The following is a 60,948-nucleotide window of genomic DNA, read 5'->3' on the forward strand; positions in this document are numbered from 1 at the left end:
GTGCTTTATAAGTAATTGGGTCACGCGTCTTAATCTAATGCGAAACCAAAATCGAGCGCAAAACGCCGTTTTTCGTCTTTAGTTTGGACGACCGTAAAAGCTGGATAGTTTCTCTTTTTCGTTATTTGTTTATGTCAGTGGTTTTCAACCTTTTTTCTTTCGTGGCCCATTTGCGTTACAAAAAAATTCTGTGGCCCAATAGAATTTTTATGAAAGAAAAAACTTTAAAATAGGTTTAGAACAAAACACCGATGAACATATTTCAAAACAGATTATTTAATCAACGTGCATTAGTGAGATACTTGCGGCTGAACAATAATTTTACATTCTTTTTTAATTTCTCCCAAACGATTATTCCTTTAAAATTAAATATAATGACACAAATGATTTTAAATTGGTCTGTGGCCCACCTCAAATGTTCTTATGGCCCCACTGGTTGAGAAGCGCTGGTTTAGATTGACTGATTAGCAAGTGTGTATTCGACAATTGACAACGCTAAGTCAAACCTTATTTCTTTTTTATGCGCAGTATGTTTCTCGCTGTTCGGTCTTTGTGCTAATATCAGATGTTGCAGGGTTTTAACTTGGCAAAAGCGATGACTTTAGTTTATTTTTTACGGTCACAATAAGCTGCGTCTAACGTCAACGAACACGTAACACATTTGAAAAAAAAATACCAAACTTTGTTTGTTTGTTTAAAATATTAATCTGTCGCAGTCGCCTGTAAAACTTTCGTTTCAAAATGGTCAAATCGTTTATACCAGGGATGTCCAACACGCGGCCCGCCTGATGTTTACGTGCGGCTCATCACTTATTCTTATTTCAGTAGCCTTTATTTAAAAACATCGTTTCGAATCTCATAAAAAATGTGTAATCGAGTCTAATGTCTCATTTCAACATCCATCGAACACTTGTGCACCCATCATTGTCAAGTAAGGTGCCTCTTTTTTCTTGAATGTGCGTTTTTGCGCTCCGTTTTAAGGAAATATATCAGCCTTAAGGTGTCGTACCTCGGCATGATACGGCATGTAAACTCAAATTTTCGCGTTTCGCGGGATAAGACCGATATTCACTGGCATATTTGCGCACGAGTTCACTCTTGAAGAGCAGGTGTTTATAAGTTAAGTTGTTTTATGACGTCACGATATGACGTAACTTATAACATCACCCTTTTAATTGAATGGGTTTTGCGGCGCATCGAAACTTTTAAAGTGACAATGCGGCCCATTCTGCTAAAAGGTTGGAAATTCCTGCTTTAAACCAATTTAAGAACAACAATGTTACTGTTATTTTTACTTTATTTTGCAATGCACATTAAATAACCCATTTAATTGTGTTGCTGGTCCATCTCGTTGAACATCTCAACAAGATGCTGTGCCTCCTCGGGCATTATGTCTTCACCCATTTCAGGAGACCTCTCGATTTCAGCATCCTTCTTATTCACATCACCATCGTAGTGGTAGTGGTAGTAGTAACGTCTTCTAGAGTAGTACCTTCTTCGTGAATAGTATCCCTCAACATTCACGGTAGAGACTACCAACAATAGAGCCAAAAGCAAGAAGAGCTTGTTCATCTAAAAAAGAGAAAAGAAAAAGCCTTCAGTATGACATTCTCGGAAATATTAGGTTATGTGCGACAAATATTGTGTCTAACATTTACGGTGAAGAAAACCAACAATACAACCAAAAATAAATAGAGCTTGTTCATCTAAAAATGACAAATAAAAAAACATTAAGTTATATTTTATTGTTATAACCGTTGTTTTAACCTCTTGGTAATTTGAGAACTGCAACATCAATTTCAAAATATTAAACGAATTCTATCCTCGCCAGAACTTACCTTGAAGTGCTGTAGCAGATCAATAGTGACTGCAATGCTGTTTCAACCTTTTATATAGCGAATATTGATAAAATGGAATACCCAAAACTAAACGTAAGTTTGATAATATAAATAAAGGCATAACATAATGCGTTAATTATACTAAGAAATTGAGGGACCAAGGATAAACTTGACATCCTGCTAAAAATATTTATAAAACCAGTGGTTAGTATATTTCCAAGAAAATAAACAATGTTTATTTCAAAAAAGTTTTTCGATGAGATGCATTACTGGAAAATCGTTTAGTCCAGGGTTTCTCAAATTTTTTGAACAATGGACCACTCGTTGTGAATCTTTTGACCACCTGTGCCACCTGTGCATTCGTCGTGGACCACAGTTTGGAAAACGCTAGTCTAGTCTATGTATTTCCTTTCTAATAAAACGAAAACAAAATCGCTAATTTAGTAATTATTTTGGGCTTATTTAAGATTAAAATTTGTCTGATGCACAAATACCTGCATGTATTTGTGCAATTCGGAAACAAAAATTCCCCTTGTTGCACATACTTTTCAATGCATCTGAGATATCTCTCAATGTTTTATAAGCTGCCCTTGTTTTAATGAATTACAGTTTGCTAAAAACAACCCCAGTCCACTCCAGTCAAATTTGGCGACTTGGGTTCTTAATTTTATTTACCGTTGCATTATCTAATACAGTGGTTGCCAAACTTTTTTCTTCCGTTGCCCAATTTTGTTTTTGCAAAACAGATCGTGGCCCATCGCTTTTTTCACCTCTGGTAATGACTATTGCATATTGATTAACAAAAGTTTGCCAATATTATAAGGATATTTATTCCTTGCAACAAATGGAGTATTTTCCATAATGCTAAAACTATTTTAGTATCATCAAATGCATAGTTGCAATATTTTTAAATAGCTCTTTGGCCCACTTAAAATAGACTCATTTCCCACTACTGGGCCATGGCCCACAGTTTGGGAACCACTGATCTAATATATATTGTTGTTTTTAAATGGTGTTGCCTCGATAAAAGTACATGACTTTTAATCATTAGTTTTAGTTCGATGCTAATTGTGTGCAACCAGAAGAGTTTTTTACGAATAAAACCAAAGGACGTCCTTAGATTTAAATAGACATTGGATTTTCCAAAGAATTCCAGAAATGATTTTTTCAATTTGCGTTTGTTATAACTAAATTCACCGGTAATATAGGGCGATTTTCCAGTAATGAATCTCATCAAGAAATTTTTAATGTTGATTTTCTAGGAAATATATTCACAACTGGCTACGCAAATATTTTTGAAAAGGAATTTGGGTTTTTCTGGTCTCTCAATTTCAAAGTATAATTTGGGCATTGTTTATTATCTTATTCAATTAGAAAAATACTGGCGCTGGTCTAGAATCCTCCAGTATCACTATTTTTTTACAATAACGAAACGAGTTGTCAAAATTAAAGTTGGAGTAAAAACAAATATGGGAAAATAAATATAATAATAATATTTAACCCACCCGAACTCAAACACTAACTCGCACCCTAACCCAAATAATGTTAGCAATATAAACCTCGGACCAAAATGTGGTAGGATTCTAGACCAGCGCCAAATTACGTTTAGATTAGTGTTTAGAGCAGGGGTCGGCAACCTTTTTGTAGTCGCGGGCCAAAACCAAATTCAGAAAGGTCTCTGCGGGCCGCACAAAATGTTGACAAAGAATTATGTTGTTAAAATGTTAAAACTACCCTGAATCAGGCGGACCTCGGATCTTTTTTGCGCCTAAAAACGTGTTTAATTACATTTAAGGAGGCAGTAATTAAGTATTGGCACAAAGCGCGAATAAAATGCGTTTGTTCGGTTTAAAATCCGAGTCCACACATCGCCATCCATACAACTAATGAAAAGTGTAATAAAAGTACTTTGAGGAAACGCAATAACAATAGTTAATCTAGTTGAGTGTTTGTCAACCTTTGAAAGTCCGGGAACACCTGGCGAGCGAAGCGAGCGCGATTTTATTTCGGCATAACGCCATTTCTTGCAAGTTTTCGTTAGCCTACATTGCCGACAATAAAAAATAAAAAAATGCTAAAAAATATATGTCTAATATTTGTGAATACGTTTTCCGTTTGTCCGCGACGCACTTGGCAGACTTTCACGGTACAACGGTAAAGAAGCGCTAATCTATATTTCAAAAGACAACGTCAAAACGTAAACAAACCGAATGGAGAAGGATCATTCGCGCGTAGCGCGAAAATTTTTCGCACTTACGTAGTTAAAATAGTTAAAAAGTATTTGAAATGGAATCGTGCCTAGTTTGTCAAAGAGGCGGCGGGCCGGATAAATTTTATCGGAAGGCCGGATTCGGCCCGCGGGCCGTAGGTTGCCGACCCCTGGTTTAGAGAGTCGAATAACCTCTATATCAATCCTTAAAATGCTGTTTCAGACACAATTGATCTGCTACAGCACTTCCGAGTAGGTTTCGCGCAGCCAGTTTCGATGTATTTTTGAAATACTTTGATTGAATCTCAGGTTTCTTAGGCCTAAATCATTGGTTATTAACATGAAAATCGAATTTAAAACCATTACTATAAACCAGTGGTTGTCAAACTCGTTTCAGCTTATACCCCTGGTGGCGCGGACGAATACTTTTTTTATAAAATTTTATTTATAGTAAATCTTTTGTCAGATTGTGTATAGTAATTATAGTCGTTAGTACCGAACTGTATGTCAGAGTAATTTTTGTCCCGTAAAAGTTAAATGTTCGCTGTTTTTAACAGCAAAGGGGCCCCATTGTTTTATAAAGCATATTGGGTTTGCAAGATGAAAAATGTTGAGAACCACTTCCCTAAGCAAAAAATGTTTTATTATGGGCACGTTTTGTTTTTAGATGAGCAGGCTTATCTTTCTTTTGATATTATTGTTAGTTGCCATACAAAGGGTATTAACTTGGCAAAAGCGATGACTTTAGTTTATTTTTTACAGTCACAAAAAAGCTGCGTCCAACGTCAACGAACACGTAAACCTTTTGAAATAAAAATACCTAACTGTTAAACGTGCTGCAATAAACAAGATATTGTGCGAACTCCGCCTAAATTTGCGTAGCGAAACATACAGCAAGAATCCTTTGAACCTTAGAGTCTGGACCTTACACGTTGCACTATGTGACTCTACACGTTCGGTTAATATTAATTTATTACATGTGTTGTTGTTTTTGCGTTTACGTGTAGTAGCCTATTATGAAATCTAAGGGCTCTGGTAGTCCCTTAACAGTTTGCCGCTAATTGTTTCTTCATTCATTCGAGTGCGCGTTACATATACATCACAATACAATGCACGCTATACATTGTACTAGCATGTAAGTCTGTAAAGTAGTGAGAGTTTTTTATGTCAAACCTTATTTTCTTTTTTTATTCTCGCTGTTCGGTCTCTGCGCTAATATCCGATGTTGGTGTAACATCGACATTTGTTTAAATGAAGCAGATTCTTTAAAGGAGGTATAATGGAAACTGTCGTGCGCGTTTTAAAGTATAAATTTTAAGTAATGATATTTAACGCAAAATTATGCTCTTTAAGCATACTCTAAGACAGTGGTTCTCAAACGTTTTTAAAAAAATTACGAAACGGTCCCCCAGCTTTTGTTTTAATTGCTCACGGTCCCTTAAAAATATACCCAATAAACACAAAACAACACATTGTTTTTAATGGTATTAATGGGACTGGTGCACTTGCTTCTTTACTTTATGCTCGGCTATGTTAACCTCTAACGAATCACTTTATTTTAGTAAATAAATCACGAACAGCTTTAAAACCGTGGCCGATTGACCGTACAGTACAACCCACAGTGGCACTGGCAGCGCAGCAAACTGTAAAAAACGTATTTCTCATTAGCAGAACGAACACGTAACACATTTGAAAAAAATACCAAACTTTGTTTGTTTGTTTGGGACACTAAAATATTGATCTGTCGCAGTCGCCTGTTAAACTTTCCTTTCAAAATGGTCAAACCGTTTATACCAGGGATGTCCAACACGCGGCCCGCCTGATGTTTACGTGCGGCTCATCACTTATTCTTATTTCAGTAGGCTTTATTTAAAAACATCGTTTCGAATCTCATAAAAAATGTGTAATCGAGTCTAATGTCTCATTTCAACATCCATCGAACACTTGTGCACCCATCATTGTCAAGTAAGATGCCTCTTTTTTCTTGAATGTGAATTTTTGCGCTCCGTTTTAAGGAAATATATCAGCCTAAAGGTGTCGTACCTCGGCATGATACGGCATGTAAACTCAAATTTTCGCGTTTCGCGGGATAAGACCGATATTCACTGGCATATTTGCGCACGAGTTCACTCTTAAAGAGCAGGTGTTTATAAGTTAAGTTGTTTTATGACGTCACGATATGACGTAACTTATAACATCACCCTTTTAATTGAATGGGTTTTGCGGCGCATCGAAATTTTTAAAGTGACAATTTAAACCAATTTAAGAACAACAATGTTACTGTTATTTTTACTTTATTTTGCAATGCACATTAAATAACTCATTTAATTGTGTTGCTGGTCCATCTCGTTGAACATCTCAACAAGTTGCTGCGCCTCCTCGGGCATTATGTCTTCACCCATTTCAGGAGACCTCTCGATTTCAGCATCCTTCTTATTCACATCACCATCGTAGTAGTGGTGGTAGTAGTAACGTCTTCTAGAGTAGTACCTTCTTCGTGAATAGTATCCCTCAACATTCACGGTAGAGACTACCAACAATAGTACCAAAAGCAAGAAGAGCTTGTTCATCTAAAAAAGAGAAAAGAAATAGCCTTCAGTATGACATTCTCGGAAATATTAGGTTATGTGGGACAAATATTGTGTCTAACATTTACAGGGAAGAAAACCAACAATACAACCAAAAATAAATAGAGCTTTTTCATCTAAAAATGACAAATAAAAAAACATTAAGTTATATTTTATTGTTATAACCGTTGTTTTAACCTCTTGGTAATTTGAGAAGTGCAACATCAATTTCAAAATATTAAACGAATTCTATCCTCGCCAGAACTTACCTTGAAGTGCTGTAGCAGATCAATAGTGACTGCAATGCTGTTTCAACCTTTTATATAGCGAATATTGATAAAATGGAATACCCAAAACAAGTTTGATAATATAAATAAAGGCATAAAATAATGCCTTATTTATACTAAGAAATTGAGGGACCAAGGATAAACTTGACATCCTGCTAAAAATATTTATAGAACCAGTGGTTAGTATATTTCCAAGAAAATAAACAATGTTTCTTTCAAAAAAGTTTTTCGATGAGATGCATTACTGGAAAATCGTTTAGTCCAGGGTTTCTCAAATTTTTTGAACAATGGACCACTCGTTGTGAATCTTTTGACCACCTGTGCCACCTGTGCATTCGTCGCGGACCACAGTTTGGAAAACGCTAGTCTAGTCTATGTATTTCCTTTCTAATAAAACGAAAACAAAATCGCTAATTTAGTAATTATTTTGGGCTTATTCAAGATTAAAATTTGTCTGATGCACAAATACCTGCATGTATTTGTGCAATACGGAAACACAAATTGCTCTTGTTGCACATACTTTTCAATGCATCTGAGATATCTCTCAATGTTTTATAAGCTGCCCTTGTTTTAATGAATTACAGTTTGCTAAAAACAACCCCAGTCCACTCCAGTCAAATTTGGCGACTTAGGCTTCTACTCTAAAACCCTGTATATACCTATACAACCATCCACCTAATTTAAAAAAAAATACAACAAACTACCTTTAGGGGTCATATAACTTATCCACCTACAATACGTCATTTAAAACCTCCTTAAGCTTTTTTACCTCGAAAACATATAGTTTTCGGCCGTTTAATACTGCGCATGCGCACGTCGGAAATCGTGTCTCGATTTGTCTTTTGAAGTCATACTTTGCACAAACTTATTCTTTCTGTTTTAATTGTGGTTTGCTTGCCCCACGGTTACGGTAGCTAAATTAGTGGAGCAAAGTTTTTCAAGCCGGCCTGTATTGCCTAAAATTGACCGACTGATTGGATTAGCATCTTCTTCCGGTGAAATATAATACGACTTCCGGTGAAATATAATACAAGTTGTTAATGCTAATTAAAACGACGACTTTTGAAGGTCGAGATCACAGGCGTCGTACAGGTTTTGGTAAGTATATTGAGTACAAAGTTACTAAAAAGGTACACCGGAAAAATATGGTTGAACAGCGCAGATCTTAGGCGGTAGCTGTGCCTAAAACAATTAACAAACACTTTTTATCTTATTTTAAAAATAAGTTTTACCTTTTTTTAACCTTTACCCCAAATACGTAACTTCACCATGTCTCAAACCAGTCCATAAAAAGTTCACGCGAAATTATTATCTTCATGTAGTGTCCGTCAGCAAAGCTTACGAATGTGAGAAGGCCATGATGGACACGAATTTGGTGTTAAGAACGAGGAGTTGTTGTCATAATAAAGCTCATACAGTGGTAGGTATCAATTTGAAAGTTTTGAATAGCTCTTTATTCATTCTCAATACCGGTATAATAAATAAAATAATACGAAATGTTCAAAATGAAACCTACTTTTGTATATGATTTATATTCTCACTACGTCTTACTACAACCTTCAACCATTTTGCTCCAATGTTGTCATTTTGTTTATTTGCGTCGCGAGAATAACAAGCTTCGAATTGGCAGATAAGCACATGTTTTTTTCAGAATTTTAATGTAGATATAAACCAGGAGAAGGTGCTTATTCACAATTTGCTTAAGTGTAGCTTGCAGCATCAGCTGGAGATCTTTCCTATCATTTGACATTTTCAAAAATAGGCGAATTGAAAACTATTTTCAGAAAAATAAACAATAGGCAAATTGAAGACTGTTTTCAGAAAAGTAAATTGGGAACTGGTACTGTTTATTGAACCACTTCCACATGGGCTTTATGGGCCTACTCAATTTCCTTGAAAATAATCGGAATTTGGTCAGCGTTTTCGCAATGTTGAAAAACAACCTATAATTATATCCAATTTTATTCGCAAATTTCGTTTAGCTGTTTTAACCACAGTATTGTTTTTTATTTTATAAAGGCCATCTCTATTTCCACTCATTAGAGTTAGCATATACAAAACGACGTGGAGCTAAATTTCAAAAATTATCTTAATACAATCACAACAAAATATTAACAAATTTACTCACAAATTACTTTACATCACAGTGTTAATTCATGAACTTTAACGGGAAAATAATGAAGAGGTTTGACTAACAAGCATCACAAGGGTTTGCGAAGTTTTGTTGAAAACCACATATTTGAGTGGAACATACTAAATATTGTGACACCAGAGCTTTGCAATACTACGACAGAGCTACATAATGAAGGCCACCTCTCCTTGTGGATCTGTGGTTAAGTTACACCGATCTAGGTTATGGTAATTTACATAAAATAACACCTCCTGTTGACGGATTAAGGGTTATTAGGACAACTTTTTTCAGGAAGGCAATTTTTTTTAGAATACGATGAAAAGTTACTTTTGAATGTGACGTCTTAAAGAAGTCACCTTAAGAACAGAACAAAGTGCGTTTGTTTTGTATGTGTTTGGTAAGAGACGTTTTAATTAGAACACAAATTCACATTACAATTATGTTTTTATTCGCGGAAAGGGAAGATTCATTTTTATCAAGTGGCCAAAAGTTTTATTTTGAAGACATTCCAGAAACATAATTTAGAAGAGCCAAAATGTTCCTAGTTTGGATGCATGCACCTATATGATTAATTTCCTCCATTTATATTGGCTTGTGTTATTGGTGCATAAGGTAATTTTCTTCGAAGTTTTCCTGTTTTTTTGCATTATTATGGTTTGATCAAAATACAACTTCAATTAAGTATGGGTTCTTGATTTTATTTACCGTTGCATTATCTAATACAGTGGTTGCCAAACGTTTTTCTTCCGTTGCCCAATTTTGTTTTTGCAAAACAGATCGTGGCCCATCGTTTTTTCACCTCTGGTAATGACTATTGCATATTGATCAACAAAAGTTTGCCAATATTATAAGGATATTTATTCCTTTCAACAAATGGAGTATTTTCCATAATGCTAAAACTATTTTATTACCACCAAATGCATAGTTGCAATATTTTTAAATAGATCTTTGGCCCACTTAAAATAGACTCATTTCCCACTACTCGGCCATGGCCCACAGTTTGGGAACCACTGATCTAATAAATATTGTTGTTTTTAAATATTGTTGCCTCGATAAAAGTACATGACTTTTAATCATTAGTTTTAGTTCGATCCTAATTGTGTGCAACCAGAAGAGTTTTTTACGAATAAAACCAAAGGACGTCCTTAGATTTAAATTGACATTGAATTTTCCAAAGAATTCCAGAAATGATTTTTTCAATTTGCATTTGTTAAAAATTTGAGCGATTTTCCAGTAATGAATCTCATCAAGAAATTTTTAATGTTGATTTTCTAGGAAATATACTCACCACTGGCTACGCAAATATTTTTGAAAAGGAATTTGGGTTTTTCTGGTCTCTCAATTTCAAAGTATAATTTGGGCATTGTTTATTATCTTATTCAATTAGAAAAATACTGGCGCTGGTCTAGAATCCTCCAGTATCACTATTTTTTTACAATAACGAAACGAGTTGTCAAAATTAAAGTTGGAGTAAAAACAAATATGGGAAAATAAATATAATAATAATATTTAACCCACCCGAACTCAAACACTAACTCGCACCCTAACCCAAATAATGTTAGCAATATAAACCTCGGACCAAAATGTGGTAGGATTATAGACCAGCGCCAAATTACGTTTAGATTAGTGTTTAGAGCAGGGGTCTGCAACCTTTTCGTAGTCGCGGGCCAAAACCAAATTCAGAAAGGTCTCTGCGGGCCGCACAAAATGTTGACTAAGAATTATGTTGTTAAAATGTTAAAACTACCCTGAATCAGGCGGACCTCGGATCTTTTTTGCGCCTAAAAACGTGTTTAATTACATTTAAGGAGGCAGTAATTAAGTATTGGCACAAATCGCGAATAAAATACGTCTGTTCGGTTTAAAATCCGAGTCCACACATCGCCATCCATACAACTAATGAAAAGTGTAATAAAACTACTTTGAGGAAACGCAATAACAATAGTTAATCTAGTTGAGTGTTTGTCAACCTTTGAAAGTCCGGGAACACCTGGCGAGCGAAGCGAGCGCGATTTTTATTTGGCATAACGCCATTTCTTGCAAGTTTTCATTAGCCTACATTGCCGACAATAAAAAATAAAAAAATGCTAACAAATATATGTCTAATATTTGTGAATACGTTTTCCGTTTGTCCGCGACGCACTTGGCAGCCTTTCACGGCACAACGGTAAAGAAGCGCTAATCTATATTTCAAAAGACAGCGTCAAAACGTAAACAAACCGAATGGAGAAGGATCATTCGCGCGAAGCGCGAAAATTTTTCGCACTTACGTAGTTAAAATAGTTAAAAGGTATTTGAAATGGAATCGTGCCTAGTTTGTCAAAGAGGCGGCGGGCCGGATAAATTTCATCGGAAGGCCGGATTCGGCCCGCGGGCCGTAGGTTGCCGACCCCTGGTTTCGAGAGTCGAATAACCTCTATATCAATCCTTAAAATGTTGTTTCAGACACAATTGATCTGCTACAGCACTTCCAAGTAGGTTTCGCGCAGCCAGTTTCGATGTATTTTTGAAATACTTTGATTGAATCTCAGGTTTCTTAGGCCTAAATCATTGGTTATTAACATGAAAATCGAATTTAAAACCATTACTATAAACCAGTGGTTGTCAAACTCGTTTCAGCTTATACCCCTGGTGGCGCGGACGAATACTTTTTTTATAAAATTTCATTTATAGTAAATCTTTTGTCAGATTGTGTATAGTAATTATAGTCGTTAGTACCGAACTGTATGTCAGAGTAATTTTTGTCCCGTAAAAGTTAAATGTTCGCTGTTTTTAACAGCAAAGGGGCCCCATTGTTTTATAAAGCATATTGGGTTTGCAAGATGAAAAATGTTGAGAACCACTTCCCTAAGCAAAAAATGTTTTATTATGGGCACGTTTTGTTTTTAGATGAGCAGGCTTATCTTGCTTTTGATATTATTGTTAGTTGCCATACAAAGGGTATAAACTTGGCAAAAGCGATGACTTTAGTTTATTTTTTACAGGCACAAAAAAGCTGCGTCCAACGTCAACGAACACGTAAACCTTTTGAAATAAAAATACTTAACTGTTAAACGTGCTGCAATAAACACGATATTGTGCGAACTCCGCCTAAATTTGCGTAGCGAAACATACAGCAAGAATCCTTTGAACCTTAGAGTCTGGACCTTACACGTTGCACTATGTGGCTCTACACGTTCGGTTAATATTAATTTATTACATGTGTTGTTGTTTTTTGCGTTTACGTGTAGTAGCCTATTATGAAATCTAAGGGCTCTGGTAGTCCCTTAACAGTTTGCCGCTAATTGTTTTTTCATTCATTTGAGTGCGCGTTACATATACATCACAATACAATGCACGCGTCACTATACATTGCACTAGCATGTAAGTCTGTAAAGTAGTGAGAGTTTTTTATGTCAAACCTTATTTTCTTTTTTTATTCTCGCTGTTCGGTCTCTGCGCTAATATCCGATGTTGGTGTAACATCGACATTTGTTTAAATGTAGCAGATTCTTTAAAGGAGGTATAATGGAAACTGTCGTGCGCGTTTTAAAGTATAAATTTTAAGTAATGATATTTAACGCAAAATTATGCTCTTTAGGCATACTCTAAGACAGTGGTTCTCAAACGTTTTTAAAAAAATTACGAAACGGTCCCCCAGCATTTGTTTTAATTGCTCACGGTCCCTTAAAAATATACCCAATAAACACAAAACAACACATTGTTTTTAATGGTATTAATGGAACTGGTGCACTTGCTTCTTTACTTTATGCTCGGGGATGTTAACCTCTAACGAATCACTTTATTTTAGTAAATAAATCACGAACAGCTTTAAAACCGTGGCCGATTGACCGTACTGCCCACAGTGGCACTTGCAGCGCAGCAAACTGTAAAACACGTAATTCACATTAGCAGAACGCAACATTATGACGTCATAATGGATAATTCAACTTAAAGCGGGCAATACCGTGAATGGAAACTAATGATAATAATCAGCTTGGTTTTGAAACGTAAGTTGCCTGAAAATTTGTTTGCACAAAAAATTTTCTTCTTAGGAGCGTCGTGTTGATTTTTCGGTGCTTTGCGGTCGCAGAAAATTGTCTCGCGGACCCCACTTTGAGAACCAGTGCTCTAAGACCACGTGCTAAGTGTGCAATGGACACGACTTTTTTCCCCTCAACCACAGCTTGTAATTTAGCTGACTTGGGATACAGCTCGGCGCAGATGTTGCGCCAATCGTGACATAATAACACCCGGTGAAAACGATCTTCGTTTATTATTGCACGCGGTGAAAGTTGTGCTTGAAATTTAGCGCTTGTTCCGTTCATGGAACTTGAAAACTGCGCGGCAGATAGTCGAATTATGTTTGATTCTGTGGTTTCGCAGCTGGAGCCTGACAGGATTGTCGATGACGCACATGCTCGCTTTTGCTGGACGTTGTTGGGTTTTTTCTATCACGTCTTGCAATCACCATTCTATGACGTCATACTGTCACTCTTTTAATGACGTCATTATTCATTAACGTCAGGCGAAAAATAGGGGAATTCCCTAAGTTGAAAATTTAGGGCCCCTTTTATGATTTTCTGGTTACGCCCCTGATTGCCCGCCCTGGAAACTTTTCTGCGGTCGCCCCTGGTAGAGGCTACGATACCGTCTTTGTGGTTGCTAAAGAGAAACGTGACTCGAAAAAATGTGTGCCTCACCATCTAGGAACCTCACCGCACGTCACTGGTTCTCTGTCTGTCTGTCTCTCTATGTGAACATACGCCGGCGGATAAACAATGCCTACACCTTAAACGTGCCTTAATGTTACCTGCAAGACGCCACACAGTACACATAAATAAATGGTGAAGCCAAATACTCATAGTTGTATTACCTTGAGAGCCATATAATATTTTTAATATGTATATTTATAGTTGGAAAAAGTATAGTAATTTGAGCGGGGCCTTTAATTTTGTTCTAGACAGGACATACTTAGCGCGAAAAAAGAATTAGTTGAGCCTGCACAACTTTGATTACAGAATTCCGTTGGAAGAGTGTAACGAGATTCTTTTAAACAGGATGACAGTACCGAAAATAGTGATCACAGTCTTTGTACACGTTTGCGTCGTTTGGCTTACAATGTTTCTACAGGGGTACTAAGAAATGTATTATGCTTCTACCTATTTTTTTAGAATTCTAATGTACAGATAACCAGTAGAACTACATGTTTAAATGTAGTTTACAGCATCAGATGGAGATCTTATATTTATGACATATTTTAAAACAACAAGCACAATGAAAATTATTTTCAAAAATCTAAGAAACTGGTACTTTTATCTGAACCACTTCCATGTAGGCTTCATAAAACTGCTCAATTTCCTTCTCGATAAACGGAATTTCGTCGGCGTTTTAGGATATTAAAACACAACCTAATATCATAATGTGCAAAATTCGTTTGGCTGTTTTAGCCACATTACTGTTTTTTTTAAACGACCTCTTTATTCCCACAGTTTTGCACATACCAAGTGACCTGGAGCTAAAATGCAAAACTGCAGCTTAGCAAGTCCATAGGATTTTCAAATAACTAATATGGTAAAAATAACTAATATGGTGACACCGGAGCTTTGCAATATTACAACAGAACTACCTAGTAAAGGCCACCTCTCCTTGTGGACCTGGTTAAGTTATTTCAATCTAGGTTATATTAATCTTCGCGAAATAACACCTCATGTTGAGGGACCCAGGATTTTGTTAAATTAAGGAGCAATTTTTTATAGAATAAGTCGTAAAGTTACACTAAAATGTGACGTCATAATGAAGTTTGTTTGAGAACCCAACAAAGTGCGTTTGTTTTGCATGTGTTTGGTAAGAGACGTTTTACTTAAAACACAAGCCAGGTATTTTGTGTTATCAAAATGCAACTTCAATTAAAAGTGGTTGTTAATTTTATTTTCCTTTTGCATTTTCCAATGTATATTGTTCTTTTAATTATTGTCGCCTCGAGAAAAGTGTTATGCTTTTTTAATCATTAGTTTAGTTCGATCCTAATTACGTGAAACCAGAATAGGTTTTTACGAATCAAAACCCAGCACGTCCTAATTTTTAAAGGGAATGTTTCTGAAGAATCTCAGAAATGTTATTTCAATGTGCGTTAAAATCCACCGGTGAGATTGGGAGATTTTTTAGTAATGCGTATCATCACAAGAATTTTTTATGATGTTTGTTTTCTAGGAAATATACTCACCACTGGGTACGTACGCGGTATTTTAAAACGAATTTGGGTTGCTTCCTAGGCTCTCTATTTCAAAGTATAATTGGGGCATTGTTTATTATCCAATTTAATTAAAAAAAATACGGCATTGGTGTAGAATCCTCCCAGTATATTGGGAATATAAATATAATAATAATACTTCACCCACCTGAACCCAAACGCTAGCTCCCTCCCTAACCCTAATAATATTAGCAATATAAAACCCCGGACAAAAATGTGGTAGCCTAGGATCCTGGATGAGCATCAAATTACGATTAGGTTGGTGTTTAGATCAGAGGGTTCCAAACCTGTGGTACGCGAGTTGCTTCGTTTTTTCAACAAAAACCTGGATTAACAACGTTATATTTTGTTTATCTGGTCCTATTCATTGTTTTGTAACTATTCCTGTTGTTTCGTTCATTAAGATCTTTAAAATACAGGTCATGTCAATTGTCAAAAGGAGCACAGTTGTTTTGAAAAGACGTTCAACACTGTGGGACAGTGGTCTTAAACTATGTCAAACGATTGCTCTTGGTGGATATCATCTACCGTTTTAAATCTTAAGCTACAAATAGCATTGAATAATGCTAGTTGTAAGCTAAAAATAGATAAAAGTGGAGTACAAAGCGTCCAAGTGGTATGAGATCATAAAAAGTTGGGAACCCCTGATTTAAAGCATTGGTTCTCAACATTTAATGTGCTGTTTGAATCTCGTTCATTGTACGTATTGTTAAAATATCTTACATTACCTTAAAGTATAAACAATGGTTAGGCCTATTAACCTGAAAATCGAATTTTAAACCATGATAAACTAAATCTGTCACCTGCTGAAGGACTAGAGGCAATCGCTAATTATCGCTAATTATTTTCTTATCGTTTCGTTGCTCGCGTTTATTTCTGCTTTTTTCCTTTTGTGCTTTCCATTTATTGTACGAGCGTTCAGTGTCATTCGACCTGACGAAGGCGGCTTGCATAGGTTGTTGAAACCTTGGTATAGAATTAAAATTACCAGAGGAGCTGTTCTTGATTTATATACGCGATGCATGATAAAATAAATTCGAGTGGTACTGTAAACAATGGCATTTATATTCTAATTTAAAATAAATTTGACTTTAGAGTGCATCATTTACACAACGCAATACGCCATATAATGCATATCGCCTTTGGGATGAATATATTTAGGCAAAACGGAAAAAAAGTTTGCGCTAAGCACAAAAACATTATATTTTCTATTAAACTTGACTATAAAAGTATAGTTTTGGAGGGCCATGATCTGAAAGCCCTGTGATGCAACAATTAGGAGCCAAAATAAAAACTCTTAGCCGCACCAACTTTTGAAATACAGTACAACGCATTTACACCACACGGCCACGCGGCGGACAGCAACTATATAATGACAAAACTTTTTTACAATACAGGTTTTGTTAGGAGTTCCACTAGACGTCGCACCATATTATATATATACTGGTTTCTATTTTATTTTGCTGTATAAAAAAGGGGCGACTCTTTCTGACTATGTATTCATAAGCATAGACCTTACTCATGATCAACTAAATAATTCACGTCAAGATGTAGCTTTGCGGCGTCACATTTCGAAGTAACTTTGTAACGTCACGTTATGACGTAATTTTGTGACGCAACGTCTCAAAAAACAAGAATCCTGGATTTGCGCCTGATAAAACGTTGTCTGATTCGGGACATGGCGATTATTTCAACGTGCCAGTTGATAGCGCCAATCCTATATTTAAGCATCCTATCGTATTTCTGTTATAAGCGCACCAATATTTCGACAAGCGGTCGGTTGGCGATATCTAAATCTAAGAACACTATGTTGGCGTTTTTTTCTTTTTTTTAATTCTATGATTTCATTTTATTTATTCTTGTTGAAGTTGTATAACATTTAGCATGGGTAATATATACCAGGTTTAATTTTAACATTGTTAATAAAAGAGGTATCGAAAAAGTTACGTGCTGGTTAATATATCTTGTACCTCAATGTTTCAGCTAATATTCTTTATTATGAGGCGGTGAAGGCTGCGCAAGGTCGAACACGGCGTACCATCCAGGAAACTATAATTGTCAATCCATATTATTGAGGGATAAGGGTTTACTGAATTATATGTCACTCTTCATAGCATTTGTTCTTAACCCGGGGGTACGCGAACCCCCAGAAGTTTATGGTAAGATTTCCAAGGTGGTATTTAATGGTTGCAAGTTTTATTTAATATTACTAACATGGCGTACTTAATAAAGAGCTTAGTTCGGATTTATGGAGATTAACTGTTAGTGCTAGTTACGTATTACCATTTTTTGTCTGTCAACTTACAAAAGGTTTGCTTTGGCGAACAACTTATCAGAAAAAATTGGAAACACTGAACTATAGAATAATACAAGAAACTGAAATTATATTCAGAATGACAAGCGCTCGTGAAGTCAAAATGAAACGAGTTATTACCATTCTTTATTAGAAAGGGAAAAAAAGATTTATATAAATACCTGAGAATACATATGTGATAGGCATAAAATAATATGTGCTGCACTTATACCCTTCACACGTCCCGGTTTAAGAACCCCTGGTATAGATAAATCTATTCGAAATAAAGACAAATTTCGTTACCATCTTGCGAATCATACTTTTGTATTATTTGAAACGTTTAGGCATAACAATGTTTGTATAAGATCATCTAACAAAAAAGTTTAAAGATAATAGCAAAAGAGTGTTGAATAAGGTTTAAATTAGACATGAAATTGTAATATACAGTAATTAAAATCTAAAATCATTTTTAAAAAAAGCGTCTCTTTACAGCAGTGCTTTTCAACCTTTTTGCTGGAGTGGAACCCTATGGAAGCATTTCACTGGCTCGAGGAACCCCAGTGCAATAATTCCACTGGTGCGAAGAACCCCAGTGTAATGAACACACCCCAATTAGCTACACAATTTAGAAATGGCGGAACACCTGGCCAGTACTAGCGGAACCCTTAGGTTCCGCGGAACCCTTGTTGAAAACCACTGCATTACAGTCTACCTTCCTCGAATACAATTTTATAACATGTTTGCAATATGACCGTTGGTAACATCTTTCCAACCTAAAACTTTAACAATGTACAGGCGTTGTTTGCTTTTAATGTGCATTGACCAAACTGGCATTGAGCAAATATAGCTAATAATATGATGTAAAACCTACTAAGAATGTAAGAATATTTGTATGTACCAAATGCGTCAAATGTCTTAAAAGCTTGCTAATTTAAACCAAACAAGAGCGAATTAGTTTCCCCCATTGGAATACGTAACCGACAATCTCCTAGGTATATTTATACTCTATAGCAGGGGTGGGCAATTATTTTTAGACGCGGGCCGCATGAGAAACCTAAAATATTGTGGCGGGCGTCATACTCTGACGGTGTAAAATAAATAATCAACCAATTTATTATTACGTAAAAAATTTGCGACTATATGTTTGTTTGAAAATGCAAACTTTAATTTAGATTTAGATGGTACGTGAAGCATTGAGCACCGACTAAAAATGTACATTGCTTGATATATTAGCGTTTATTAAGTTGTGGGGCGTGTTGACCCAAAGCTTTAAAATACGTGAAAATTTCGTACGAAAAACTTAACTATATGTTTTTTCTTCTTGTTTAAAACTTTAAGTTACCGATGTGTTACAAAGTTTAACAAACTTAGCCTAATATTTATATATATTTTAAATATTAGGCTAAGTTTGTTAAACTTTCGTTGGAGAGAGTGCCACTGAGCAGAGGACGCTGTTTGTCAGTGAAGTTGCCAAAAAATCGCGTGGAACATAGAGCAACACAGAAGAGATTCGCGCTTAAAGAACTTCCGTTTTAGCATTTAGAACAGGCTAAAAATCGAATTTGGCGGGGTCTTGACAAGATCTGTTGCCCTGGTTTTCGCTTAGTCTATGTATTTTATTGAAAATAAGCCGCGGGCCGGATAAAACTGCTTGGCGGGCCGGATCCGGCCCGCGGGCCGTATGTTGCCCAGGTCTGCTCTATAGGCTGAATTTTCGTGGTATATTTGTGCAAAGTTTGACTGGGCACAGTAGCTTTTTTAGGGTTACGTTTTATGACATTACTTTCTTTTTTGTACAGTCAACTCTTCCCATAATTACATTATTGATCCTTCCTGAAGTAAACAACTAACTGGTTTAAAATCTATATCTTTAAAGCCGCGTAAATAAACAGACAAAAGTTAAGTAGCTGTATTTTAGCACTTATTACTCGATATTATTTCATACTTTTCTGAAACGTGCAACAATAGGTTATAACAGTGCGTTAAAAGTTCGATTAAAAATATTTAGGTCTTACGACCTGAAACATTAAAAGTCGATTAAAAAATATTTAGGTGTTACGACCTGAATGGTATAACGGTATAGAAATGATGTTTTCTTATTAGTAAAAGGAAGCTATAATCCCCGTTAACTTCTCGGGTTTATGTTCTCCATTTCACGCAACTGCCTTCTTAAAATCTTGCCACTGGCCGTTTTGGGAATTGAGCTTAGGAACTCCACTCCGCCCTTCAGTAACTTGAATTTTGAAAGTTGACCTGGGAAAAAGTTCTTTCTTTTATCGATATATTGTTTTCACATTTACAAAAAAATGTTTTCACAAGAACAAAAATCGTATATTGCAATGGCAATTGCAATACCGTGTTACAGGTAAAAGGCCAAAGTTTTTAATTTCTAAATTTTACCGATACACGTTATCCAAAAAATTCAACATTATTCCACTAAACTAAAAAAGTATAGAAACTTAAAAATATAAAAAAAAATCATTATATTCTTAAGTTAATTATAGTTCATACCTAAATTTTAAAATTACCAATACATAGCCTACAATCATGCACTTCAAAACTGGTAAAAAAACTCATCAGACAAAATTCACAAAAAAAAAATTTTTTGATTTAATATTACAAGCCCAATCGAATTAAAGGAGGGTAATCAAACAAGTAGTCTCACTGTGTCGTTTGGCTTGCAAGGCTCGATAAATGCTTGGCATTACCAACCTTTCATATAGTCGTGAACTTGCTCCTCTGTAAGCGTCTGGTCTTTCTTAACAATAAATGCTTTTGGCAATTCTCCGGCCTCGCTGTCACTCACACCTATAACACCTGCGTCAGCGATTTTAGGATGGCGCAACAAAGTTTCTTCCAACTCGGCAGGGGCAACCTATGTATTTGTAAAACATAATTCTCTTTTAGAAAACCTGGACAGCCAGAACAATTCGAATATTATTCAAACATTGATATTATTTTTTGCCTAAACTGAAGAGGAAAGCCTTACGGACTTAGAAATAACCTGCGCCACACTATACAATTAAGTGCGGCCCCGCATTGAAATTTTGTGAATGTACAAAACCACAAAAGAAAACCTAACAAATGTTTATACAGAAGCATTCCCTGGGGTTGGTTTCGCCAGTGTCAGGGACTAACAGCATTCTGCCGAATCGTGACAAACTTTTTTTTAAAGAAATACCAAAAATTAATCTGCTATATAAGTGCGATATAATTTAGGCCAGTAAGTCTAGGTAAAAAGGCCTAAACTTCGTACTAATTGCAACAGAATGCTTTCTTGTCGATTTATCACGGGAAAGATCACACAAAAAATAAAAAAAGTTAAAAAAAAATATCGTTTCTAAGACGACATAATGACTTTATCCATATTTATTTTTCCAAGAATTTTTTTTGTTACACCTCTATCGTCTTAGTTGTGTTCTGATTTTGCAATATATTTATGTTTAATTTAAAACCAAAACGAATTAAGCACCTTTGCTATATAGTGCAACCCATTCGAAACATTACTAAATATGCTTTCCATTTTTGCAAAGTTTGAAGCAAACAACAGCTGCCACAGATATGGTAAGTTTACTCATAAATCACCTGAAAACCTTTAACTTTAATCAATTCTTTCAGTCTATCGATGACAAACACAAATCCTTTCTTGTCATAATGACCAATGTCGCCAGTGTGAAGCCAACCATCCGTGTCAATACATTCTGCAGTGGCCGTCGGATTTTTGTAATAGCCCTTCATTACCTGTCAAACGTAATTAAACATGCATTACTACATGTAATTTGGTACGGGTAACTTTGATAATGGCTTTTCATGTTAGCTGAGCAAGGCTAGAAAAAGTACGTTGCCAATTTAAACTAACCACTACGGCCATACTATGACCGTCTTTCCGATACCACATTAAAGCAAGAATTTCAGCCATAATTTATCAAGCAACGCAGCGAACCTTTTAAAAGACGTAGGTTGGCAAATAGATAACTAAACTTGTTAACGCTCAAGCAAGTTTTGGCCAAACAAATATTTTTTTGGTTTGTTTTCTTTAATAAACATAGTAAGACGTCATTTGGTATTGAATCGGATCGCGATATGTTTTGTTCAAAATATCGGGTATCGGAATAAAATGTCAAGTATCGGACATTCCTATTAAGTTGTAAAACATGTCAAAACCAACCGGGGACCGGCCAAGCGCTAGTTTTAGTACCACACCTGTACTAGGATTGTGTTGGTGCTGATCTGATGCTAGACATTTGCTCTATAGTTCAATTAGAAATACTTTTAACAAAACTTAAGATAACTAAGCTTCCGGCGCTAAACCAAAGTTTTACTAGATAATGGTAAAAAGTTATATCTTTAAATGTTTAGTTTTATCAATTTCGCTTATATGATCATAGTAATGATGACTTTTTTATACGATACAAAGATACGAAGTGTCGGATACAGATTACACGAATTTCAACAACTTGGCTATACCAGGGTAATCTTCCGGACAAACAATTTTGGACACTTAACGATTGTTTACCGGATCCCCCAAATCAGTTGGCCTACAGATGCAAGTTCAACAGGGCTAAAACATAATACTTGAGGTGAGATTTCAACACATACCATCCAACAAACTGCAACCGTGGCTATACCCTGACATTTGCAAATTCACACGTAACAGTAATTTCTCAAACCTGCGGCCCTTTCATGCAAAGTTCGCCATCCTGATTAGGGCCGACTTCGTCTTGGGTTTCCACATCTATAACCTGAATAGAGGTACAAGCCAACCCGGATAAATTTGTTATACAATACAATGCTGGCGTGAATACATCGATATTATTACGGTATGGCCTAAACTAGATAACGGCACCAAAAAACACACTTTTCGGAAAAAACGTAATGTATGGAAACAGCAACACGTCTTGGTTACCATACTGGCAGCTATACATTTTTAAGAAACATTTTGTGTGCCAAAAATAGAAAGATTAAAGCAAAGATTTCCAAATTGAATTAAGATATTTATGAATTGGGCCACAAAACGTTTTTTGTAATTTTGGGAATAATCTTTTGCAAATAGGCGTGCAGGCAGGGCAAAAATAAACAAAAATCCTTGATGCGCCATTTTCATACAGCAAGGCAACTAAATTATCTTTTATTAGTAGGATCCGTTTTGCCCAGCCAGAGGTGCATTTTGCCCCGTGCAAAATCGGCAAAAAGGTTAATTTCTTCAGAAGGTATACTTCTTTCAGTTGTTTGTTTTGGCATTGGAGTAACCTACCATAAGACCTTCGGTTGCTACAATACTGATAAAAATATTTTGTAAAACTTGAAAAATAGGATTTATCCCAAGGGGCCGTTTTTCTCACCTTTTCCTAATAAGCGATAAGAGTATGGAAACAACAACTACATGAATTGGATAGCATATACCTGCAGCAATACATTTGATTGTAAGTTATAATTGTACGATTTATATATATCCGTTCGCAAACTTATTTTCTATTCTAATTCTGCTAAAATAGTTTGAGAACGACTGGTTTGTCACAAATAATAAATGCGATTTCTTTTGTGGGCGTTGCAATAAGTCAAATATATATTGTAAGTTAAAAACAAAATAAGGTTTAGTTTTACCCACTTTAAGTTGTGTGTTCGGGACAACCACTCCAACAGATTTCATGGGGTAAACCTGGCTGACAGATGCAGTTGCAGGTACACCCTCTGTCATACCCCAAGCTACAAGCAAAAACAATAAATTTAAACGTATGTCGTAAAAATTGATTTACACCAATATTTCTGCAATTATTATTTTTCACATTCAAAGAGTATCCAGACTCTTTAGAGGCGGTGTATCTAAATCTTATACAAAATATTACTACACAAACAAAAAATCCATTTATGTTTTGGAGCATTTACCCTGTACAAGGTGGAATCCAAATTTTTTAGTAACCGACAGCGCCACACCGCTTGGGAGTGGGGCAGCCCCGCTCAAAACCTGTTTCAGAGACGACGTGTCATACTTTGATGAAATCGTGGTTTTATCCATGGCCACGAGTATAGGGGGGACGGCAAGAAAATAGGTAACCTTTGGAAAGATAAAAAGGAATAAATCTTTAACTAAATTTTGCTGATGTTGCGTTTATTATTACCATTAGTCGTTTAAAAACAAGGAATAGTTATTATCAGTGTTGTAATGACTTAAGTCACTGTTTTCAAAATCACTTGACTTGACGTAAGTCTTTTGGACGAAGGACTTGACTTGGACTTCAGTCATTTTGTCAAATAACTTGGGAGTAAATCAAGTGTTTTTTTTTAATAAAAGTGTTGCACATTAAACACTCTTATTGCTGTATACTGCGTTTGTGTTTTTTTAGTTAAACTATTGTTTATAATCGGGCGAGTTTACAATTTTAATAATTTACTTTTATGTCAATGACATGACTTGAAATCTACTTGCTCTCATAATGACTTGACTTGGGCAATCGATGACTTGGACTGGGACTTGACTTGTTATTTTTGCAAAAGACTTGACTTGGACTTCAGTTATTTTTCCAATGACTTGACTTGGACTTAAGTCTTTTTTTTAAAATGACTACTTTACAACACTGGTTATTAATTACTATATACATAAAAAATGGAATATGAAACGCAGAAATACCCTGTGTTTCTCGATTGCGATAAAGAGGCCCTCCAAGTCAAATCTCCTGTCAAGAACGATAGTAGAGCCTTGACACAAGCTCAGCAAAGTAAAGAGGATTCCGTAAATGTGAAATTGTGGCAGTATAAGATAAAGGACGTCGAGCGTAGAAAGGTGAAGAGATATTCTAAAAAAACAGACTTTTAACGCAAAGTGCGTACAACATTTTTACACAACCTAATAGTTCTGACATGAACCGTCAAAGTATAAAAACTATACCTATACCGTTATGCAGCACAAATTTCTTTTAATGTTTAAATTTTAATGTAAAAGAGTGTGGCGAATTTTATTATTGGTTTTGAAGTAAGAAATAAACCTATAAGTAATAAAACCTGAAACAAAAAACTATAGCAGAGCACTATACTTTAATTAGGCCATACGATCACTCAACAGGCCAATATACATTAAGCAGACTTTTATTTAAATTTATGTTGGACATGAAGCAATATCCAAATCCAGTAACCAAAATTAAGGTGCCCATATGAATCATAGTGAAAATAAATAAAACATTGAATAAACAGTCATCAGTTATTCGTTCAGGACAGTGGTCGGCAACCGTGGGCCGCGGCCCAAATGTGGGCCTTTACCTAAGTTTAGTGGGAGCGAGCTATTTTTAATAGGTAGTTTTATCATGTGGTTGTTGGCCGCGTGACTAATAACTGTACATTTATTGTACTAAATTTTAAATATAATTGTGTGCGGCGTACCATTGTGACGTCACTTTAAAAATGTGCATGTCCCCGGCTTTATACAAAAATCCTGGATTGTCCCCTGTTGTCGTTATGGTTTTACGTAATGGGTCTTTTAATAGCTCTGCAAACAGCATGTCGGGCCGCGTAGAAAAAGTTTGCCGACCACTGGTTTAGGAGATAATGTTTCGGAATTTTCGGCAGATTCAGGGCCACGATGCGCCATTCTGGTATAAAAGTGATGACCGTTTGGTTTCATTTTGCATTATGCGCAATCCTGTACGTGTTTCGCCTAATAAATTTTAACTGTGGATTCACAAAACAATACAAACAACTCATCCGAAATTGTGTTTTTTTATATAAACAACAAATGTGGCCAAATTGGTGTAATGGGTCGTATTTGATTTCAAAGAGGTTTGTGCAAATATTTATAATATATATATTATTTTAATTCTGCAAATTAGCCTACATGTTAGTTATAGTATTGTGTGGTTATAAACAAAGTCATGTTACATCGAAATAAAATCACGGCCACTGGGTTAAGATAAAAAGCTTAAAATAAAACTAAGCCATACAGCAGTGATTCTTAAATTTTTTTCACCCAAAGGAGGGGGGCATATATATTGTATTATTCAATGAGGAAAAAAAGATACTACGTGAACTCATTGAGCATTTCACGAGGATCCCACGAATAAACCATTTCTACAAAGGAAAGAAAGACAAACAAAGGAGCAAAACCTTAAATGGTTGTTTTCAATTGCATAAGAAGTTGTGTAAAATTCCAACCTGCATATATTTATAATAGCGTTGATGTTTTGACTAGTAAGCATGACTCCTTTTGGTGTTCCTGTTGTTCCACTAGAATAAGGGAGCAGTGTCACGTCATCAACACTAAGTTGGACTTCAGGAAAGTCTAAATTCAGTATACCAAACAATGAAAAAATCAAGTACCGTGGTATTTTGTTTGTTAAAATCGGTAGGCCTAAAAACTATATCATAATTTCCGCAAAACTCAAACAGACCTTTATCAGAAACTCCATCAATTAGGTCAGTAGCAGATTTAAACTCTGCATTCTTTTTTATTGTGAACAGCTCCTGGTAAAATAAGTTTAAGTTAAAAAAATTGAGTAGCCATTATATTCTATCCATGTCCACTGTAATTACAATATTTGACTTAACCATAAAATAATAATAAATTATTCATATTTCTTGTAAACAAACCAACAGTTAATATGTAATTCCCGAAAGACGCACTAGTTTGAAATGACCCCAGCGTTTCAAATCAGATTACATCAGGTTACATTTACTTATCTAAGGAAACAAGTAAATACAAAAAACAAAACAGACGATGATTCATGCAAATAAGGTCGAAACCGTATTGCTATTTAGCAGTTCACAACATTTTCTAAATTAATTAATCCGACCGACCTGGATAGAGTTTACGGAATCTTTAACCACTTTCATCTTTTCAGCATGACAAGAGTCGAAGAACACGAACTTGGGTTCAGAGTGAGTAAGTTGCGCGGTTATTTCAACTGAAATCATGTTAAAAATATTGTATAACACGAAAATAGAGCTTACAGTGTGTGTTTTAAAGTACAAACATTTGTACTTCAGCATTTGTGTTTTAAGAACAGTTTCCCTTTAAGAATTTCGGAATACAATAGCCAAGTATTAAATTTGCCGAAGTCCATCATCTTACGTAGGCTATCAAGTTCAACCGATGTCAATCATTGAAACACGCTTCTTATCAGTCAAGGTTTAAACCACATAACCAAGATTTACACGATTACCTCTTTTCTCATATCATATGGGATTTAATTTATATTCGTGCCTAAGAAAACTATCCCACCTGGCGTGTATTGCGGGTTGCACGTCGTGATAATAGCTCCACAGCACCAAGCCCCTATTACAATAATAATGTAATCGGCACAGTTCAGACTGCACATCGCAACGACGTCACCCTTTTGTAGGCCGAGTTTGTGCAAGGCAGCGGCGCAACGCATCGACTGTTCTCGTACGTCCGCCAACGTCAAGACCTTTCCTGAACCGTCGTCAACCTGAAACGGCAATGTTTTACCAAAATATATATTTATTTACACTGTTGAATTGCACCAACGAAATTTAAAATTCTTCTGTTTTATTGACTCTTTAAAAATTAAAAATGTTACATCAACATTGCAAATCGTCTTTCCGGTGTTGTGGTCTAATTATCAGTACAGCGTGTTTTTTAATCATAGTTGGTAACACCATTAGGCGTCATTTAATCACCGGCAAACACGTTAAATAGCATTTAGCGTCCATAAATCAAATAAAATTATTTTTTAATTTTTTTAAATTTAGAAAATACTTACAAAACAAAAACATTTGACAAAAAAATTAAAAACTGAATGGCAAAACTCAAAAGAAAAACATTCCACAAAGTGATTTTGATAAGGTGTGTTCGATAGCAGTGGTACTTAAAAACCATTGAATAAAATAACTAATTGTGAGTCAAATAAATAGGCTAGTACAGTGCTTTTCAACCCGTGGAATGGTACGCACTGGTGCGGATGAAAAAAATTGTAACGCGGATGACAAACGTCGTGCGGATAAATGTGCGGAAAAATGGTACATGTTATTAGTTTTTAGTATGTGTAATACAGTAAACAAATAAGCTGGGGTGCCCGTAGCAATTACAGTAATATAGCCTCGTATAGTGGTTCATTGCAGCTTAAGCTATCTATTTTATATCGGTCAAGGCTTAGGCACACGGTTTTAATACACAAACCCTTTCATTGTTATTTCACAAATAAAACTAAAGTTTGCAAACTTACTGTGCTTGTTCCGTGCGGATGAAAGTTATCCGCAATAAAAAAGTGCTGATGGAAACATTTAAGGTTGAAAAGCACTGGGCTAGAATAACTTTTAATACAAACAAAACATACCATGGCAGTAGCATCTTGATTGTGCACTTTCATGCTCTCTAGTATATACAAGCCAAGTGGAACTTGTGGGATGACAACATCTGGAAACGTACTTTTTAACACCATAGCAAAACAACCCTTGCTTTTCAATTGTATCAGAATAAACTTAACAACTAAAACAGGTTTGCGGTATCAACTGTCAAAAACTAACAAATAATTATCAGACATTTGGTAATCGCTTTACAAAAAATGAAAGGCTAAAATGTACCTTGCCTAACTTGGTAAAATCGAATACAATATGGTCTCTTATATTTATTCTTTTTAGCACTAGATCAATAGATGTGATTTTGTTCGAAACAACTATACGACGAAATCAAGCTCGTTGTGAAATATTCGACGTTCCACTGATCATATTAATTGGCATTACAGCTATCTAAATACTTTTGCAGTGGGAATACAATATTGGGTTAACTCGTTCGTGTCCTAACTGCAGCCTATACAGAGCGTAACATAGCGATTTCAGCGGTCAGCTATAAACAAAGTTTTGTTACGCCGCCGGCGGTTGCTTAGGAAATAAATAGCTTTATAATCGCGCCCTTCTGTTTCAAACAATTAAGACATTGTACGCCGCTTTTGTAATCCAGTGTAGATGCTATAACAGAGAACGAATTTTCAAATTTTTTTCTCCATTTATAATACGTTGAATTCTTATATGAAATTGTATTAAAACAAAAGTAGCTTTGTGAGTTGTTTTAGTTTATCTTTCTGAAATTGTGGCACGCATTCATCTACTCGCCAGCCTTTGATTTCCCGTTTAGAAGCGTGATTGGAAGTTATTTGTAGGTGCTGACCGATCCCTTGTTAAAAAATAACACCGTTCCTTACAATTTATACACAACTAGTAAATCTCTTAAAGTTGGTTCACACTAGATTTTGCTTTAGGCGTTAGCGTCTGGCGCAAAACGCTAGCGTCGTACAGTTCACACACGACGCGTTGCCAGCACTAACGGCAAGTTTTCTCTCATCTAACCGAAAGCGTCAAACTTAAAATATTTCAACTTTTCGCAACCGAAATCGTTTAAAAAAAAACTTTCACCCCTTGTCAGCAGTTCCACTAATGAAGGATATCGACATATAACATTATCATTTAATAACGGTTGTATTTTTGTGAAGAGGTGGACAATTTCGTTATAAATCGATTGGTAAAATAAAGTCACACGACAGAACATTAACAATCAAGTTACAGATTAAAGTGTGCTGTGCCAAGCCAAATAAAAAAAAATTGCGACTATGTTTGTTTGTTTGAAAATGCAAACTTTAATTTAGATTTAGAGGGGACGTGAAGCATTGAGCACCGACACAAAATGTACATTGCTTGATATATTGGCGTTTATCAGGTTGTGGGCGCGTTGACCCAAACGTTAAGATTAAAATGTGTGAAAATTTCGTACAAAAGCATACCTACAATTTTTTTCTTCTTTTTTAAAGCTTTAATTTACCGATGTGTTACTTGAAGTACAACGGCAAAGACGATATAAATCAGGAGAAATACACTTGACGCGCAAAAATGTATAAATATTAGGCTAAGTTTGTTAAACTTTCGTTGGAGAGCGTGCCACAGTGCAAAGGACGCTATTTGTCTGTAACGTTGCCAAAAAATCGCGTGGAACACACGAGAAAGACAGAAATTCGCACTAGCAGTTGACTTCCCCTTAAAGCATTTTTTTAACTTAATTTTCTTGAAACGTCCAAGCCAACTATGTTTGAATGAACAACAAGTGGTCACAGGCAAGTCATAATTAGAACTTTTTTAGCAATTCTACTTTTTTAGACACATAGTTCACACGAAAATCCTTCACAAACAGCTGAAAGAACTTTTATCTCGCTTATTTTGACCAAATTTACACGTTACATGAAAACATTTTCTTTCGCCCTCCTACTAGATTGCAAATGGAACACACAATAAAACGAATAAAGCAGCACTATCTACAGCGGAATTATCTATTGCTTTACCAGTGGTAGAACTTGTTTGAATTTATATCGCCATAGTAATACTGAACTAGCTAATGCAGTTTTTTTTTCGTAAACCCTATTAACCGCGATTTAAAACTCAATTCCCCCAAAGAAAAAAGTGTAGGGAACGTCTTACCCTACAAAAGCACTTGCAAATTAAAAAAAAATATATATACGACAATAGAAAAGAAAGTGTATTTGAATTGGAAGCTTTTGATTTGCTACCCTATTAGTACCAAATTAATAGTGATCGGCTTCGCGGAATGATATTTTAATAAAATCAATACGCTGTATAGACTCATCACAGAAAGCACTCATAGTGCATTGTGACGTAACAATAAGGAACTGTAGATTTCAATCAAATCATTTAATTCGCTCACGAAAACCAAAATTTAATTGAAGTAGAAATGGAATTACTGCTGCCGGTAATCAGTGTACCACGAATGACATAAATATCACCAAGAACAGGCAAACTAACATAATTTATAGACAAACTAAAGAGTAATGCTTGATGTTATTTTGCTGGTTCCAGTATTAGCCTATAACCTGTAAAATCCGTACTGTTTTTGTTGTTTCTTTTCTAATTCAAAAAACGCAAGGTATTTAATGAAAACACTACATTTCAACCAAATTAGAACCCAAGTTATTTAGCACGACGACTTCAGTTCAAGTCAAATTATTTTTTTAAAAGACTATTTAAAGATATGCCAAGTCCAGTGATCTTGCCCAAAAGACTTAAGCCAGGTCAAGCAAATTAAAAAAAGTGACTTAAGTGCACTTAAGTAAAGTCATTAATTCAAACAGGGCTCTTTATTTAACGGTACAAGTTTATAGCGATTTGCTTGTCTCCATTTCTCTAAGTTGCTTAAAGCACGTTGCTGAATTGCCTGTTTCGCAGATTAACTAATCAGTGCTGAAGTCGCGTTTTGGTCTGCAAATATATCCGCCCTACAGTGCCATAACCGACGTGCGTTGTCAGACGCCTCTTGTATTTACATTTAGAAATATGATAATTGACTATTAATTAATAGTAGGCCTACGAAGATGCACATGACAAGTTTCAAGGATTAACAACCAATGTACACCACAAGTTTTTATATAACTTTTTTTCTTCCATAACTAATCGTTAATAGTAGCCTATACCATTGTAATAATGCTGTATGAAATGGAAACTTTAGTTCACTAGGCTACGAGTAATACCTACATGTTTGCAAAATTTACTGATTTCCATTTTGCAAGTCTTGTGATACAAATAAAAAAGTTTTGCACAGAAATATATAATGTTTTTTTTAGGTTGTATAGGCTATATACCGTACTCACGCAAAAAAGAAAACTAATTGAAAACACCATTCTAAATAGTTTATTCGTACTTATTACTTTACCATCCATAATTTCATGAATATTAATGTTATACGTTCCTACGTTCCAGCAGGTTGTTATGGCTGATCCAACTCACAAAAGGAAGCTATATGGTGACGTTTCCTTTTTCGCTTTCGTCCATTTTAAACATTGTGACACACGAAATGTCACGATCAACATGCCCTATAAAACCTGTGTATCCTTTTTTAGGTCTCGATGTGGCAGCATTAGTGTTACTTTTGTAAATAGGTATAGCTGCGATATTGTTTATAAGTATATTGCAACTTAACTATGGGAGCACATTTGGAAACGTATTCGAAAAGGAGACAATTCAGCACCAACCGAATCAGCTTAATCGGAAGGTAAGAGAATTATTTACTTATTTAGTTGTTTGTTTAGGAGTAACAAATTCAAAAAATGCAACAAATTGCCTTAAGAACAGAAAAAATTAAACAAACATATTACGTGGACTTTTCGCCTGCAATCCTTATCCTTAGTTTATCGCCCTAAATCAAGCATACGGCTGGTTGTAGCCTACATGATATTGTCGTGTCAAATAATACTCTAAAATTAACATTACCATTTCTTGCAACATGGGCTGCAAAACTATCTTTTATTTGGGTAAACATAAAGTATCTGGCCTAATGGCTTCATTCATTATGAAGCTTAGAGACAGTTCATGGGTATCGAGTAATACAAGGGGACAGAGTTTGATACACTTTTCTGAGCCAAATTTTCTCAGTCTCCTTTTGAATAGTCTCGTAAAGCACTGCTGGTGTTTTTTTTAGAACAGGCCAATTGCAGGGTTTTTGATGCCTGTAACAACAGGGTTTTGTACCCCCTATCTATTCTATGGACTCGTAACCGGTTTAGGTCCATCAGACCGGTCAAGAAAATCACCTAGTCGCACGACTGTCCATAATTTTAGTTTTCATTAAAATTTCTCATAATATTGCACCGACAAGTTAAGTGTTCTGATAAGTTAATAAATAGACTCCGAAAACTAGGAAATAATAATTTACTGATAAGCTGAGATACCCTTGCACTTTTGTTACAAGCGGTTCACCCCATCCGTCAGAAATCAGTGCAGTTCTAAGCAAAAAGGTCTACGACAATCAGTGCATTCAAAGGATCAAAAAGTCCGACTTTTAGACTTTGAGGTCTTGGACAATGCACTAATTTGCATTAACAAATGTGCATAAGAAGATTAAGTTTAACAATACTTGACCCAACCAAACCCAAACGCTAACCAGCGCCCTAACCCAAATAATGTGCGATAATTTAATAATTATAACGCTTCAGGCCCCAATACCTCAATTTGTGACGTAATAATCTTAAATACAATGGACGAGAAACCATCTTATGCCCATCCGAGTTTTGGCTTTTTTCCCCAGCATTTAAAGAATTATTAAAATAACGCACATTATTTGGGTTAGGATTCGGGTTAGCGATAGGGTTTAGGTGGGTCAAGTGTTATTAATCCTATCTCATACTTTTTGTTATATTTTCTGAACTTTTAATGAATCTTTTTAATTTATCTACGCCGGGAGTTTACCTAAAGGTCCAAATCAGTGCATTGCCAGGACCTCAAGGTCTAAAAGTCTAGACTTTTTTGCCATTGGATGCCCTGATTGTCCTAGACCTTTTTGCTTAGAAATGCACTGATTTCTAACGGATCGGGTGAGCGGTTACAGGCGGATATTACACTATAACCTTCTAACTTTAAAGTGTATAGGTCTGCTTACTTCGCGCCCAAATAGTTTTCTTAATTACTTTAGGTCATATTATAAAATAAACTCACGATACCTGTGTTCCCTAAAACAACAAGAATTCTACTTTCTAGAAAGGTATAACAGTGCACATCAGAAAGTCGACCAAAGTGGGCATTTCTACTGTTATTAAATGTTGCACATGTATTTAAGTTTTGACAACAGTACGCATTACCGCCTCTTGTAACCAGCGTTCCGCGACGAAACATTGCTATACGGTACAGCATTTATGAAAATTATAACTTACATATTAAAGTCAGACAGTGTATATTTATTTGGACATTTTAATCTGTTTTCCTCCGACCCTAATATATTATTAATGGTTTTCTAAATCCTCGTGAATACAACCTCTATATTATGTATATCGTATAAACATGTGTATGTAGAATAGCATGTGTTTTCCGCGCAGTGTACTGTGGTTGCCAAAACATCGTTGTTTTTCGTAGCAAAACATTCTTATTAGAGCTACACAATAATAACGTTAAGACAAGTGATTCGCAGGTATGTAATTTCCCAGTTATGGCATCAGAAACCAATTATCGCTTGCATCAGTGGTGCGTATAAATGAAATCGATAAAACGAAATCCAGAGGTGAGATAATATCGATTACTTCGAGCATGTCGATTACTCTTCGATAGCCAGTGCGTTAGGAAAGAGCAGCAACTCGGAGGTACGGGTTTACAATCAAGGCTTGTTCAAGTAGTTGGCAATATAATACTATAAGTTCTAGTTTAGAGGAACGTTTTAAAGTATAGGTGAGCTAAAAATTAGGCGCTTTGACGCAATTTAAAATTAAGTTATTAATAATATGTAAACGAATACAGACACTGTACTAATACTTTTCAGCCGCGAATGATAAGACATGCCCATTGCCCGAGCTTATCGCTTAGCATCAAGACTCTTGCCTATTTTGTAACAAACAAGGCGAAACCGTACATATTTTGGGCATTCTGCTAAAGAGGACACTGAACGCAAAGCACAGTAATTAACGACAGTCTATTGCAAATATAGATTTTAATAGTAAGTTTATATTTATCGCAGGAGCAAGCAATTTGTTGCAATTTACACAGTGGTATAGCTAGCATTCAGGCCCATACTATAAATATTAAGTCTTGTATTTCTTTCTAGAACTTTTAATTTACACGGCTGAAATGTTAAATCCGCTACGTTGGTTTTAGTTAAAAAGCGGACCAAATCAATTTTGAGATAGAATATGAGAAATATAAGAGCATCTGGTGCCATCCACTACCACAATTCAGCATAACATAGGCTTATAAGCTAAGTAGTCCACCTTGTTAGAACAACTTTACAATAGCCATGGAGCGCAAACGAAGCATTAGAAACCGTGCTCACTCAAAAAGGGAGTCATCCAGTGGCATTCATGTGATTGATTTTATGAGCTGGATGACGGGGTAAGTAAATTTCTCAAGGAAGGATTTTCAATGTACTTTTTACATCGTTTTTTTTACATTTTGTCTGCTTTTATATCCGTAGTTTTACTCACAATTATTTTCAAATTGGTTTCGTAATTTTGTGGCGTGGTATGAACAAATCAATGAAGGCCAAAATATACCCCCAACATATGAGCAGATGTTCGTAGTAAAAGCGAATGGGATTATTGTGTACTGCTAATCGCGCCTATCGAAAACGTCAGAAGTATATATCACTGCGTGAAAATCCATTTAGAAAGTGCAAAATCGTACATCCCTTTTTTTAAATGAATTTAGAATATAAATTTAAAAAAATGTGAAATTTGGCCTATTTTAAGATTAAATCGTACAACCCTTCTGAGTATAGTTCCACTGGTGGGTACAAAGTGTTTGTTTATGACATCATGTCATAACGTAAATTTAACAAATATTGTTGAATTTTTATGTCCTTCTCTTTAAACACACTTTGTCTTCATATATTACAATTGTAAGCTACCAGTATTATGAAAAAAAAAAACACAATATATTTTTAGGTCAAGTAAAACGCAACGAAGTTAAATAGTTTTTACCAAGTTTAAGCATTAATACGAGAAAGGAGGTAAATTTCTATTGCACGCACGTACGCACGTAATTGCAATCACTTATGCATGACTTTCGAAAAATGTTTTTTTTTTAGTTGAGGGGATTCTATTCTTCGAAAACAAGCTCTATTAAGGGAAGGTTAAGCTTAAAACGTCTACAGAAGAATAACAGTAAAAAACGACTAACTGGAGGCTAGGCTATAGTTTAAAAGTTGAAAAATTATTAATCTCAGCCGAATGTAAGTTAATCATACAGAGAGTGTGTTGTGCTGTGAGTTGTGTGCTTGGTTGCACTAACCAAGCATTTATATCAGCATCGGGCGCATGCACCGACTAATATCGATTTTCATCGCACTTCTCGAGTTTTGTTTGGGGCAAGTCAAGAAAACAGAGACGCTCAGTTAATCAGTAGATGACTCTTGTTTCCAATGTTGACGTTCATTAGGACCGTGCTACAGAAGGCAAAAATTGTGTAAAACAGAATAACGCGAATGTTATTGATCTGACCATCTTTGTCCGATCTCGCTTCGTTTATTTATTGAAGCTTTTATAACTCACAGTTTTCAAAATAAAACAACTTTACAAATTAATAGGAGGAGGTGGTGTAGCCAAACGCGAAATAAGTACATTTATAATATTAGATGGCGTAATCTTATTTGAAGACTATATATATAGATAAAAAGATAGCGTGAACCATATGCAACCCTATTTTCTGATCTATGTTAACATGATTCTAATGAGTATTTAACGACGATCTATAACACATAAAATATATGAATTACCTGTCGGGCAATTTTATTGTTCATTCAATAATAAATATTTTGTCTATGGTACCATTATAAAACGACAGCGAAAAAACAATTACACTATTAATTCAAAATAAAAAAACAAACTTTTAATTCATTTCATAAACGTTTTATAAATGGATTTGGACATTTTTCCACGGTGAGTTTGGGAAATTTCTATTAATTTTTCACTTATATTTATGATTTGTTCATTATATGTAGACATATATAGCTGCAGCCTTACTGTCCTCTGATAAACCTTGCTTGCATAGTTTGAGATGCGTTGCTATTAAGCAATACGAATCAATAATAAACAATATATAAACCAAACCCTTCCCAAAGTTGCTGGCATTATTGGCTACCAGGTTAAACCAACTAATGTATGACGTCATTGTGTTTAAGATGGCCAATCGCTCGCAGACGCCCATGCATTTTTAATACCATGTAATTTAAATTCAAACACGCTGTAAAAGCGCAGACAGCCGAAGAATAAGTTACTGCCAATAATTGATAATATTCATGTAGAGCTTCTGCTTTTGCGACAGTTTTACCGTGTATTGCAAATACTTTTCTTTAATAAATAGTGTCACAACACATAAAACATTTCAACAGAATCCTCTTGTATCACAAATCAGTTGGGACATACACCGATTTAAATTAATTTCGGAACAACGGTATATATATTTAAAATATCTAAATATTAAATGCGTCCGTAGTTCCCAGGGTGCGGCCAAAGATTGGACAAAGAAGTAAAATGGACAACCCGAAAGAACTATCCGATTTTATTGATATTGACCCCATACAATATCCCGTCTAGAATATCCCGTTTTTTTACTTTTATGCTTTCCTGCATTATTTGCCTGGCCCAACGCGTCTTTTATTACAAGATAGTTATAAAAGAGCCAATCTGTTACAATTTCTATATTGATTATAAAGCAACTCTTGATTCAATATTGATTTAACGGCAAATCAGATTTCAAAATACAGGGTATTGAGAATGGTACTTATCCAAGTAGACTTCAACACACTTCAAGGGAAAATAGTTTAGTTTATAATAAATACTTTATTCATTAGGTAAACACAAAATTCTGGCAGAATGACCTATTGGCTTAGAAATTAAACCCATTGTAAATATAGAATTTTATATATAATAATCATGTTTGCCTTCCCAAAATCATTTACGAAACCTTATCTTGTGAAATTGCGTTCATAACCTGATTTTTTAAATAGCCTACAGTTTAAGCGAAAATGTTTCCAGTATCTCTTAATTCCCATAACAAGCTTTAATTTATTATTTAAGCGACTCGAAAGGCCACGGGCGCCCTAGGACCATCTTCGGAGACGGCGGTCGGCGTTCCACGGGCCGGCGAACCTTGCACGGCCGACGGCGATTGCAAGAACAGTACGAGAGTAGGCGACTGACTGGCTTTAGCGCCACGGAGATCGCGGACATTCGACAGATTTTCGAGTTCTACGACGTGGATAACACAAAGACAATGGATTTAAGGTGCAATTTCCAATAACGCTTGTTATCTACGTTAAAGTTCGAAGGCAATTACTTTGTATGTGTTATGACACCTTATTTTATTTTTAAAAATATGGAAATACTAAACATTCCCTTGTGCTTTATAAAATCACAACTTCATTTTTGCGGGACAAACGCAAACTTTGTTTGCTAAAAGCGAACAAGTCATAAAATGTCCTCGCCCAGTTAGAAGTGTTCGATGATATACATGCTTGTCGAGATTTTTCCGCCATCCGGCCTGGTTGAGCGCAATTAGCCTCATGCGAGCGGCCCTATATATTATTGCAAATAGTTTGACAAAACAACTAAATTTATCACAGACCACAGAAAAAGTATCATGTCTTGGTCGCTGAAATTGGGAACTCCCTTAGTTATATCTATGACGCGCTTATCCTGCAGATGTAGCGTCCTGTGGCGATGTGCAGTATTTAGTCATCAGTCCATTGTAGACACAATACAAACCATTTAGCTGTGCTTACGTGTTAAATTACCACAATCACTTTGTTAGCTTGCCACAGTCAAGTCATCTGCTAAAACACGCTGATTCAGAAAAATTACAAGCGGATGGTAAAACAGCCCTGTCTGGAGAACAATTTGGCACCGGGAGTGCGTATTTGTTTTGAATCCTTATGACAGTTGATTGAATTTCGCTTCACCACACGTGCCTTAAAGCAGCCGCTTTTAGAAGTGCGCTGCGACACACTGGTGAATTATGATTGGAGGTTGCCAGGTGCACGCAGAAAAAAAAACAATATTGAAACACTTATATTTTATATATTTTTTGAATTTTCTTTTTCGGCTTAGTTCATTGAATATTATAGTACTTTAGAAAAATTAGACAACTATGCGACCCGTGTAATAAACAACTTGCAATCAATTCGAGAGAAAAGCTGTGACATAGCGAAAAAAGACGCGTTCGCTTTGCTCGCTAATTGCACCGACAGACACCATTTTAAAGACTAATACACTATACAGGTACGTTCTGGCATTACAAAGGTAACACTGTTATAAGGTACTCTTATCGCAAAGTATTTAGTCAACCCATATCAGACGCAATCAGATCGACAACCTTAAATACGCCCACAGTACATTAGCTGTATCGTTTTTTGATCAACGCCAAAAGCAAAACAGACAAAACATTATGCGAATTCTTACCGAACGTTTAGCACCTCGCATTGAAACGTTTAGGGTGATATAATAATGTTATGCTATTACAAACTAATAGTTTAGAATCACCGGCCGTTAACCACCAGCAAACTTACACCGACACGGTCCAACATAATATGTAGTAGTGATTACTAAAAGAAATATGAACACCAATTAAGCCGGTGCTTGATAGATCACCATCGCATAATATGGTGTACAAGTGTACATAAATGTGTAATTTAACATGTAACCGAAAGTAATGTTCCGTGTTGTGTACAAATTGAGTCGAGTACTTTCTCACAATTAAAGTAGGATGCGGTTCTTATGAAAGAAATAATAATAACAGGCCAAACATATTGGCAAAGGCGCTGTGTCCATAAAATATGCGTATCCCCCGGGCTAAATCATTCTCGAGCATATAGCTTAAACAAAATGTAAGATTCCATCAAGCTGCGGCCTCCTAATAACTATTATATATTGTGTTGCAGCCTACCTTGCGCCATTTGCTAAGCCGCGTGTCATTGTCAAAGATTTAAAAAGGCAATTTACGAAGTTGCTAAAAAGTAATGATACTATAGTAGTGTACTATCATGGCTAGAGTGCTAAATAGTGTGTAAAGTGGTAAAACATTTTATTTTCCCTAATCGTTGCACTACGTTGCTACTACACGTTCGGTAAAATAATTTCTGTTATGTTTTTTCTGGTATTTCGAATGATCGGATAGCTTATGGTAAAACAGCAATGGCGCTGGCAGCTGGTCGTCCCTATGCCTAATTTTATCACGTGGTGAGCCACGAATCACTATTAAATAGGCATTTGGGTTTGAGAACGCCTAACCTAAACCTATAAAGCACCCAATAACCCTGTAGAATACTATACTTCTTTGAAAGTGTTTTTAATTATTGACTATCCCTAGTTGCCTCAGTAAATAATCGTGCCTTACAAAAATATGGTTACCGGTCCGCCCGTGTGAACGGTTTATGCTGGTCTAGTTTAATCTCGTGGGGCACATTACATCGAGCGATTCAGCAATATACGGATGGCCAGTTTACAGTACAGGCCAAAATTTAATAATATTGCTTTATTAGGCGTACGAAAAATGTTGGCAACTTCCAAGAGTATAGTTTTATTTGTGGTAGAGCCTTTTAGACTACCGGTATAAGACTTAAAAATACAAATGCTTATTTCTTGACAGTGAGCTGGATGTAGCACTAAGGGCCCTGGGATACAACCTTTCGGTTTCCGACGTTGATAAACTTACGTCACTTATGGATGTGGATGGGGACAGCAGCGTTGATTTCGGGGAGTTCTGCATGATTCTGGAACACCTCAAGGAAATGCAAGGAGATACAGGAGATCTAAGGTAAAACGGAAGGCTTCTGTAACAAACGTAGCTGTTTAATGATCAAATCGATGTTTATTAGCATTCGCGTTTTAACAATTTGAGTAGGTTTTTATTTTGGAAAACGTCGATAAACATTGAAGAACCGGTTGGGAATTGTAGCCTGACGTTAACAGAATAAAATATTGAAGACATTAAGCAGGTAACTTTAGGTTTTTTTCCTTACCTGTTATAAGTAAATCATTCATACACAAGTGAGCAAGGCCAGGGTAGAAAAACTACTAAAGCCTTTGTTGAGATTCGAACTTTTGCTTGCACGAATTCTTATATGTTTCAACTGATTTTGGTTTGTCCTTCTATTAAGGCTCCCGGAGTTCTTTAATATATGCTTGCCGGAATCGCTGGTAAGTAAGATTTCTGTAGAGCCTTATCGCAGTTTTACAAACTTGTTGGTGAATGTTTCAGTAATTTAATATGGCACTGAAGATTCCTTTTTATAAAAAGTTGTGCATACGAACACGATACAGCAGGAAATGGTGCTATGGTTGTTTTTCGACTTAATTGCTGACCTCTGAGGTAGTGTAAGGTCAGTTGGTAAAACTACTGTATGGCCGGAGGTCGTGGATTCGAACCTCGCCGCTCCTGAAGGCTACCGGTATATTATCTGGTATAAATGGAAAACCTTCGAACTAGAGGATTCTTTTCCTCAATAATGTTTGGAATTTTGTTTTGACTTTGTGTTCTTTTGGCCGCCCTTGCGCAAGTAAAGTCTTACGAAACACAATAAGTTACAAGTCGACCTCGATTTGCAGATTACGTAGTGCCTATAGATATTTTTTGGTAATAGTAGCTTAAAGTTATTACTATAAGCATAAACGTTACAATTTTTTTGCCAATAATCGTAACTAAATGTCTTAAGCGATGCCTTTTTACTTGCAGGGATTCGTTTCGCAGTCTTGATCACAACGAAGATGGTACGATCACAACATCCGACCTAGTTAACTTACTCACAACCAAAGGAGAAGACATAACGCTTAAAGAAGCTTACGAGCTAATCAGGTATTTAGGGCGATATGACGTTTATAATTCTGATATCAATCATCCCTTTTGAACAGCGGACAACGATGTAAAAGATTTTCGTTAAATTGTATACAGGTTTTTAATGTACACCGACAGCCATTGCAGAATCACCGAATCTGTCGATCAATGTTTTTAATGTATTGACTTTTTTTACCTTTTAACGAACTGATAATTACATTAACAAATATTAATTACAATTTCAGTTTTGCCGATCGATATGAGAACGGAACAATCGACTATCATTACTTAGTGGAAGCATTGCAGATCCACGATGTCAAGAAAAAAAGCTTAGCAACCAGCGTCGTAGCTTCAAAGTCTCAATCTTCTTACGCTACGCCTTCGCAATCGTCCACCGGTGTCAGTGAAACCAAGAAATCTCAAGTTGAGTCTAAGAAAACAAAGGTTTCAGCTGGAACGGATATTGAAAGTGGTAGGCAATAAAATAAATTATATGTTAGTTAGAAGTTGATTTAAGATGTAAACGTTGTCTCTCGGTTTCTGATGCAAACTCCATTATAGACCGCCCATGGTTCTGTACATCATAAATTATTGATTAAGCTGTACTTTCCGGCACATTAAATATTTCTTGCTATAGCTATGTTTCGCAAAATGAAGATACATTAATAGGCCTACCACAACAACAACTAAATATTTGCGTTTATTTGGTTTCAGTCGAGAATACAGTCGAGAATACTTTGTTAAGGAAACTTGGCAAATTGGGCACATAAAACGATTAGCATTATAGACTTCACAGCTAAACGGCTGCATCGCACCAACGTATAAAATCGCACGAAATTATCTTTTGTGTTTATCGTGTTAAAAAAGGAAGTGAGACAGATCTTTTTCAACATACAACGTCCATATATTGCGAAGACTTAAATTTTAAAAGACCACAAATTTTCGCAAACGGCAATAACTATAGATAGTTTGGCAGAACTTGCATTTGTAGAGTCTAAATCCACACAGCGGCAACGCTAGGTTGTGGATTAGGAGGGCTCGGCATTCGGCAACCTTTTGCTGGTCGCGAACAAAACCAAGATATATTAAAATGGTGAAAATTTCATTGTTGGTAGCTGCAAATGATTCACGTCACGTTAAGGTTGAAAAAGTTTCATTAAAGTGCAAACACACCTGGAGTATATATACAGGTTTCGCGGGCGTTTAAGTTTTTTTTATTGAAGTTTTTTATTGAAGTTGGAGTATATATACAGGTTTCGCGGGCGTTTAAGTTTTTTTTATTTAAGTTCAGTTAAAATATCAACAAAATTTAGGAATGTCCCTTGCCCAGTTTGTATTTTAGAAATAGGCAAAAATATTATGTAAATGAAAGAAGGTTTTGAGATTTGTATTATTTTAGGTATAGGTAAAGAGCAAAAATGTGCTTTGTGGGGGAGCATGGCCTTGTTGTTATCTATATTGTATAAGACACGCTTACGCAACACCAAAGTTATTATACATCCGTGTTTTGAGGTATTGGAATAACAGAACTAACAAATATACTGTCTGTAAACGTACCTTAATTTGCTTCATTGAAATCGTTTGTTTCAGCATTTCTTTGCCTTGTACCTATAAGTTATATAAACTGACCAACATGTACTGACGGCAAAATACTACAATCTAATGGCAAAAAATTAAACATACCGAATTTAAAGATTTTGACCATAAAATGATCTCGCGCAGCATCTGGTCCATGACATCTTAAATTTCACATTTTTTGTAAAAAACACTGTGGGCTCCTATTTTGGGTGGGGCTGAGGCCGAGGCCCTATTAGGCAATCCTGTATATTATGTATCCTGTTCAATCGTCACGAACCAATGTTGCAAGCGATTTAATAAATACGATAACCAATGCCATTTCGTAGAATGTTTAATCTCCAATATATTTTTCAAAGACGTTGTGGTGGAAGATATATTTGTCTGGGAAACAAATAGAAACGCGGTAAACAGATTTGGCAGAACAATTTGCCACAAAAAATAAAAAATACACAATATTCAAAGAAACTTAATACAAGTAATCGCTTGTATGTTAAGGTAAACCCCTAGGAAACTTTCTAAAAGAAGATTTTTATTTACTCATTCAAAAGCAATTCCATAAGATTGTTACTGCGTCAAACATCTTCAAGTTTATTTCATACACGGCATTTCGCAAAAGCATTTCTTTAAAGTCATTGTTTTACATTGCATAACTTTTAAAGGATTGTTGGCCATCTGCAGAATTTTACAATGGATAAATGGACGGGTGTAGGCCCGCGGAGTCGGTTTAAAACAAGTCGAGTCTTCTACCCCAGTCTGACTCCGGACTAGAAAATAAAGTCGAATCCCTAGTCAGGTTCCGTCGAGTCCCAAGTACGTTTATGGTTTCAAAGACCTGAATTTCACCAACTCGCGTTACTAAAGTAGGGTAGAACACAGAAATCCTCTCATAGGAGCTTTCTATTGGATCGAAAAGGATGGCTTAAATACCTATATCAATTTGAAATAAAATCGGCGACAATATAACCCTAGTTTCATCAGCTTATACACGATATTATCGCGTCATCATGATCTTGCTTATATCTTTTCTGTATGAAAAAAGTTTTTGAAACAATTGTACGTGTTTCTATACACAATAATTACAAGTTTATTTTTATCGGAAAGTCTTTACAATAAATTACAGCAATGCGCGGCGCCCTGGTTCTGAATCTATTGGCTGTAGTAACGGCCCTTGGTTCAAACCAGGTTCCTAAGGTTGGGAAAGTTTGCCGCTTGTATGGGTGCCTTGGTAAGTGCTTGCCAGCACGAAAATTGTTTCCTATAGGTACAAACTTCAAAGCAACTTATGAGCCTATACCAGACAGTGTTGTAATGACTTGAATTAAGTGCACTTAAGTCACTGTTTTTAAATGACTTGATTTAGACCTTCTGGCCAAAATGACTTGACTTGACAAGTTAAGCCTTCCGGACAAATGACTTAAGTTGGACTTAAGTCATTGTGCCGTATAACTTAGGTTTAATTAGGTGTTTTCATTAATTTTTTTTTTGATAAACATTTTGCACGTAACAAAAATTGCTAGGTGTATACTGCGTTTTGTTTTCATTTTCAGTCGAGTTGGTGCTCATATAAGCGGACGAGTTTACCCATTTCATAGCTAAACGTTTAATTTTTTATGTCAATGACTTGAAGTTGACTTTCTCTCAAAATGACTTGACTGAGAATTGACTTGGACTGGGATTTTACCTGTTATTTTAGCTAATGCCTTTTATTTTACAAATGACTTGACTGGGTCTTAAATCGTTTCAAAATGACTTGCTTACAACACTGCTACCAGGCAACAGGTGCAAATTGTCGCTTAAGTCATTACATTTACAATTTCATGTCGAATTTAAACTTTTTAGGTGGGCTATAGTCTCAAACTACCATTTTATATTTTAGCTGCCCGATACGTTGAGCCGGTGAACAGCGTCATAAAGGCACTGGTTGGCCCAATTCTTCTCAACAGTGCCATCATTATTACTTCACAAACAGGTAGGAAGAAGCCGGGCAAGTGGGCTTGTATCAAACGCGCCCTAAAGACAAAAAGGTAGGTATAATTTAGATTTGTAGATCTTGTCTGCTAAATCGGGGTCCATAGCCTGAACTTTAAAGTCTTAATATAAAATCTAAATTACAACTTATTTGTAGCGTGTACTTCGGCGTGTGCAATTTATTGCATGATTTGTGTAGCATAGGTCGAACAATTTTTACTTGCGGTGATTTATAAAAGGTTGCCACTGGTTAGTCATATTTATCTAAATACACAAAATGGTCCTAAAAATTGCTTTTACCTTTTTTTCATTTGCCCTTTCTCTCTTGTTTAAATCTGATTTTGGCAAACCCCATTTAGAAGCAATGTCCTATAAATAAGCTTTTTATTTTATTATTACTTTGTTAAACATCTTTGGGTTGAGAAAACCGAATCCATTCAAACACGGTTTGTACTTTGTAGTATTTAAAAAAATAAATTTAGAGTGGTTTGAATGTATGGAAAATAGGTGAAAAAAGTTTGTTTAGCTTGCGGTTCACTAAAAAACTAAATAATTCGCTGCACACTTGACACAAGCAATGCACGAAAAGCAAGAGGTATATCTTAAATATCGATTATGTAGCCTAGTCTAATAAAATGCTCCGCAACAATTATTTATTTGCGACACACCGACAGAGCTAAAATAATTCGGCTGCACATTTATGAAATTAACATAGTTCGACAACAGACAACGTCGCCAAATATCGTAGGCAGCTAATTGAAAATAATCAATTTATAATAAAACGCGCCAAAGTCGCGAAAGATTTTACGTATTACCTTCCTCTATCTTATGATTTTGCCGTTTTATAGACTTTTGAAAATTTGAAAAATTTGTACTCCCTTGCATTAGCTGATTAGAGAACAGAGAGCTTTCAGTAGCATCTGGAAAATTAAACCGGACATCCGTGCCATTTTTTAGCTTTAGTTACTTTTCAAATCAACTCCCAAGACTACAATTATATGTTATGGGTTTCAAGCGTATGGTTAATCCCTTTCCACTTAGGTGTAAGTTTGAAATCAATGGTTCTATGTTTATACTTCTGCTAGTTTCTGATAGTTTAGTCACGAGATTTACACTTTATTAGTTAGTTCAACTGATAATTAAAAAGCACCAATAAAACATAAGTAACACAACTCCGGGAACGTAGTGGCAGCCAGTTGCGGTTGCGGCCGGAGCACTGGTCTAATACACTGGGTCTCAAACTTATATTCTTGCGACGCCTTTGAATAACTTTGCTGAACTTCAACGTATTAAGAAAAGGGGCTTTGTAAATTTTGACTAGAAAATTATAACTTTTATGCGCAGTGTTTTCAAAAAAACAGTGCTGGCTTTTCGAGAGAAGTTCATATTTTCGTCAAGTTAAATGTTGCGTATTGGCTTATAATACTGGCTTTGGCAAAACCACTCTGGTGTTATGTAAAAGAAGTTGTATCGTCGTGTAGTGCAACAATAAGGGCGATTATGTCGGAGGCCGTAAGCGTTACCGTCTCTTTATTAAACCTAGGCTTACCCGACAATTACGTAATATGCAATAGTGATAAAGAGACAACAGCATATTGGATTGCTTTATTTTGTTTAACCACGCAAAATTAAGGTTAATAAGGAAAATTACCGCTATTTAGTTCACATAGCCGGTAAAACTTCAACGCCGGGTATTTTATCTAGTATTTTATAAAACTACAAAAATCTTGCAACACACTTGGAAACTTTTCTAGACATGCTTGTGTGCCGCGGCATAGAACCACTAGTTTACAGCCTCAATTGTACATATTCGAATTAAGCTGCGTTTATTTTTCGTATTTTTAGCGAAAGTTCATTTAACAACAAACAAGTTGTGGAAATCTCATCCGAAGAAGACAGCGAAGAATTCGGGCTACTGGAAAAAAATCCAGTGCAAGTAGTAATCACTACTGAGGGCTGAAACAACTAAATACAATTTTCTAATGAGTCGTGACATTTATCAGCTTGGTCCTTGGCGCTGCTTGAATATTATGCTTTTCCTGCATTAAAAAACACAATTTTCGCCAATAGATCTCGACATGCACAGTTGCACACATGCTTTTACCCCTTCAAACACAAAAACATATTCTCCACGAAAACATATTCTATACGAAAACATATATCTAAGTATAACATTTCTAGTAAACATACACGCTGTATTATTGTGGTTTGCCTGCCTTTGGTATTGCAAAGAGTTTTCTGGTGAATAAATAATCGAGGTGATTGTTGAATTGGTAAAATGCAACTGGACAAGGCAGTTGATTTTTTTTTAGAAAAGATGTAAGAGAAATTTTCAAAGACTTTTATCGTTTATCCAAGTTAAAGTGTCTATAAAACATGAAAAAATGATAGTCAGAATTAAACGAAAAATGTTGCATTTTGTTGAAAGTGGTGAAAATATAGTTCAGACCTAGGAGATGACACGGTTTTGTACCCAACGCATGTGCACAACTTATATCGCCTTCAATTGTACCTGATTGTTCGGACCTATAATATACCGCACCGGTAATCCAAATTAGTCGTAAAATATGGCAAATATATATAAACAGGACACATTCGCCGAAAGTGTAAATTGAAAAATCACAAATCACATTTTACAGTTATCTAACCTTATTTCTGTAAATTTTGTGTGAAGTATAGTATAGGCAGCCTTCAGAATTGAAACCTAGCGTAGCATGAAATACATTTACAGATAAACGCTTGTTGTGAAAGGCTTTTTGATAAAGAAACTTGATAAAGAGTTCTTTATGCGTTTTTATTTCCTTGCTATAAATGTGAGTATAATTGTAACGTACGTATAGCGTACAGGCACAATTAGCAAAATTGCTTTTTGTGCACTTACAATATTCCCAGTGTTAAAAATCAAAATCAAACATATTTTGGCCACAACAGTTTTAAGCATTTTGCCGAGGCCATTTTTATTTAAATCCTGTAAATTGCAAGTAAACAAAGGAAATCCGCATTGAAGATTATGGCGTATTACACGATTTCGCTGCAATTTACCTTTCCTAATTGATTTTCATCATTCAATGTGTGTTTCATATCTGACGTAAAAGTAAAATTTCTGCAGTGAAAAACAAGGCTAAACGAAATAAAATAAAATTTAAAGTGGCCTGACTAAACACAGCAGTGGAATGTGACATAATATGGGGATCTTGGAACTGAAATTAATCAACCAGCCAAACCAGTGGTCCAAAAATATGTTTTTACTTGCTAACTAACAGAGCTAAAAAAACTAGGAAAATACATTTTTGTCTATTGCATTCGGTCGAAAATCCGGTCTTGGTGTAGGCTACTCTTTTTGTGTTGATTCTACGAAAAACATGCACCTGGAAAAAAATGCAAGTAAAACCTCTGGTAAGGCCTAACACCGCGGCACACACGGTATATTATATGGCACACTGGTTGCGCCTATCACTATGCCAGACGATCTGAAATCTACATGTATTCTGCGTCAAACAGCGTAATGTTCTATTAGTTTGTCAGGAAGTGGCTTCTGACAGTCATTTTGAGAGAAACAAGTAGCCTAGGCTATTTTGAGTGTATAACTGTATATAGTCTATAGTATAGCCTATAACCTAACCCAATAAAATTATATTTGAATTAAAAGTTACAATGAAGCATTAGCTGGGCTAGTTCAAACTACAGTTGGCGCATATGTAAATTCAAAAAGATATACTTCAACGTAGTTTTGGTTAAAAAAATGCATTATATTAGCGTTAATAATAATGTTAAGGAAATCGCTGCTATACAAACGAAATATTTTGCAAACTTAGACTATCTTTTACGTGGTTAAACAAACTGTTTAAAGCCATTAAACATAAAAGTATAAACTTTGCCAAAATTGGTCAGGCCTACTATTGAAACCGCTGGAAGGACTAAGTACCCAATGGCTAAATAGGCCTCAAGCACATCAAACATATTTTAAGTTGAAAACGCAATGTAGGGCCCACCTAATTTTTTTTTTATGAAAAAATGTCTCGCGCGCGCCAGTGGAGAAGCGAGCACGGTGGGGAGTCGCCGGTCCTTTTGTTAGGCGACGATTCACTTCCAACTTGAGCACATGGGTGTCGCCGGTTCTTTGTAAAGCGACGACAACGTTGCTTTGGCAGCGAACGACCGGGCGAAAAAATGCCGTCCGGTGGACAAACTTTCTCATTTATATTTATCGAGATAATAAACATTTTTGGTTACTTTGAGTTTCGATTTAATAGAGCCAAAAATACGGTGGTCATTATTTCCCTTGTAGAAGTCTACATTTGTAGATAGACTGAAGGTATAGCTTTCAACCCAAAAAACACGTGTTTTGTCTTTTTAATTTAATAATTTCAAGCTCTACGTCGTGCATCCAGATAATTTTAAACGGTATGCAGCTGAAAAAAGTTTTAGGACCCTGACAAATATAGTATCATTAGTGGCACCGACTGCGTAACTATGATTTGTATTTGTCATGGACTTGGGGATTCCCAAAAAGTATTACGATAGTAGTTTACTACTTTGGCGTTGATAAACTTTTAAGTTTAAGTTCCTTTAAAGCTGCAAATAACTAGTTTCTTGAGACGTAATAAAAATAAGTAAGTTTCAATTGGACCGGATTGCTCTTGTACCAATACGTGATTATTTATTGACTTGGGTTAGGGCTGTAAAAGTCTGCTTGGTGGTAGTATTAGATTTAATTTTCGAGTTTTGAATAATTTTAAAGATTTTTTTTTCTAAAATCGGTTTCTACTTTGTTAGGCAGGTAAAGAGCCTCACAAGGTGTCTGTTGCCTTTTAAACCATTTTGCTTCTTTACGCTTGCACCCTTTAGTAATTATAGTTATATATGTCAATTTGATTAGCTTTCCCAGACTTCCATAAGGTGCATGAATAGCATATACCTACAATAAAAATAATTTCAGCCGTAGGGTTCCAATGCCTTTTTTATTTATAGGTTGCTCCGTTTGACTTAAGATTACTGTACCTCAGGTTAAAGCAAAATATTGAGAAATATATCAGGAAAATTGGTTAGGTAATTTGATTTTTGGGCGCTGGTCTAGAGTCCTACCACATTTAAGATACTACCTGAAAAAATTTAGAACTGTCTTCTTTCGTTGGTATTTGTGTCAGGGACGTTATATTGCTAACATTATTTGGGTTATTTGGGGTGCAAGTTAGCATTTGGGTTTGGGTGATTCAGTATAAATATTATATTTGTTCTCTCATATTTATTTATTTCTTTCAATTTTGATTTTGACAACTCATTACTGCAAAAAAAGGTGAAGGCCCGTCATAATAAAATGCACATATATATAATTAAGTATAAATTTCTTCATTTTTCTGAATAATAGAAGGGAAGTGCTGTTAATTTTAGGAAACTGTACAATGGCTGCTAAAGCAAAGAAAAGTGCTGGTGATTTTTTGGTGGAAAAAAGAAATACTAGGTAAGTGGAAAACAATAAAACGAACGCAATTATTACTTTTCTTTATGAGGTTGTGCAAATGGATTTATATATTGTATATATAAATGAAATGTTATGGTAAATTATATAATTTTCAGTTAAAATATAATATTCTGTTGTTGTTCTATTGCATATGTAATGTAATATGCAGCAAGTGCATCATTCATGACTTGTGCCATATAATATTTAGGATAGTTGGCGGTTCTTTGTATACAAGAGTTGCTACAATTTATTGAATTCAAAAAATGATTATTGGCTTAACATTCAATGTTTTATTTAAAGTCGGCGTTGTCTTAAGGAATACCGGTTGAACTACAATTTTTGTCAACTTATATTAAACAATATATGTATCCTGTTTCATTTTCATTTTTTATGGGACAACAGACAAGTGCCAGGTTCAGGGGGCTTAAATTGCCCTTCACTCAAATTTATATATAATATTTTTTGCAATATGGCTACATTATGTCTCTGTATCCTTTTTTCACCTTTTGAAACAAGATATGCCATGTTTAGTTTTTTTTTTCTTTACACAAACTTGATATTACTTAAACTTGATATTACTTGCCAGAACATATGTTTGTCAAAATTTGAATTATGAATTACACTATCATGAGCACAAGCATTTGGAAGTTTTATCTGCCTCGTAGATTAAAGTGTACACTTGACTTAAGTCTTTAAGACAAAGACTTTACTTGGACTAGAGTCATTGTTTTAAATATCTGGGGATTAAATTAAGTATTTTTCATTTGAGTTTATCTGAAGTTTTGTACATTGAACAATTTTATTGCTGTATATTCTGTTAATGTAATTTTTTAATTGAATTGTTGCTCATAACTGGACAAGTTAACCAACTTTTATAGTTTAATAGTTTACTTTTAGTTCATTAATATGACTTGAAATTGACTTGCTCTCATATTTACTTGACGTGGGGAACCGATGACTTGGACTGGGACTTGACTTGTAACTTTTGCAACAAAGACTTGACTTGGATTTAAGTTATTTTTCAAATGACTAAAAAAAACGACTTGTTTACAATGCTGTATTCTGCGCTTCATATGATCAAGATTAAATTTTAACATTTTTGTTATTTTATGTTTTCTTACTGATCTGTAATTACCAAAAACAGAATTGTATTTGACGTGATGCTTATTTAAAAAAAAAAAAAAAAAAAAATTAAAATTTAATCTTGATCATAGGCAGAAGGCACAGTATATACACAAAACACTGCCCTATTGAAATGATATTTTCTAGTGTTGCTTTGATATATATATTTCATTTAAATAATCCAAAGTGTGATAATCTTCATATCTCAGTTTACACTGACAGCTTTTAAGAGAAACAAAAATTGGCATTATAAATGTTTTTAACACTAGTTACTAAAATATCAAATCTAGAAACTGCAAAACAAAAAAAAACTGTTTCAATTAAATTCAGTGTGAAAATAGTATGTTTTATGTGCATTATGCATGTTTCATAATTGATTTAAGTGTTGAAGAAGACGAGAAAATCCCTGCTGGAGAAGTTCTTCAATCATACTCAAATACAGAAACATTCAAGGAAAGCATAGAAACTATCCAAAATTCGTAAGTTATTTTCTCTATTATGCAGTATTTTACCATACCTTGTTTAATTTGATCAGCGGAAAAGCAAAATTAGTAGGTTGACCTAAGCTCTAAAATACATACAGCAATTAAGTATTGAAATTGTATCATTGTAAATCCCATTTTTTTTGTTTGATAGCTAGTTATTATTTACAAACTATAAAATAAATTTTTGTGTTAAAAATAGTTTATGTTTTTACATTTTATTTTTATCGGTTTACACACAAAATAATACTTGTAGCTTGCCTGATGTTGTATTGAATATATATTTTTATGTTGTATATATAGTACATCTACTGTTGATGGTTTGGGATTTCAAGATAAGCAATTCTTTCAAGTCACTGATAATTCAAAATTTGAACAATTCACCTATAAAATGAATCATAAGGAAAGGGGATGTTTTCTAATATTTAATCAAGAGGTTTGATTTGTTTCTAGATTATGCATTGTAGTATGATATCGTACTTTGATTATTAAGGACACTATTATTTTCTTACTATTGTACTTATAAATAATTTTTACTTTTGTACTTATTACCAGCTTATTATAACAATTTAAATAAACTTAAGTTGATTTGATCTTAAATCATTTTTACATTGATTAGTTTTACCCTTTGACACAAAAAATCAATGGCTAACAATAATAACATGTTTAAAAGTTCAATAAAATAAATGTTCAGCAAGGCTCCTGTTACGGCCTCCTAAGGTAATTAATAGGAAACAATTAAACCCCTAGCTAAACCATGTTCTTAGATTCGGGTATTAAATTACCTTGATACTAAAAGTTTATATTACAGACCACACAATTAACCCAAGCAACCAAATGTATTAGATGAGAAAGTTGTATAACACCACACCAACGCTTATAATACTTAAACAAAAGTTACTTACAGCCAATAGCATAACACAAACGTTCTGCCCGCTAAACCACATAGGCCTGCTTCCCAAATCCAGTGACTTTTTGACATCCGAGCGCTGGTTAGTATACACATACTAAAACTAGTCGTTACACAATGAAATATCTCCCGAAATGCCTAAGCTTAAAAAGCTCTAAATCCTAATATTAAAGTAAAGGCGATATGATAAATTAAGGCAATTTGATAATTAAGGTTAGAATTCGCAGTTCGCATAATAGCAAAATGACAAATGGAGACGCTACAGGTCCTATAACGTTTTTTAACATACCCTGTTAATTTAAAGTTGGGGTATATATATATCTTTTTTGGATTTTCGGATAATTTTATTTTTAGAATTTTGATGGCAATGTTACGCCTAGAGTGGGATCAAGAATAGATGCAAGAAACATTTTTGAAGCTGTCAGCCACTTAGGATTTAACTATGTCAATACTTTTCATGACCTCAGAAGACAAGAGATTTTGCAATGGATTACCAGGGGTTGGTAATCTTATTTTGTCATCAAATTTTTCAATATTCAATTGTATATGCAATTTACCAAATGTATACTTTGCTAAACAGCTAACTGGTTTATTTTATATGTATACATTATTTTTTAAAGGTACATTAATATAATATTATTATTTTTTTTATATATCCAGGGGTTTTGTGGTTTGAATGTTCTTGTTGAAATGAATTGCTACTGATTTTCTTCACTATTTCCTTTCTTTTGAGCAGTAGCAAAGGCGAGTCATGCAAACTATGATTGTTTTGGTTGTGCCATTCTTAGTCACGGTGAAGAAGGAGATGCTATACACGTAAAAGATGGACTGGTCAGCCTTACCGAACTAACTGAACCATTTAATGCAAAGAATTGCCCTTCTCTTGCTGGAAAACCAAAGCTTTTTTTTGTACAGGTACAAACTCAATATTATATAGAGCTTTTTTTGTACAGGTACAAACCAAGTATGTAGGTTGTTAGTTTGTGTTTAGTAATTTTTTTATGCACTCTAACACTTGATCCCAACTCATTATTATCAATATTGAGATTTATTGGAAGGACAAGCTGGAAATACCATAGGTATACATATACAATTGTACATTTTTATCCAATTTTTGGATTATTTTGTATTGAATTGCAATCAACAGCTCTTTAATACCTTAAGTAAAAAACACTACCTGTGATTGTTTGTGTGTGTGTGTTGTCTGCACAAACAATTTAAAGAGTTTTTTGCAACGAACTTGGTCACTGGCAGTAATGTGTTTTTGGCAAATTTTTACCTACGTGTAGATTTTAATAAAATTTTGATTTTTTTTTGACAAGTAAAAAAATAATTAGTAATTACTATATTAGCTGTATTTCGCATTAATATAATTTACATTGTGATATTATCCTTAATAATCAACATTTTTTTGTCTTTAATTAGAATAAAAAAATTGTTAATACTAAAAAAGCTTGAAACTGTGTTGTGCAATATTTTTTAGGCCTGCAGAGGAACCAAGTTTGATGAAGGTATGAAACTAGAGGGTCGTGACGTAACCGATGGTTTCGCCAATATGGATGACAACTACAAAACAATTCCTGTTGAGTCTGACTTCCTGATCGCACACTCCACTGTGTCAGGTTTGTTAATTTGGCCTTTGATTGATAAATACCCAATGTGCATTTAATTGTCAACAAATATAAAATTGTGAATAATAGAGATAAAGGGCCTTGTGTTTAATCAACAGTGTAATATCTATGCAAACATCATAAACAGGAACTAACTTATGTTTAATTTAAGCTACTAGGGCAAGTGGAAATATATTACTGTTTGCTTTACTTTCCACAAGTAATCTCACAAAGAGAAAATATCAGATTTTTTTTAGTTGTTGGCTAGTCTAAGTAAAACTAAATAAAAAAAATACACTTTTGAATTTGATAATTTCACCAGACAAAGGTGAACCATGTAATGGCTAAAATATATAGACTAGCATGTTTAAATTTGTGTTTACAACTAATTTAAAGTTTAATATATAAGATGATGAGTCAGTTAACTTTATGTTATTTGTGTCATAAATAAAACAGAAAGCTTCTTCAAAAGTTATCATACTTTTTTTAATCTAACAAGGTTATGTTGCCTGGCTGAATTCTGCTAATGGGTCTTGGTTCATACAATGCTTGTGTATTTGCATTCTTCAATTTGGCAAAACTTTAGACTTTCTAAAGGTATGTAATTTTTATGCATACCTGTTAGTTTTTGGTAAACCAGATATATGTAAAACTTTTGAGGTGTTTTGTAAATACTATCCAAACAAATTAATTTATACAAACAAGAAACAAATGACTTTTGCAATATTTAATTAACTAAGTATCAGACTACATCTGTGTTATTCTGATATGCCATTGTGTTCAGTACACAAATGAATATAACTTGATTTATTACTGAATACCCAACTCACGTTTATACGAGTTTGTTTTACATGTTTGTTAATGTGCCCAGTAAAGAAATTTATGACTACACATTAACAAACATACTTCTCGCCATTTTGCAATATAAGTGAGTATATAATACTGTAAATAAAAAAGAACAACTTGTGTATGGTTATTTTATAGCCTTGAGTGAATATAACGAAGTAGGTTGCATGTAGGTGTGTATTTATTTGTTATATATTAAAAAAATTGTACCTTCCTAAACATAAAGGTTATGACAAGGGTCAACAACATGGTTTCTTATGGCTTTGAATCTTCATCAACAAATAGCGATGATAAATTTAAGCAGGTCCCTTCAATTACGACCCGACTTACGGCTGATTTGTGTTTCGGGAAGCATGCAAGTGAAACTTCTAATAGCAACAATGGCCACGCTAATAACAATGAGGTAAGTAAAAAAATACCTAAAGAAAACGTATGTCCATGGCATATCACCTCAAAAAGTATTGACAATTATTTATGAACTCCAGTCATAAGACCGAAATAAGAACAACATTAACTTCGGATTAAACATAGTTTGAAATAAGACCAAAATAGAACTAATACCTAATAGTCGTAACACAACAAAATCGGAATAAGACCTAAACCCGTCGGAATAACACCTAAATGGCCAGAATCAGGTCTAAACAACACTTTCGCTAACACCAAACCCTACCCCCAATTACATCACTAACTCCCCTAATAATTTCAACCCTTATTGTGTGTTTTCTTATTTATTCCTAAATAAAATTATTTTTATTTGTGGTATTAACAAGATATTTTCTGTAATATTAAAAATTAAAAATGTTGTTTGTGACCTAAATGGTGTATTGCAGCATATGTTATTGTGGAAACACAACAAGATATTATTTTTCATGCATATTATATTACAGATTAGGTCCAATTCATCTTCCAACAATAAAGAAACTCATCACCCGAACCAAGCAACTGTATCCAGTGAGATAGAAATTAGTGAGCCCAGGTGGGAGATTCCCTGATAAATAAACTAATTTTTAAAGTTTTGATAATTATCATTTAAATTTTGCAGCCAATTATAATAATCAATTACAAGAAATATTCGAGTTTTTTAGGCTATATAGAGTATTTAACATCTTAAATATAAATATCAATCTATTGCATAAAACTTTAAGTTTTGTACACAATAAGTTTTCTAAGTATGCATTTGACTTGTTCCCGTATGTGCGGTATTTACTGTTTTTATAAGTTTTCATTGAACTTTTTTCATCCTATGTAATTACATACCACATCATAACGGTCCACCCTTGCCTTCGAAAAGGCTTATCGAAAGCAGTCGGCTTATTTAGAATTATAGTGTGAGCAAGGTCAGGCCAGAAAACAAGGCCAACCTGGTCCTTGAAGACCGACTGCTTACGGTAAAAATTTTATTTTGCAAACAATATTTTTCCTGCTTTGACTAATTGATCAAGAAACAAGATATCCAACAGAAACAGAACAGTTTTTACAAAAAAAGTACTATTAGAAACGCTTTTTGCGGCCTGAGAAAACCTGTTTAATTATCGTAAATGATAGACAATTTTACTTTCGGAATTTCGAATTAGACATATGCGCCTTTTAAAAAAAGATTATTGCAATTTTACGAATAGTGTGAAATTCTGCATCTGCCTTATAATTAGGCGTTTGCCCTAAAGTACTTAATGGTCACCTATTGATGTTTACCCGAAGGATGTCTTGATCGTAAGCAAGTGATCGCCCGTGAACCCTGGCGTTTCACTAAATAAACATATTTAAAACAAGCGCTATAAATATTTTAACACAGCAACAAGCACTTACGCGTAGTTGTCACCAATATATATTTAAATCAGAAGCAATCTTTCGCGTTAAAGTGGTGCGTTTTAAATGTGTTTTAACAGACTCTATTACCCGATAAAAACGGCAGACTTGAATTGAGTACATTGCAATTGGAACGCTGGTTTCCAATATTCGTCTTTAGATTTTGCTAGCATATAGACACGAAAACAATTGTATAACGCTGTTGTTTACCCCCGCTAATCAACGAAAAACCTTGCAGGGATCTGGCTGAAGAAACCCCACCTATCAAGCCAAAGAAAAGTACTCTAATGTCAAGACTTCGCAAGAGCTTTAGACGAAAGCGGTGATCTATTCTGTCATACTAAACGTTTTTTCGAAAACCAGGACAAGTGTTTGAATTGGTGTTGATCGCTTGATGCGTTTGCGTAATTTTTCCAGCGGACAAGATCCTTGTTTTGTAACTTGCACTTACCAATTTGCTCTCTGCTCTATCTTCAAATACTACCTTATTTTTATGCAAAAAACCTGCACGCAATGTTTGCTTCAATTCGCCTACAAACGCTTTGTTAATTTATTTTTATTTTCAGTAATCTTCTACCCGTCTTATTTGACGACATAAAACAAACAAGTGTTTCTTTGGTCTACGTTTATTTAACGAATTTAGTTTTTAACAAATTACTATTTTTATCATTTCGCTTTACGCCAATCTGAGTGACAAATGTTACGTTTCCTAAAAAAATCACCTGCCATTCCTCTGTCTGTGTTGAAATTATCAAACTTGCTGTTTCCGTGTAATACTTGAGTAAGCTGTCGATCGTTTTTAACTTTTTTACAGTCGATTTTAAGTGAATTTGCAAAATGTAATTCTGCCTTGCCAAGTGCAATTGCTTAACTAAAAAGTAGAGTCCTATTACTGCAGCATTTTTCTATAATGGTAGCATCGGCTATTATTGTAAAGTTTGATTTATGAAAGTTTGACACCGGGTTATTTCGCATAAAAATTAACACAACATAAGGGTCACTTCGTAGAATAGTACTATTTTAAAGAAGCCTTTTAAGTACCATATTTCAATGTTTTCACACGATCAATCGATTTTGATACTGGTAAATGTGTGCGTTTTATCAGTCATAGTTTTGATTTTTATATTATAAAAATAAGTTTTATAATGTAGTGGTCTGCGCACATAAACATCCAATCAGCCTGGAATTAGCAGACGGGAGGCCTCAACTGTATGTCACCACCGTCCAAGCAATATTTGCATAATGAATTAGTCTGTTAGCTCAATTTAAGCTGTTCTTTATATAATGCAAAATATGTAAGGCATGTTGCTGAGAATTTTTTAAACATATATGTTACTGCCGTTTGGTTTGTTCCTTGTTTTATTCAAGTACATTCATGTTTTCCATTTTTAATTTTGGTACATTCGCAAAAATAAAATTGCGTTGCCCAGAATGCGTCTTCGTCAGACTATAGCAAGTAGCTTGGGTTAATGTTTAATGAACTTTTTCGTTTTGCAAACAAGTAACAAAACAGAGCTAAAACATATGTCATGCAAACGTAGGTCAAGTTATTCTGATATTAAATTAAGTCAAACGGTCGATCTTTCACATATAGCTAAAACCTAAAAAGATATGCAGTTGGCTATATAAACATTAATAAATTTAATATGAAAAAAAATTTAAAAGTTAAAACTAAATGACTTGCCTAAAATGTACTGTAGACACGAACATTCTCTGGTTGTTTATTGGCATGGTCACTAATGTCACAAAAATAATATGTTTTTTACTGAAAACAAACATGTGCGTATGCGTCATACTTGCATTTTATAGACTCACAAGGGTGTATAAACCATGATGGTTTTTGTGCGTGATTGAGGGATTTGGCTTTAGCTGGGAATACGGATAACAATTTGGCAAGATCAACTTGCGTGACCTACATAAAAAAAACCTAGGCCTATTGAGATACTCCGACCATTATTGCCGCATGCTTTATGGGTTTGGGTTAAATAACAACATTACTTATATATTTAGAATAACCTGGTATAGTTCTATGTCATTAGTGTGAGTTTGTTATAGTATAAAGTAACAACGCCTATAATGCGTAGAAAATACAAACACAACAACCCTTTTACATGTGAGTCCTCTTTTTAACTGTCCTGTGCCTTTGTCTTTCTCAACATATCAAATAAGTTTCACACAAAAAGCATTTATGTATTTTCCGAGTAGGCCTACAGTGGTAGGCCTAAGAACACCCTAAAACACGTAGCCTAAGTTGATTTACCGCGAATAGCAAATAATGCCTTTATTTGTAAATATAAAAAAATGAAAGAATTTGTGTGACATGTGGAATTGGTGAAACAAAAATTTTTGCACATTGCTCGATATATGGAGTATGGACCATACACCAAGCTGATTTTAGCCGTTGACTGAACAGCTGCGACAATGACCGGATTAACCAATAGGCTAATAAGGATAGCCTTCAGGGCCCTCTGTTATTGGGGTTATAATTTGTTGTAACGCTGATAGTGATACAGATTCAGTTTTTGCTTAAAAACGAATGACTGAATCGAGTCAAAATTAGGACTACCATATTTTCAGCACCCAAAAGAGGACATTTTTGCCGGCAAGTATAGAAGAGGTGCCTTCGTTGGATTTATAGCTATAAATGGTGCTTCATTGTATGAAATGCCTTCGGCAGCTGCAACTTCGCCCCCTGATTTTACAAAAATAGTGGGTCACTTTAGATCAGTTATTCTTAACCTTTTTTCAGATGCGCAAATAGTTCTAAAAAGAGATAACTTTTATGGTTTATGTATAAGTTAGAAAAACTGTAATTAAATAGGGCCGTTATACCTTCGATGATATGTGTATTACTAATAAACAGAAAACTTAGAATAACACTTAAAGACACTTTATTACAAAAAAAAGTCAACAAAAGTAGAAAATTCGCGCCGAGCGCGAAAATTTTTTGCAGTTTCAATGTTAAAGTTGGCAAAATCAGAGTTGGACAGCTGTAGCAGTGGTGCCCAACCCAAACGAAACCATTAAAATCACTGCAAAAGTTTGCGCCTCCTAAGAGCGGTTCTTAACTCCCCGATTAAGAACCACTGCTTTAGATCAGAGGTACCGCCCCCTTGTGAGCGTTGGCGAGTTACAAGGGGGCGTTTTGGGTCTTTTTCTCATTTGGCGGGCGCTGAACACACATAAGGGGGCGTTACATCAAACTACTTTTCGCAAAATTTTATCAAAAGTTAACAGCACTGTAGGTAACATTTAAGCTTAAATGGAAACTTTCGTATTGCCAACTTGTGGTAGTTTTTAGCTAATTGGTAACTTCTGGCTAACAATTGGCTTTCTTATGTAACGTTATTGGTTATTGTTGCGTTTCACTGTTTTATACGCGGCAAAATGTTGTATATTTAAAGCAGGGGTCGCCAACCTACGGCCCGCCGCCTCTTTGACAACTAGACACGAGTCCATTTTAAATACTTTTTGACTATTTTAACTACGTACGTACAAAAGTTTTCGCGCTTGGCGCGAATTATCTTCTACGTCCGGTTTGTTTACAGTTTGATGCTGTCTTTTGACCTAGATCAGCGCTTCTTTAGCGTTGCACCATGAAACGTTGCAAAGTATTGTACGTCGCGGACAAACGGAAAACGTATTCAACTTTTGGAGATATTTTTTAACATTTTTCAATTTTTTTTCGACAATTTAATAAAAACTAGCAAGAAATATAAAAGAAATGCCGGTATTCCCAAAAATAATCGGGCTCGCTTCGCTCGCCAGGTGCGCCCGGACTTCAAAAGGTTAACAAACCCTGAAATAACTATTAACGTTATCGCGTTTTCTCAAAGTAGTTTTATTGCACGTTTCATTATTAGTATGGATGACGACGTGGGGAATTTTAAACCAAACAAACGTTTTTTTGCGCTTTCCGCCAACATTTTGTTACTGCCTCCTTAAATGTAATTATAAACGTTTTTAGGTGAAAAAAAAATCCGAGGCCCGCCTGAATCACAGTTGTTCTGACATTTTAATAACATAATTCTTAGTTACCATTTTGTACGGCCCGCAGAGACCTTTCTGAGTTTGGTTGGTGCCCGCGACTAGAAAAGGTTGCCAACCCCTGATTTAAAGTCTTGGTGCAGAAATTTGATTTTTTTCTGGTAATGACACATAACCTTGTGAAATAATGTATGTATATTATGAATTTATCTTTATGTTGAATGACAAAAATGGATTTTATTATTAAACAATATGTTGAATCGTCAGAAATTTTAATTGCAGTAGCGCAGAGTAGTTTGCACAAGTGTGTTTAAACCTTAACGCAATTATTGTTGTATGTAAATTATATGTTCTATTACCTACATGCCTTA

At 35.0% G+C, this 60,948-nt stretch overlaps 3 protein-coding genes and 1 long non-coding RNA gene across 6 annotated transcripts; 2 read left to right on the forward strand and 2 right to left on the reverse strand.

Annotated features, from left to right (window-relative positions):
- Window positions 1-1,302: 1,302 nt before the first annotated feature.
- On the reverse strand, window positions 1,303-1,895 carry LOC146138241 (uncharacterized). The gene is made up of 2 exons (XR_014501423.1): window positions 1,839-1,895; window positions 1,303-1,572 (listed from the first exon to the last, which is right to left on the reverse strand). It is a non-coding gene; the product is annotated as an uncharacterized LOC146138241 (long non-coding RNA).
- A 17,595-nt stretch (window positions 1,896-19,490) lies between these two features.
- LOC146138242 (uncharacterized) lies at window positions 19,491-28,017 on the reverse strand. The gene is made up of 12 exons (XM_083394080.1): window positions 27,841-28,017; window positions 26,766-26,973; window positions 26,342-26,448; window positions 25,936-26,008; window positions 25,700-25,826; window positions 24,186-24,351; window positions 23,444-23,612; window positions 23,166-23,263; window positions 22,228-22,299; window positions 21,143-21,298; window positions 20,270-20,432; window positions 19,491-19,810 (listed from the first exon to the last, which is right to left on the reverse strand). The coding sequence occupies exons 1-12, from the start codon at window positions 27,943-27,945 to the stop codon at window positions 19,683-19,685; spliced, it is 1,572 nt and encodes a 523-aa protein (XP_083250206.1). The 5' UTR covers window positions 27,946-28,017; the 3' UTR covers window positions 19,491-19,682.
- A 6,079-nt stretch (window positions 28,018-34,096) lies between these two features.
- LOC146138243 (uncharacterized) lies at window positions 34,097-46,490 on the forward strand. Of its 3 annotated transcripts, none has more exons than XM_083394084.1 (7): window positions 34,097-34,372; window positions 37,057-37,263; window positions 39,623-39,790; window positions 40,709-40,828; window positions 41,053-41,279; window positions 44,262-44,409; window positions 46,199-46,490. In XM_083394084.1, the coding sequence occupies exons 1-7, from the start codon at window positions 34,278-34,280 to the stop codon at window positions 46,311-46,313; spliced, it is 1,080 nt and encodes a 359-aa protein (XP_083250210.1). In that variant the 5' UTR covers window positions 34,097-34,277; the 3' UTR covers window positions 46,314-46,490. The 3 variants fall into 3 exon arrangements, with proteins under 3 accessions (XP_083250210.1, XP_083250212.1, XP_083250211.1); XM_083394086.1 differs by having other exon boundaries at window positions 44,262-44,354; XM_083394085.1 differs by lacking the exon at window positions 34,097-34,372 and adding an exon at window positions 35,822-35,916.
- A 4,726-nt stretch (window positions 46,491-51,216) lies between these two features.
- On the forward strand, window positions 51,217-57,884 carry LOC146138244 (caspase-3-like). The gene is made up of 8 exons (XM_083394091.1): window positions 51,217-51,854; window positions 52,683-52,827; window positions 53,065-53,243; window positions 53,812-53,950; window positions 54,438-54,535; window positions 55,011-55,187; window positions 55,672-55,760; window positions 56,829-57,884. The coding sequence occupies exons 1-8, from the start codon at window positions 51,810-51,812 to the stop codon at window positions 56,914-56,916; spliced, it is 960 nt and encodes a 319-aa protein (XP_083250217.1). The 5' UTR covers window positions 51,217-51,809; the 3' UTR covers window positions 56,917-57,884.
- Window positions 57,885-60,948: the final 3,064 nt, after the last annotated feature.

The sequence above is a fragment of the Ascidiella aspersa genome, chromosome 7 (genome assembly GCF_963924565.1).
Source record: "Ascidiella aspersa chromosome 7, kaAscAspe10.2, whole genome shotgun sequence".
Lineage (NCBI taxonomy): Eukaryota > Metazoa > Chordata > Ascidiacea > Phlebobranchia > Ascidiidae > Ascidiella > Ascidiella aspersa.

Excerpts from the sequence above, each read along its gene's own strand:
- LOC146138242 (XM_083394080.1), bottom strand. The coding sequence starts at position 27,945 with ATGGTGTTAAAAAGTACGTTTCCAGATGTTGTCATCCCACAAGTTCCA. Across the intron at positions 26,974-27,840 it reads ATCAAGATGCTACTGCCATG|GTTGACGACGGTTCAGGAAA; the intron begins GTATGTTTTGTT and ends TTGCCGTTTCAG. Across the intron at positions 26,009-26,341 it reads ATTCCGTAAACTCTATCCAG|GAGCTGTTCACAATAAAAAA; the intron begins GTCGGTCGGATT and ends TTATTTTACCAG.
- LOC146138243 (XM_083394084.1), top strand. The coding sequence starts at position 34,278 with ATGGAGCGCAAACGAAGCATTAGAAACCGTGCTCACTCAAAAAGGGAG. Across the intron at positions 37,264-39,622 it reads ACAAAGACAATGGATTTAAG|TGAGCTGGATGTAGCACTAA; the intron begins GTGCAATTTCCA and ends ATTTCTTGACAG. Across the intron at positions 40,829-41,052 it reads GAAGCTTACGAGCTAATCAG|TTTTGCCGATCGATATGAGA; the intron begins GTATTTAGGGCG and ends TTACAATTTCAG.
- LOC146138244 (XM_083394091.1), top strand. The coding sequence starts at position 51,810 with ATGAATCATAAGGAAAGGGGATGTTTTCTAATATTTAATCAAGAG. Across the intron at positions 53,244-53,811 it reads CAAAGCTTTTTTTTGTACAG|GCCTGCAGAGGAACCAAGTT; the intron begins GTACAAACTCAA and ends AATATTTTTTAG. Across the intron at positions 55,761-56,828 it reads ATAGAAATTAGTGAGCCCAG|GGATCTGGCTGAAGAAACCC; the intron begins GTGGGAGATTCC and ends AAAACCTTGCAG.